General features: G+C 33.2%; 5 protein-coding genes across 17 annotated transcripts; 3 read left to right on the top strand and 2 right to left on the bottom strand.

The window, feature by feature from the left end:
• The first annotated feature begins 14,484 nt into the window (after positions 1-14,484).
• LOC144558212 (serine/threonine-protein kinase D6PK-like) lies at positions 14,485-17,667 on the top strand. 3 transcript variants are annotated; one of them, XM_078306995.1, is made up of 3 exons: positions 14,485-14,626; positions 15,341-16,287; positions 16,698-17,667. In XM_078306995.1, exons 2-3 carry the CDS (start codon positions 15,458-15,460, stop codon positions 17,587-17,589), a joined length of 1,722 nt encoding a protein of 573 aa, XP_078163121.1. In that variant the 5' UTR covers positions 14,485-14,626; positions 15,341-15,457; the 3' UTR covers positions 17,590-17,667. The 3 variants fall into 3 exon arrangements, with proteins under 3 accessions (XP_078163121.1, XP_078163122.1, XP_078163123.1); XM_078306996.1 differs by lacking the exon at positions 14,485-14,626 and adding an exon at positions 14,838-14,972; XM_078306997.1 differs by lacking the exon at positions 14,485-14,626 and adding an exon at positions 14,989-15,141.
• A 1,789-nt stretch (positions 17,668-19,456) lies between these two features.
• Positions 19,457-22,495, top strand: LOC144558386 (cytoplasmic dynein 2 light intermediate chain). 2 transcript variants are annotated; one of them, XM_078307230.1, is made up of 4 exons: positions 19,457-19,750; positions 20,516-20,704; positions 22,117-22,195; positions 22,300-22,495. In XM_078307230.1, the coding sequence occupies exons 1-3, from the start codon at positions 19,508-19,510 to the stop codon at positions 22,192-22,194; spliced, it is 510 nt and encodes a 169-aa protein (XP_078163356.1). In that variant the 5' UTR covers positions 19,457-19,507; the 3' UTR covers position 22,195; positions 22,300-22,495. The 2 variants fall into 2 exon arrangements, with proteins under 2 accessions (XP_078163356.1, XP_078163354.1); XM_078307228.1 differs by having other exon boundaries at positions 22,117-22,495.
• A 2,095-nt stretch (positions 22,496-24,590) lies between these two features.
• LOC144558862 (NOL1/NOP2/sun family protein / antitermination NusB domain-containing protein) lies at positions 24,591-31,679 on the bottom strand. Of its 9 annotated transcripts, XM_078307770.1 has the most exons (20): positions 31,434-31,656; positions 31,228-31,305; positions 30,628-30,782; positions 30,419-30,532; positions 29,881-29,946; positions 29,708-29,791; positions 29,535-29,621; positions 29,347-29,438; positions 29,212-29,272; positions 28,897-28,953; positions 28,680-28,740; positions 28,425-28,532; positions 28,220-28,338; positions 28,000-28,071; positions 27,801-27,886; positions 27,469-27,565; positions 27,023-27,166; positions 26,782-26,908; positions 25,973-26,457; positions 24,591-24,834 (listed from the first exon to the last, which is right to left on the bottom strand). In XM_078307770.1, exons 1-17 carry the CDS (start codon positions 31,600-31,602, stop codon positions 27,032-27,034), a joined length of 1,641 nt encoding a protein of 546 aa, XP_078163896.1. In that variant the 5' UTR covers positions 31,603-31,656; the 3' UTR covers positions 24,591-24,834; positions 25,973-26,457; positions 26,782-26,908; positions 27,023-27,031. The 9 variants fall into 9 exon arrangements, with proteins under 9 accessions (XP_078163896.1, XP_078163897.1, XP_078163892.1 ...); XM_078307771.1 differs by lacking the exon at positions 25,973-26,457 and having other exon boundaries at positions 24,591-24,829; positions 26,782-26,855; positions 31,434-31,679; XM_078307766.1 differs by lacking the exon at positions 25,973-26,457 and having other exon boundaries at positions 24,591-24,829.
• A 9,346-nt stretch (positions 31,680-41,025) lies between these two features.
• On the top strand, positions 41,026-46,673 carry LOC144558866 (cellulose synthase-like protein E6). Its single transcript, XM_078307780.1, has 8 exons — positions 41,026-41,403; positions 42,666-42,981; positions 43,601-43,741; positions 44,606-44,737; positions 44,812-45,024; positions 45,120-45,344; positions 45,421-45,768; positions 46,011-46,673. Exons 1-8 carry the CDS (start codon positions 41,141-41,143, stop codon positions 46,557-46,559), a joined length of 2,187 nt encoding a protein of 728 aa, XP_078163906.1. The 5' UTR covers positions 41,026-41,140; the 3' UTR covers positions 46,560-46,673.
• Positions 46,226-49,704, bottom strand: LOC144558865 (uncharacterized). Of its 2 annotated transcripts, none has more exons than XM_078307777.1 (8): positions 49,440-49,704; positions 49,256-49,337; positions 48,660-48,814; positions 47,909-47,974; positions 47,602-47,693; positions 47,143-47,285; positions 46,637-47,025; positions 46,226-46,548 (listed from the first exon to the last, which is right to left on the bottom strand). In XM_078307777.1, exons 1-7 carry the CDS (start codon positions 49,536-49,538, stop codon positions 47,015-47,017), a joined length of 648 nt encoding a protein of 215 aa, XP_078163903.1. In that variant the 5' UTR covers positions 49,539-49,704; the 3' UTR covers positions 46,226-46,548; positions 46,637-47,014. The 2 variants fall into 2 exon arrangements, with proteins under 2 accessions (XP_078163903.1, XP_078163904.1); XM_078307778.1 differs by having other exon boundaries at positions 46,637-46,713; positions 49,440-49,703.
• Between the last annotated feature and the right edge of the window lie 22,050 nt (positions 49,705-71,754).

Here is a 71,754-nt window from a genome sequence, read left to right on the forward strand (position 1 = left end):
GCCATCTCCAGTTCTTGGTCAATGCTGATTTATAGGCAGTAGGTAGTCAAAAATGCAGACTGCAGACCTGCAGCGGCTATCTCCATATTCCATGCATAGAATACAAATAGATGCAATCAATCAGAAATTTATTTTATTATACAATGTATATAGCCTTTGGATTCTGGACTTCATACAGAAGGGCTCCATGTGGTATAGCTGATAACTCCTACCAACATGATATTTTAGTGCTCTAGTTACTAGTTAGGTTTGTTTAGTTAGAAACTTGTAAGGTGCTTTGAAATAGAACTTGATCTTAAGACCGTACAGGAAATACCAATGATATTTAAGTTAGAAAAATATAAGTTATTAACGATACGTTAGCTGAATTTTTTTTTTTTTTTCCAATGGCTAGATTGATAAAGAAATAACATAACATTTATGATTAGTGTGAGAAACACAAACATAAAATACACATCTGTAAAGGATGTTAACAATCTTAAATAACGTTTCTCTGTTCTTTTGTCTTTTTAATATTAAAGGTATAATTAAACAGCCCACTTGTGAATATGAGATGATGGGACTGGAGCCGAATTTATCAACTTGCAGTTCAAAATTAACTGAACCACTTTATATTCTCAAGAATTTTTAATAAAGGAGCAGACAAAAAGCCTTAATTAAGTTCTTGACATTCGATCTAGTTTTGAAACTTTTGGTGCATAGAAGATATCATTTTGTCATTCCTAACTTACGTACGTTGACACGGAAAAACAAAAAAAAATTATGAAAGATCGCAAATTTTGAAATTCAATAAAAAAAAATTATAGATACTTATAATAAAAAAAATTGGCTTTCATCTTTTATCTTAAGAAAATAAAAATTATTTTCACAAGAAGTTTCAAATTTATTTGTGTGGTAAGTAGGTAATTCTGTTACGTACTCCCGAATATTTTAAGTGGACAAAATTGAAGAGGTGAATAACTGTCAACTGGACAAATCCTGAAAAAACAAAAACTATAATAATGTGTTTCTTTCCCCTTTTTGTGGGGAAATCTTTAAACTTGTATGTATTGTGATTTGTGACCTTTGTTTATTCCCTGTGAACAAGTACAGTTGTATTGATGAAATTCCAGGACCAAGTCCTTGTGAATCAATAAATCCTGTCTCGTTAGCAAACTATAAAGAACTTCCACATGCACCTAGTCCCTAGATGGAGGGACACACCTACCTACTTGTGTAAACGGCCGCCCCATTATATATTTTTTTTATCTAATGGATCAACTTGGATTGTTGTCATTTTAATCATCCACTAATGCTATGAGCTGGTAATGTACTGTTTTTATTTTTATTGCTTAATAATGTATTTGTTTCTCTCGTGTATGGTTTGATCAGTAAATTAAGCCTGGAGTTTAATGTAAGGAAGGCCTTATTTTGGAGTCCGGCTAGTATGACATCGGTGCCATATGACACTAACTTCAAAATTGATTGAATAAACTTCAAACAACTAATTCAAACCGTTCAAACTAATTTACTTTATGAGTGATGTGTTTGCATGCAATTTTTTTTATATTTTCGAGTTATTTTAGTATCAAATCAAGCAGTAAAAAATATTTAAAAATGAATGTGGTAAAATTAACTTAAAAACTCACACATTTGACTACTTGCCTTGATACTTAATAAATTCAAAAAAAATATAAAATTTGCATGTAAATGCACAACTAATGAAGTAGATCGGTTTGAACAGTTCGGATTCATCGTTTAAAGTCGATTTGATAGATTTTAGAGTTAGTGTTATATATGCTGAAATGACACTGATGTTATACTAGTCACACTCCTTATTTTTTTACTATATCAAAAATTAATTATTCAAACTTTAATCAGTTATTAAACTTAGTTTAAAAAAATTAGGTAAAAATCTTTAAATTTGACGGTGCTGGAACAATGGTGGGATATTATTGTAAACGTGGTATACTTGTATTAAATATTTCCTATCTTACTCTACAAATCCCCATTTCCGGTGGTGATTTGTGCCTCTTGTGATTTTAGTGAGACATTCTGAAATACTTTATTTTTACTTAAGATTGTCAATTCTTAACTCGAACTGATATATCAAATCATACTCAACTTGATTCATTTAAAAATTAAAACTGATTTGTAAGTAAATGAATCGAATACGAGTTCAAATTATATCACTAGTATTTTTTTAAAAAAATATTTGTAATTTTTTATTGGACTTTAGATATGGAGCTTGGTCCATGTTGCAGAAACTTTTATTAATATTTAAAAAAAAAATCAAATTTCAAATTTACAGCCCCATTTTGAAATTTTTTGGAATTTGTCCAAATCGCAAAATAAATTTGTAGAAATTCGTTATTTTGCAGAAATAGGGATTTTCTGATTTTTTTTTTTTAATTAAAGAGAAAATATTCTGATTTTTTTATTGAAATATTAGAAATATTTTTATTTTTTTTGGAAAATAGATGGAATACTATATAATTTGATTTATTAGAAAGATTGCGATAAATAACGCATATCAACATTTTTCAGGCTAGATTTTTTGCGGATGTAAAAAAAATAAAAATATTTCTTTGTGTGTTATTGAGAAAAAAAAGTTTTGAATATGAGTTATTAATCCCGATTCAAAAGTCACTTCTAAGTAAATACAAAAAATTTTGTGGTCCTTCTATGTTTGAAAAAATAATAATTAGCTTTGACTTCTGTCAGACAAAATGATTTCTTATCATTTTTTTTTAAAATGGATACAATATCTTAGAATTTAGATGTACTAGAAGGATCACAATATTTTCTTTATAGTCAGAAGTGATTTTTGAACCAGGATCAATAACTCAGATCCAAAATATTCTTATTTTTTTCTAGTAACACACAGAAATATTTTAATTTTACTTATAGCTAAAAAAAACCGGCCTAAAAAATATTAATTCGAGTTATTTGTCGCAGTCTCTCTAATAAATCAAATTATATAGTGTTTCATCTATTTTTAAAGAAATAATGAAATATACAAAATATTTCTAATATTTCAATACAAAAATAAATAAATTATAACAGTTTTTGTTTAATTAAAAAAAATTAAAAAATCTTAAAACCGCAAAATAATTTTGTGAAAAGATTTCTTCCAAAACAGCAAAAATATTTTGCAGTTTGGACAGATTCTGAAAATTTTCAGAATCGGGTGTAGATTTTGAAATTTGTTTTTTTATATATAAATAAAAATTATTCTATGTTGGAACGGGGGTTAAAGTTATGGCGAAATAAGTTGCTTACTCCATGTTAAGATGACATACGTTATCTTTGTTTGGTTGTAATTTAAAGTGAAATCATGGCTTAAAATAATTGTTGAATTGTTTATTGTTGTATTTATATGTGGGTTTGTGTAGAAAATATATGTTGTATTGAAAATGACCATTTGATTAATATGGTGTATTTTTATGGTTAGCAAATAAAATTATAGTAATTTGGTCTATTTTTTATCTTACTTATTTGATAATAATTAACAAGTATTTTTAATTACAGCCTAATTTAAAATTTAAAAACCATTGTTATTATACTTAGTTTTGTTGTAATGTTATCATTAGTACATTCTTAAAACTTTATGGATGGACAGGAACTGAGCTCATTTTGTAACACAGATTTTTATCCAATGATACTTCTGCACATGAAAACTACCGATTTTTTTATTTATATCCAAAAAAAATATAAATTTAAAAAACTAATCAAACCTCTCGTCAATTTCGAAAACTACCCAAATTGGAAAAAAAATTTCCGGAAAAAAAAATTCCGGTAAATGGATATTAAAACCGAAATAAATTTTTCTGGTTTTAGGATTTTTTTTTTTCGGATTCTGTTTTTTTCATTTTTTAGTTTTTATAATTTATTTATTTTTTGTATTGAAGTATTGCAAATATTTAATATTTTTTTTTAAATAGATGGAATACTATATAATTTGATTTATTCGAAAGACTGCTACAAATAATCCGGATCAACATTTTTTATGCCGGATTTTTTACGACCGTAAGAAAAATTAATATAATATATATGTTAAAATGTGCTTGCATATCAAATTTTATATTTTTTTTGAATTTTTTTACTATTTATTAAGTATTTAACAAAATCGCTATATTCAGACCATTGAATTTTTGTATCCATCTTAATAAATAGTAAAAAAATTAGAAAAATGTAAAATTTGATCTGCAAGCACATTTTAAAATATCCATCATGCTGAACGGTTTGGATCGACTGTTTGGACTTTGAAAACTTTGAAAATACCGATCGTTGAATGCCTACCGTTGAACGAAAACTTAAACTGGATTTTTGAGGCACTAAACGAGGGTTCACTAAATGAGGATTCCAATGCCTCATTTTTTTATACCTCATCATACCTCATATTTTATATCTTCATTTTCTTCATATTCAAAGTCTAAATTGTCGATCCGAACCGTTCAACATGATATCCATACTAAAATATGGTTAGGGATGAAATTTTATAATTTTTGAAATTTTTTTACTATTTTTTACGATGGGTAGAAAATCACTTTTTTTTTAACAGTTCAAAAACAGTGATTTTGTACCTATCTTAAAAAATAGCAAACAAATTCCAAAAAAATATAAAATTTTATCTCCATGCATATTTTAGTATAAATATTTTGTTGAACGGTTTTGATCGACAATTTGGACTTTGAAAACGAAAATATAAAATATGAGGTATGAAAAAAATGAGGCATCAGAATTTCAAAAAAAACGTCGTTTAGTGCCTCAAAAATTCAGTTTAAGTTTTCGTTCAACGGTAGGCATTCAACGATCGGTATTTTCAAATTATTTTCAAATCCGGCATGAAAAATGTTGATTCGGATTTTTTGTAGTAGTCTTTCGAATAAATCAAATTATATAGTATTCCATATATTTAAAAAAAAAATATTAAATATTTGTAATACTTCAATACAAAAAATAAATAAATTATAAAAACTGAAAAATAAAAATAAAAAGAATCCGAAAAAAAAAATTTCGGAAAAAAAATTTTCCTAAAAAAAAAATCCTAAAAGCGGAAAAAATTATTCCAGTTTAAAAAAAAAATCCTAAAATTGGAAAAATTTATTCCGGTTTTAATATTCATTTACCATAAATTTTTTTTTCCAAAAATTGGTATTGAAACAGGAAATTTTTTTTCCAGTTTGGGTAGTTTTCGAAATTGACGAGAGATTTGGTTAGTTTTTTAAATTTATATTTTTTTTTGATATAAATAAAAAAATCGGTGAAAACTACATTACGTGATTATTATGAATAAGGAAATATTATAGTACTAACATGGGTGATAAAAATTCCAGGAACAACAAAGTAATAGCAATAATAATCTGTTTTAAATTATAATAATAGTAGTAATAATGACAATAATATTGGTATTGTATAAATAATGATAATGATGAAGATGAAACAATAAAGATGATAATGATAAAACTAACAATAATTATGATGATATTTATTATTATAATGATAATAATGATTATATGTTAATAACAACAACAATTTGAAATATGTTATTCCACCTCTTGATATGAATTAACTTTTCCATCATAAATAATCTCTTACTCCAACTTATTCCATCACAATTTAATTATCTTACTACTTATTCTATTACAATTTATCCGTGTTTGACTCACTTTGATAAAAAAAAAACGAACTATATGTGGAAATCAAACTTAAGCAATCTATCATAAAAGTCAGCATACTTATTAATTGCTTCATTTAATTTCTTGGACTATAGTTTAGATATGGTTATCAAAGCAAATAGGATGTCGATACGCATCCAATAATAATCGAACAGCTAATCAGAGGATGTGCCGTATGGACCCTGGCATCACCCCTCCCCACCTACGGATCCGTATCCTCCCAGGCATTGTTTTAATATTCGGTTTATACGTGGTATGCGGAAAGCCACTGCTACTGTGGTATGCGATTACATATGTGGATTTTTATACCGACTTATATATATGCAGATTTTAAATGAGAATTTATATATATATATATAGAGAGAGAGAGGGGTGGGTTACGGTGAGTTGCGAAGTAAAACGCGTTTCTACTTCACGTCGTATTTTTATTTTGAAAGTCCAAACAACCGATCCGAACCATTAGATGTTTAATCCGTATTGAAATGTGCTTAGAGACCAAAATTTTACATTTTTTGAAATTTTTTTACTATATATTAAGCATTTTTGAAAATTATTGTTTTGCTGTGAACAGTAAAAAACAGTAAAATTTTCTGGACCATCAGATCAGCGACTTTCAAAATTACTTAATAAATAGTAAAAAAAATCCAAAAAATGTAAATTTGGTCTCCAAGCACATTTCAATATGGAGAACAAGATGAACGGTTCGGATCGACGTTTTGAACTTAAAATTCGCAAAATATGAACGTGAAGTAAAATAGTCGCTTTACTTCGCAACTCACCGTAGCCCATCTCTCTCTCTCTATATATATATATATATATATATAAACAAATATACGGTAATATGTGATATAAACCACTGTTAATAAATTCTAAACCGGTAATATGCTCTAAACAGCATATTCGGACTTAATATAAATTTTCTATTCGGATTACAACCGAATAATAATATTCGACTAAATAGACTAAATATTACTACACTGCTCCTAGGTATCCGATTCAACACAATTGAAACGGACGGTCCAGATTTACTCTCGGCCGGTCCTTGTTCGGAATGACAGAGGAAGCAATATTATTTGTACTTTGAGATTCGTGCCAAGTTAAAAAGACAATTTTGAACCATCCGATTCAATTGTACTAGTCCGATAACCTGAGTGGATGTGAATTCCCCACCTACAGCGTGGATGTTAATATTATCGACCAATTGGTTACTCAAGAATAAAATAATTTACCATCCAGCAATCATAATATTTTTCTTACATTTGACACTCGTTTTTATAAATTTGATTAGTACCATAGTTTACTTTCTTCTAACAAGAATTCAAAATACGTGTGATAATTTGCTTATAATTGTCAATTTGTCAACCCAGATGGTCATATCAGATATTAAATTAAAAGTAAGCAAACGAATTTGAATAAAATATTTTTATTTTTAGAGTTTCAAGTGAACTAAACCTCTACGACTCTTCGTTCATTACTGTTTCCTCAATTTCAAATTAATATTTTACGGTTTTACTTCCTACGGTCCCACCTGCTTAAAATTGTTCCACATGGATCTATAATCAACATTTTATACTTGGATCTATTTGAGCACGATTTCTTACAAATGAAAAGTTCAAATTTGCGGGGACACGTTCCTAATCCGAGATGAAACGGAAATCTGATAAAGATATTGACAGAGTAACTTCTGCTTCATGCACCATTCAAATATTTGATTTTCTATATATCTAAAAAAATAGTAAATTTTTTTCAAAAAATGTAAAATTTGGTCTTCAAACACATATTAATATGGAGAATAAGATGAACGGTTCGGATCGACCGTTCAAATTTTAAAAACTCGAATATTAAGCCGTAGCACCGTAGCATTACTCTCATATTACATCTCTTTCTTGGAACGTTATATCAAATCACTGTTCTGAGCAAAGGACGCTCATTTAAATCTAATTCTGAAGGGACATTTTGTGAAGGATCGTCTTTTAATTTTATTTTTAATTCAGAAAAAAAATGAAGGTACGTCCTTTTGTCGAATTTGATTATTCAAAATCCCAAATATTTTGCTTTAAAAATAACTTTGGCCATTGAAAGAAGAGGAGGGTTAAAATGCACCATTGGTTTGTGCCCCAACCATACCCCATTTCTATATCTCCGTTTACAAAGTTCAAACAGTCGATCCGAACCGTTCATCTTATTCTACATATTAAAATGTGCTTAGAGACCAAATTTTATATTTTTTGGAATTTTTTTACTATTTTTTTAGATAGGTACAAAATCACCGTTTTTGGATGGTCCAGATGTAGTGATTTTGTACCTATCTAAAAAAATAGTAAAAAAATTCCAAAAAATATAAAATTTGGTCTCTAAGCACATTTTAATATGTAGAACAAGATGAACGGTTCGGATCGACTGTTTGAACTTTGTAAACGGAGATATAGAAATGGGGTATGGTTGAGGCACAAAACCAATGGTACATTTTAACCCTCCTCTTGAAAGAAATGGCAGGCACAAATTTGTATGAAAAATATACAAAGTGATGTGGACCCGGTGCACGCCATAAATGTACATTTACAGATATTGAAGACATGGGGCCTACAGAAGAAGGACAAATGGGGCCCGTAGAAAACCCAAAGCTCTCCACTCTCCAGCTCTCTTACTCCTGTGCGGTGGTGGCAGATCTAAATGCATCTCGTAGAGGCCCAGCTAGATAAGCATAAATTTAGGCAGATTGCATTTATAACTTCCGTCGGGACTCGATATACTTTCCCTATCTGGATTTCTTTCAAAAAATTTAGTAGAACTAGGGTGTTTCTTGGTGAACTCAAATATAAAATTCGTCAAATCAGTTTTAAATGAGGAATATAAATCGTTGAAACCCGCATACTTTACGAATGATGCGTCTACATGTAAAAAAAAATAATTCTTAAATTAATTTTGCATAGTGGTCAAAAAATAAATGCATTAAAAATAATTTATTAAATTTCTAATTTTGTTTGCTTGACTTTATACTAAGTTAATTCGAATGTTTAAAATTTTCACATGCAGATTCATCACTCATAAGATAGATGGATTTCAACTGTTTGGATTCGCCATTTAAAACCGATTTGATTAGTTTTAGACTTTGAGTTCAACAAAGAGATTGGTGAACTTAAGAACACTCTAGTTCTACTCCCAAAATTTTGACAAGTATGAGATTATTGACAAAGCAGTATTTGCTTCGTGCATCGCACGGGTCTTATGCAGGGCTGTTTTTACTCTATTATTCAATCGCTGCATGAAGCACAAGTAGCCTTACTCATAATTCGATGAGTAAAACTAAGGTGTTCTTAAGCTCACCAAGATGTTTGGTGAACTTAACTTCAAAATATTTTAAATCGGTTTCAAACGATAAATCTATACCGTTGAAATCCATCTACTTCACAAGTGATTAATTTATATGTAAAGATTTTAATTTTTCAAATTATTTTAGTGTAAAGTCAAGCGGTCAAAATTAGAAGGTTTACAAATTAATTTTAGTGCATTCATTTTTTAACACTCTTTGATCACTTGACTTTATACAAAATTAATTTGAAATTTTAAAAACTTTACATGTAAATTCATCACTCGTGAAGCAAATCGGTTTCAACGGTTTGGATTTATTATTTGAAGCTAATCTAATAAATTTTGGAGTAAAGCTCACCAAACATCTTGGTGAGCTTAAGAACACACTAGTTCTACTCTAATTTGATATATCATTTAAATTTAGAAACGTAATTTCGTAATATGTATTATTTAGAAATGTATCTGAGTAAAGTCAGGGACGGATCTAAGGCTAAGCTACTCCTATGATTTGAAAATTTTAATTATACGTATAAGAATTTAATTGAATTTTATATTTTCTAAATGTTTTATATAGTTTAGTTACCCTCAATAAATGACAAATATTTAGTTGTAGACTAGTTGTTAAGTTTTATTTTGTAGTTAAGAGGTCTTGGATTCAAATCTCACTCATCACAATTGTGCATTTTAATTTTCAGCCACCTCTATTAAATATTCTAGTTCTGCCACTGAATAAAGCTAACATGTGTTATGCTTATCAAGTGAGCTTCATGACATAGCTTTAAAAATCTATCACATTGATTTCAAATGACTAATTCAAATCGTTGGAACTAATTTATTTTACGCATAATGCGTGTGCATATAAAATTTTGAAATTGTCGAATATATTTAATAAAAAATCAAGTGGTAAAAAAAAAGAAGTCTTATAAATTATTTCAGTACACTCATTTTTTTTCTAATCTTTTACTACTTGACTTTGTGCTAAGTTAATTTGAATTTTTTTTAAATTTTGTATGTACACGGTCACTTGTTAAGTAGATTAGTTTCAATAATTTAAATTCGTTGTTTGAAGCTAATTCTATAAAAAGTTCAGGATTATATTCACTGAGTCCTATGATTAGCATAGCACATGCTAGCTTTGCTCATGTAATTTTATGATATGTTTCATTCTAAATTTAAAACCTTTTCTTTTGCAAATCCCACCAGAGAAAGTATGTTAGGGATAAAAATTCATTGTTTGTTTTTTCTTGTTCCGACTCTATAGTTAGATTTGTAAATATTTAATTTTAAAAATAATTTTAATATTTTACAATATTTTGAGAATGTAGTCGAGCTTCAATTCTAATTATATCATCAGTAGTTTATTGAAAAAACTCGGAAGTCCAGATTCGAACTAGCTGAACCGTGGATTGGATCCGGACCGATTCGATCTTTACTAGATCTCTGGACCGGACTAACCCAAGGAACATGTCTAGCAAGGGTTCGGATCGGATTTTTCCACTAGACCCGTCCAAATCCGTCCCGCACTAACCCGAGACCCGCATAGACCCAGACCGGACCGGATTAAACAAAAACAGATTTGTTTCCACCGTTTTAAAAAAAAAACAAAAACAGATCCGAACTGGACCCGGATCGTGGACCGGATCGGACATACCCGTGTGAATTTGGCCATGGGTCTAGCACGGGTTTGAACCAACTCCTCCAAATTAGACCCGCCAGACCCTACCCGTCCTAACCCGTAGATCCGTGTGACCCACGGACCGTGGGAACCGTGGACCGGCTGGGTCCAGACCGGACCGATCCGGCCCGTTTTCAATTCACTAATCATTAGCATGAAAATAAATTGACTGTAGAGATGGCAAATGACAATATAAAAACTCGTCCTACAGACGTCCTTTTTATGCCTTTGGGACCAAACATAGAGTGAGTCTATGGTACTATGTATATTACGATTTGGCACTGTGCTACGGCTCTATATTCGAGTTTTCAAATTCTAACGGTCGATCCAAATCGTTCATCTTGTTCTCCATATTAATATGTGTTTGGAGACCAAATTTTACATTTTTTGAATTTTTTTTACTATTTTTTTAGATTTATTGAAAATCACTGTTTTTGGATGGTCCAAAATTTTCAGATTAAGTGACTTTCTAAATATCTAAATAAATAGTAAAAAAATTTCAAAAAATGTAAAATTTGGTCTCCAAACACATATTAATATGGAGAACAAGATGAACGGTTCGGATCAACCGTTAAGATTTGAAAACTCAAATATAGAGTCATAGCATGGTAACAACCCGTGATATGCATAGTACCATAGACTCACTCCCAAACATATTCCTATATATTTTTTGTTTTAAAAGCAGAGACTAAACAGAGGAAAAGCTTCCTTTGTTTGGTGTTTATATAATATATTATCATGCATGTTTAAGCAGTTCTTGGTGGTTTAGATCGGATCTATGCAGTGCAGGATTAGCTCACTTTAACAAACGGAGAGAAGCTTTATCATCGGACAAACATTAGCACGATCTGTGTTGTTTATTTGCGTTGCATCGTTTTTTAGGAAAGAAAAAGGTATACTCTGGCCTTTTCCAATATACCCCAAAATATTAATTAGCATGCCTACGACAAGTACGAAACATTTGCAATGGCAAAATATTGGTCTAGAAAATAATAGATGCATGCATGACTGATTAAAGTACTGACTACCGAGGGTCACCGAAAAAAAATGTCAAGGAGCTTTACCATCATATTAATATAACGCTTAGGTCTTAATAAATATACTATACGAATGTACCTAAAAAAATAGTAATAATAAAGCTAGTCAAAGCAGACATAAATGTTTTGTCTATTAATCCATTTAATAAATGAATAACAACAATAATTTCGGTTTCAAATATTCGATAACTTGATTCTTATTTTATGAACGTATGCGTTCATTCTAACTAAATGCATATGCTCACATAATGGTTAATGAGCATTTTAATTTTTCCTATTTTTACTTAAGATCCAGAGTTCACAGCCCTGGAGACAAAAAGTATCGTTATCATAATTTAAAAAATCAAGATAGACAAAAAAAAAAAATTCGATTTTTTTGTGCTTTTGGGTATACGGTAAAATATTAGGTGCCAAGCCAAAAGCGTTAAATTTTTTTTTTATACTCTCAATAATTAAAACCAACGAATGTTTTATTTCCCGAAATTTCTTTAGTTACCATCTCACAAAATCAAAATTAATTCATTCCTAATCAGATTTCATTTCTTACCACCCATGCAGATCTAGTATGCAAATTGGATTGGTGCACCGACTGAGGATGTGCACCGATTTGGTGTGCAGATTGAATTGGCGCATGTAATTGGTGTTTTTTATGAGCATACTGGGCAGCAGTGGCCAATTTGTTGCGCCAATCTAGTATGCGCATCAAATCGGTGCTCATCCCCAACCTGTGCACCAAATCGGTACTCATCTCCAGTCTGCGCGCAACTTAATTTGGTGTATGGACTAGGTCCGCATGGATGGTATGTTTTGAAATATGTTAATTAGGATGGCAAATAAATTTTGATTTAATGGGTGGTAACTACAAAAAATTCGGTTTTATTTCGGAAGCTTGAAACAAAACTCAAAAGGCAGACAATTTATTTTCCAAGGCCCAGGGTTGGGTTGTCAGTCGCTTGGTACGTAGCCTATTTTGGATTGATGTGTGCTTTGACCGTGCGATAAAGCATGCTCTCTATAGCTTAAAAATTTATTTACGACAGATACTTCCAAATCCCCAATAAAACAGAAATTAACGGCTATTAATTACCACTGGCAACTGGTACAAATTCAGAATTCACGGTTCACCACACCATGGCCAAATTCCAACCCAATTTTCAAATTCCTTTATTAAACCAGCTGCCTTGGTTTACCAATTACCAGGCGTTATTAATGTACCCCCAAATCAAGCTCCCTCGGTTCAAAAATTGGGTCGCATTAAACACCTAGCCATGGGCCCATGGCTAAATCAAATTCCAAAGCATAATATATTAAATCTCGGATTTCACCTCTCCATATCTAATCAAACTGGAGAATCAAAAAGCAACATATTATGAACAACACATATGAAACAGGATGAGTCCAGTTGTATAAAATGGAGGGTATCAATAAAGAACATTGGACTGTGAGATTAGTATTAATCTCTGTTCCCCTTATCCAAAGCCGAGACTACATTGGGCCGTGCACTGGGGACAAAGAAGGGAGAGAGGGTCTTCTCGTGTCATGGGAATAGATTTACCAATTTAGACTCATGTTAGAGTGGATTATTATTCTATGATGAGGGGTAGTTTAGTAATTCTATGATAATTTGGCTTCAATCAAGGGTGGGCAGGCTATCTGCCTATTGGGAAGTGCACCCCTAAAGCGTCGGGGATTGAGTGGGTCAATTTGGTAATTTTTTTGAAGTCCTCATATTAGAGCAATACTGTAGACCTCTGTGTTGCATCACTAAATATGTGTACCAAACAAAAAAAGAGACTTCAAAAAAAGATTTAAATAATATTTCGAATTAGAATATTTACTCTACATTACTATCACCCTGTAATATATATAAAATAATATTTTAATAGCTAAATATTATACAGATTTTCCTATAATCATAATATGAACTATCATTATACATATTGTTACTTACAAACTGTTAGAATAATTATATTAAATTACTAAAGCTTTGCTTTAGAAATCAGTCGCACAAAGGAAGAGGACGAGAGGTGAAGGAAGGAACACGAGTGCGTGTTACTCTCTCTACACCCGAATAGTCGAATTGGAGTGGACATATTTCAAAACTTTTGTACATTGAGTTCTCCTTGGCACAGTGCCATTTTCCTTCATTTTCTCTCTGATCTCCTCGCTTTTGGAACGGATGAACGTCGCGGGCAGCTCGAGTCTAAGCGCATGTTACCTTCCTTCTCTTTAATAAATGATTTCTCTTCCTCTCTGGAGCACACCCTAAGCACGCCCTAAGTTACACCAGTCGACATATTAGAACTACAAATGATGAATTTTAAAATTCTAACATGACTTCATAGTTGTTTCAAACTATTTCACATATTTAGGTCTTGTTTACCAAATTAATTTTACCTAGTTTAAGGTCCGCACCAAGTAAGTGTAGAATTTAGTGCTGGACCATGTCTATCCAAGAGCCTTTGAATGAAGACAAGTGAGTGAGTGGAGCTGGGTTGGGCTGGGAGACCACCATCTGCAGTGACTCAGACTCTTTGGGCAAAGGACCAAAATAAAAATAAAAATAAAATATTAACAATAACAAAAAGAAAGTGGAGGGGGTTGTAATAAATAATAAATTTTAAACAATTTTATTCGAAAAGGCTGTTGCTTTCGCTTTGACCCATCTCTTCTTTACATACACTTGTTGGTGCCCCACCTACAAAATTACAAATTAACCAAAATCCAATACCCAACATTGCATATTTGCACTTGTACATTTGCAGCTATTCCACCACCTCCTCTCTACCTTCCTTTTACACTCCCCCTCTCTCCTTTCTCTCTCTATCCCTGCTTTTATCCTAGTTACCCTTTCTCTCTCTTTCTTTGTGGGTGCTAGGACTTGGCCTACAGTATCAAGCTGTCTCACATCTGCCAAAGCAAAGATTCAAAGCTGGGACGAGGTAAACCCTTTGTCCCCCTTTTATTCCATTTTCTGATAGATTTTTCCAATCGTCTTCTGGTTTTTGCTTCTGTTTTAACGAGCAACGAGTATCAATCCGTGGTTCTTCTATTGGGGATTGATTATCTGATTTCTCTTGGCCATGAGTTCATAGATCTGTATAATTATTGTGCAAATTAGGGATTGTAAGATTTACTTTTGTTGAAAGGCCCTTTTATTTTTCAACTAACTTTTCCTGGAAAAAGATTGTATTGATGTGGATGGATTTGAGTGCTCCGTTTTCTATGAATCAATGGTTAAGTCCAGGCTGCATTGTGTCCTTTTTGCTCAAAGACCCCTCCTTTTAGGTTGGTTATGTTATGGTCCACCTCTTTAGCTTTCATTAGTAAAGGGTGTAGCTCGATGCGCTCTGCATGTGATTTGTTCTCTAGGCGCTTTGTTTGATCCATAGGAATTAGTGTCGAGCTTGTACTTTGTTTAGTGTAGGTATGCGACTCTCAGGAGTCTCCTTTCAAGGTATCCTACATTGTCTCTTTGGGTCTGATTAGATTTTTAGATGTAGACTACGCTAAAATTTTATTTTATTTTTTTGGTGTAGTTGTTGGGCAACAAAGCAATAACCTGTAGTTGATTTTGCTGACAACACCTCATTTTGTAGGTTTTTTTTTTATCTCAATTGTTAAACTTATCTAATTCTTTGTTCTTCTTTTTGTAGCATTCTCTGATCACAGTTGAGCTGAAGCTCTTTGGCCACAACTGTAGCATGAAGTGGTAGTATTCAATTCACTTGATATAAAACTATCAAACGGTAGAAACTAGCTAGTGAACTCAAATGGCTTCAAAAATTGCAACCCAAAGCCATGTGGAACCCCAATCCAAATCCATTACTGACCAAACAATTGATTCTGACCCCAAAATGCAATCTTCCTTAGAAAACCTCAAACTGTCCGTGAAGTCAGACCCAATTCCCCCTAATGATAAGCAATCACAAGAGGATAAGAAACCTATGCCTCAACCGGATGCTCCTGTGGACCCAGCTGAGACTGAAAACAGAGAAAGTCAAGAGAAAAAGAGCTCGAACAAGAGCAGTATCAGTGACAGCTTTGTTTCTGCCAAGGTCAGTGAGGCCACAAACAACAGCTCCAGCCTTAGAAAAACAAGTGAGCGGGCGGAATTCACTGAAAGTGGCAAATCAAGCATGTGCCGACCGAGCACAAGCAGTGACATTAGTGATGAGAGTTCGTGTAGCAGTCTGAGCAGCAGCATAAATAAGCCCCACAAGGCGAATGACTCGAGATGGGAAGCAATACAGATGATTCGTGCCCGAGATGGTGTTCTTGGCTTGAGTCATTTTCGCCTATTGAAAAAACTCGGGTGTGGTGACATTGGAAGTGTGTATTTGTCGGAGTTGAGTGGCACCAAGAGTTTTTTTGCTATGAAGGTTATGGATAAGGGGTCGTTGGCTAGTAGGAAGAAGCTTCTGAGGGCACAAACCGAGAGGGAAATACTGCAAAGCCTTGACCATCCGTTCTTACCGACATTGTACACGCATTTTGAGACCGATAAGTTCTCATGCCTTGTCATGGAGTTCTGTCCTGGGGGGGATTTGCATACACTTCGCCAAAGGCAGCCCGGCAAGCACTTCACTGAGCAAGCTGCTAAGTATGTGGTTTATTCTATTTTTGTGCAGTGATATTTTTAGTAGGCACTTTTGTACTAGCAAATAGTATAACTAAAAATAAAAATACCCACTATATACTCCCTGAGTTTAAGGTATATTTAATTTTTCAGTTAGTAAATGTCATATTGGTTTGGCAAGTGGAGACTTGGATGTCTTCCTCTGACAAATGTTTGTTAATTTGCTAGGTTTCTGATTTCATTCAGATATCTATTGTTGGAACTCGGTAACTTTGTTTACATTAGAAATTCATCGGAAACCCATTCATTTAGATTTGTTTCCTTTAAATATGAAGAAAATTCTTTCGTTGAAATTATAACTTGGAACCATTATGGTTATTTAGACAAAAATATCATTCTTCAAAAACCTAATATCTTGATCTACTTAATTTCAGATTCTATGTTGCCGAGGTACTACTTTCATTGGAGTACCTACATATGCTAGGCATTATATACCGTGACTTAAAGCCTGAAAATGTACTAGTCCGAGAAGATGGCCACATTATGCTCTCTGATTTTGACCTCTCCCTTCGATGTGCTACAAATCCAACCCTGATCAAAATGTCCAACCCAAACCCAGATTTAAAATCCAACTCGTCGGCATATTGTGTACAACCTGCTTGTATTGAGCCTTCTTGCATGATCCAGCCCTCCTGTGTGACTCCCACCACCTGCTTTGGACCCCGCCTTTTCTCCAAGTCCAAAAAGGATCGCAAACCGAAATCTAAACCCAAATCTGACATTGCCAACCAAGTAACTCCTTTACCTGAGCTTATAGCCGAGCCAACTGATGCTAGATCAATGTCTTTTGTTGGGACCCATGAATATTTAGCTCCTGAAATAATAAAGGGGGAAGGGCATGGCAGTGCTGTTGATTGGTGGACATTTGGTATATTTTTGTACGAGCTTTTGTTTGGTAAAACCCCTTTTAAGGGCTCAGGAAATAGAGCTACCCTATTCAATGTAGTTGGTCAGCAGTTGCGGTTTCCTGAGTCACCAATTGTCAGCTTCTCGGCAAGGGATTTGATAAGGGGGTTGTTGGTTAAAGATCCACAACACCGTCTTGCATACAAGAGAGGCGCCACAGAGATAAAACAACATCCCTTTTTTGAAGGGGTGAATTGGGCTTTGATTCGGTGTGCCAGCCCGCCAGAAATACCTAAGCCAGTTGAGCTTGAAAGAGTCCCGAAACCTGCCCCTGCTGCTGCTGAGAAGGATCCAAAGACAGTACCAAATGGCAATCAGCATAAGGGATCTGATAATTATTTAGAATTTGAGTTCTTTTAGGCTTATTTTTCTTTATTAAGAGACCTGTAGAGATTTTCTTTCCATTATGTCTTAATTTTTGCATGACCTTTATTTCAATTTATTTTCCTTTTTTATATTTCATGCTGTAGATTGTCAGCTAGGGGAGTGGCAGTTTGTGTTACTTCCAGGTGGATTGGTTTTGGGCCTAATTTCTGATGTTAAAAGATTGCTGGCATCCTTTTTAGTTTATGCTAGATTTCCATCTTTTTTTTTTAGAGATTATGTTGGTGTACAACTTAATGATTTAATTATGATGACATAACATGATAAATATTTGATGTGACTGATTAGATTCTTGGCTTTATAATCTAAAAAAAAACAAAATAAATTCAAACTGGAATTTTGTACTGTCCTTGGTGGTATGAGCTGTTCCAGATGCTTTCATATCTCTGATACTTTGTTGTCAGTGATAATCTGTCTGCCAGTTCGCTGTTTGGATAATTTTTGCTTTATTACAAACGTGATTCTCTTTTTTGATTTGTAAATTGTTGTTGATGACAAATTGACAATGTCCTTCGTTCACACAACGTGGAGGGATTATGATTTCTTCATTTTCAGCCAAACCCAATAAATTTCGCAGTTGATAATACTTAAATTTAAGAACAGTTCTATAATGAATTGTTCAAGGATGATGTACATTTCCATGTGAGCTGATATATAGGTGCTATAGGTTTGTTCTTAAATGAAAGGAACCTAAAACTTTTTGTAAGGATTTACAAGATCTGGTCAACAATCAAGCACATGGCATGCAATAATCAAGCCACGAAGACAAATCCCTGCCCCCCCAACTGACACTTAGATTTTAGGCAACATAAGATTTGTTTCAAGAAATAGCACAAAAGTCAAAACAAAGATGGCAGAGCAACCCTAATTTAAGGTTAAAATCCTGATTTAAAAAATCAATTCGGTCCAGATGCAGAATAAGTCGATGGTTTATTCAGTTCCATGGTTATTAATGTCAAACAAAATCGTTTGTTTTGTATGGAAAATGATTAAAATATGCTAAATTTATATAAACTGATAGTGAGATTAATAAATAGGGGCATAACTATAACGAATTGAAGAATTCAATTTTTACGGCTGTATAAAAAATTACAACCCACGTAGTCCATCATCCGACCATCCAATTCAATCCGTTTTGTCTTAATCCAACCCGTCCGTATTCAGCATTAAAGCATACACTTGTTAAAAATTGATCTTTTCTATTAGTCATCAGAATGTCAAGAATTATACATATAATGCGATCAATCAATGGCAAATATTATGTTGTTTGCTTCCTATATTTTCAAAAGGAAAAAAAATTAATCAAGTGAAACTTAAATGCTTTATAGTTTGTATATCTTTGATCATTTGTCAACGTTGAATTTATTATTATGTTATTTTAGCGTCTAATTTATATAAAGTTTATTCCAGAGTTCAATAAAGAATGTAATCAGTTTACGTATAACTAACAAAACTCATATGTTCAAAAATAAATAGATTGGATGGTTCAGGGATAAAATTATCAATCCAGTATATGGACGGAGCCGAATTCAAATTTCGAACAAAATCCATTAATCCGACTACATTGTTTGCTACTCACGAAACGTTCAGACTTCAGAGAGTCTTCTAGCGTTGAAAAAAATGATACGAAAGTCTAATAGATAGACTAAAAACCCGGGATTATGGGATAGCAATTAATCGGGCTTTTATTGCCCGGGAACAGCGCACCGCTTTAAATGTTCCCAAATCTAATCTATCTCCTGATGAGGCAAGAGCGTCTCTTTCCTCTTTCTTTACAGGCCCATCAGGCCCAATATTTATTCTAGGCCTACTAAGCCCAAAATTTCCAATTTTCTAGTGGCTGCTTGGCAAAGTGGCAGCATAATACCAGTGACCGTAGAGAATTTGGTCGGAGATGCTCCGGTCTCTAGTGAGGCACGGGCGCGCGATCCGGCTCGTCGGATCGGGCGATGCGCCGAGCGATCTGATCCGCGCGAGAATCTTCGAGAAGGAGAGAGCGAGGCGGCGACCGCGCGACCCTTCGCGGGATGAGTTTTTTGTGCCGACGCCGGAGTCGGCGGCGTGGCTGGACACCGCCACTTTGCCCATGGTCCTCACCGCCGTCGCCGTTGCACTCTTCGCCAAGCTCCTCATGATGGTATTGCTTTTTATTTTTTTTATTTTCACTTTGCCACCTAAATACGGATTAATAGGGAAATTAAGTTGGTTTGTATTCACTGTATGATCTTAAACCCTACTGGTATCCTGTATCAGAAATGAATTTGTGCCGTTTTACTTTAAGGATCTTATGTTTTAAATTATTTGTGTGCTTGTTTATCATTGATGTGTCTAATTTTTAACTTTTTGTGTACAGTGGGCCTTGGTTACCTACTATGCTTATCTGTTCCTTTTTTTGGGTTTGTGCTGATGTCCCTTGTATCTGGTAGAAAATTGGGAAAAGATAGTGTGCTTAATAATGCCATTTTAACTTAAAAATGTTCCCTGGGTATGAAATAAGGTGGAATGGAGTTAATGTTCCATATGTATGTGTAAATTGAGGTTACAATATACTAAAATGCTGAGTAAAAAGTATAAAATGGATTAAAATAATTACGAACAAGATTGATATTTAGAGCTAAAGTGATATGTGGGCTTGTGGCCTGAGCATAATGTTTATATTGTGGATGAAATTCTGTTCATTGTATACAACTTCAAGTCCACAAAAATGAGCTAGACAAGACTACCTGATAAAGATTAATATGGAGAAACAGTTCAAAACCTAATTGATACTGCATGTATAATCATAAGTACTGTAGTGTACAAAACTCAAATGATTCTTTTAGGCACTTGGCCTTATTATATTATCACTATACTGGCAATAATTGCAAGTTTCATAATCCACCATTTTTTCTTTTTTGAGCAGTACGACGACTCAAAAGCACAAGAGCGGCTAGAGAGAAAGATCCAGAATGCTCCAGAGGGCCAAGGCACGGTTCGAATGCTGAGTCGGGAAGAATGGGAGGAGGTACAAGAAATCAGGCCAAGAACTCCTTTTGAGTCTAGGTTAGCTCGACCTAATGCGCGCATCAGAACTGGTGACCCCCTTCATTTGGTTAGTATTATATAAATTTTTCAAACATTTATAATGCTTATTTTTTTTCTTTACTTAGTTTCTTTGTCCAAACAGACCAATTATTGATCCTTAATTCCAGAAAGCATTCCCCCACACCAAGTCACCCTCAAATTTATAGTGGACAAAAAGACACTTCTCATATTTTTTTTTTTTTTCCTATCTGGAAGCATCCATCCCTACCATCATCTTTGCACAAACTATATGTAGATCTGGTTTCTTCTTTAAAATAGCTATAGTTGGACCCAGAGAAATGAGAAAAAAGGATTAAGTGCCAATGATATAATAGAAGGAGAATATGTATGTGGATTGGATCATTTTAATTGCACAAATCCGTGTTTAATAATATGATTAAATTAAGGTCACAGCAGTGTTGTCAAAAATAATATGCGCTTGGTGGAGGGATGGTGCACGGCCAAGAGATTAATCATTATGCAGCAAATTAATCTGATTTTTGCGGATTTGACGTTGATATTAATATACATACAAATATTTATTAATTCAAACAAAAATAAGTGATTCACGTACTGAGAATAGAATATGTATCTTTTTTTATCTAGTCAAGAATAAAACAGAAATTAGACATCGGAATTAACTTACTTTTAGACAGTTCTGAATATGATATGTACCTACTTGTTATGCGTTTTTTCTTTAACCAGACAATGGGTTTTGAAAATGCTTCATCTGACGGAGAAAGCCAAAAATAACAAAACAAGTGCTCTTTGATACTTCTGTAAAGTATTTTATAATGCAGAAAAATCAATCATTTTCAAGAAAATATTGAAAATTCTCTGGACATCTAATCAAAAAAATAAATTACCCATTTAAAAAGATTGTTAAGTCCAGCTATTCGTAACATTTAAATTTTTAATATCTATTGTCTGGTTGAGAGACTGATTTTTTTTTTTAACAATATGCCTTTACGAGGCAGTTATAGAGTAAAAGAATCAGTCATGTTCGAGGAATCATAAAAATTTCTACTAATGTCCAATGAGGAAAAAATGGCATTAGACGAAAGCTTATGTAGTCTATTTCTATTGGTATTGAGATCATCCAAATTGGAGTTTGAATGAAGAAAATATGATTCAAACAAGCAATGGCTCGCAGTCTGTCCGATTAATCATTTGAACCTGGTAAATGTGCTCTGAACAGTATATGTGAAGGTGTCCCCACCAACCCTGACTAGTTGGTCTTGGTGGTGATTTTTTCACAACATTAGGCCATAGTATTCCATTTGTATCTTTTATAATGCTCTGGTTAGTATATTTTGCAAATGATCATAATTTTTTTTTTGTGAATACTGACAAACACTGATCACAGACTGTTTTTTTCTTTGTTCTTTTTGTAATTTTTTTTTTTTTTTTTTTAACTGAGCTTATACCTGTGGTGTACAGGAGGACGTGAGGGATTGGACAATTGACATAATCACCGATGCCCTGACGAGAGTTGAAGACTCTGTAAAACATAAATGAGGTTTGAATTGTACAGGCATAATTTTTTTTAAGGAATCACAGACATCATTTTGAGGCTGTTGTTATTTGTTTTCTTTTGCTCCATTAATTTTGGAATCTCATTAAGTGCATCAATTGTCTAAATGCCATCATCGTCTTATCTCTGGACTGTCCAGTGGTTTTACATGACTTGTTTTCTCTTTTGATGGCTTTCTTGTCTTGATCATAGCATGTTCTGGAGTTGTAAGTTTGCCAAAGGACAAACAGTTTTGTAACATGCCTAGGGGCTAACTGCTAGAAAATAAAAAATGGTTTTGTAACAGATGTTTTTCCCTATACAACCAGGAATTCATGTCATTGGTTGAACATGTTGCACCATGCCCATGGACGACTTTTTGGTGCAGTAAAGTGTAGCATGGATGTTATAGTATTTTTTGTTGTTGTTGTTCAGATAGTACGGCTCTTTCCTCTTTGGTCCAATATGTGCACTTTTTTAATTTTTAATATTATATGTCATTTATCACTTGAAAATAACTTGAGAAAATGGTTTGGGATGTTTTGAGAGGAAGTTACCTCACCGTAAAGTTGATCCCGAATTGTTCGTTATTAATTAGCATGAAGTTTTAAGGGACCTTAAATTCTAGGTTTAGATTGGATTCTTTACTTCGTGAGGTATCTAGGAATTCACATCCTCTGAGATATCTCATATTTTGCGTGACTTTTTGGAAAATTTCAACTGTTTAAATATGTTCTGCACGAATCTCAAAGCTATAATAATACTGGCACCTAGGGTATCCCCGAATAGGCACCGGACACGTCGGTCACACAAAATATGAGATATCTCAGAGGATATGCACTTATCTGGGAGGACATTCATTCGTAGTGTTATCGGCATCAGAATTATATGACAACAATCACCTCACCTCTTGTGCATTGTAAAACAATGATAATATCATGTATGATACGCCAGCGAGTGATTTCTATTAATTTTTTTTTTTAATATCTAGGCACAAAAAAAAAAAAAAAAAATGAAAATTGAGATCCAAGTTTTCGTCATATTTTAAAATGAATGTTGATCTCAGAGGGCTGGTATTGCGAACGTCCAATAAATTTGTGAACGCTAGTATTGTTCACGTTCCGTTCAGATATCATAACGTGATGAAAAATTACTCAAATATTTAATTGTTGTCTTACTTGGATAAAAACTTATTAATTATTCATGCAAGAAGTCTATTTATTTGCTCTCTGAGATGAGAGTCCGTACCATCTAAAATATGGGTAAGGCTAAGGTGCTATGGGTTGCATAGAGACTTACGGTGCTACGGCTCAATATTCGATTTTTCAAAATTAAAACGGTTGATCCGAACTGTTCATCTTGTTCTTCATATTAATATGTGTTTGGAGACCAAATTTTACATTTTTTGCAAATTTTTTACTATTTTTTTAGATTGGTAGAAAATCAAATATCTAAATGGTGCAGAATTTTTTAGATCAAGTGATTTTCTACCTATCTAAAAAAATTGTAAACAAATTTCAAAAAATGTAAAATTTGGTCTCCAAACACATATTAATATGAAGAACAAGATAAACGGTTCGGATCAATCGTTTGGATTTTGAAAAATCAAATATTGAGCTGTAGCACTGTAAGTCTCTATGCAACCTATAACACCTTAGATACATTTAGAAATCTATTTATCATTTCAGATGTTTGTTACTCTGCGAGTCCTGACCCACTTCACCCACCCCAGCCTACAACAGTACATGTGTTGCATATCTCAACTGTCCAATTAGAGACGGAATTAGAAAATTTAGATAAGAAGTTTAACATTTTAAATACATAATTCATGATTGAAAAAATAATTATGGAAGTAAAAGTCCGTCTAACTTTCAAACTTATGTCTATAATTCTTTAAAGTACTTGTGTTAAGTCTTTAAATCTTATATAAATGTAACTTATTAAATCTTATATACATCACCCAGTCGGTCCGATGGAACCCAGTGTACCGCTACACCTTCAAAGAGAAACTTTCACAAAGGTTCTCCCTTTAAACACCTCTTCACTTGAATCTTTGTGACATCCTATTTAATTTTACAGTTTTTTTTCCTCATCATCCTTCTTTTGGAAGAAAGCATGCTTTTCACCCAGACAAGTACACCGCTTATCATATTTGGATATATTAAGTGCTAATAGAAACAGTAATTTGATTGAATCAAATGTAATGATTCAAAGCGTAAATCCAAATAATGTTCAAGAGCTTATTTCAGTGAAGTGAAACTTTTGTTTTCTTACCACCTCATGGTTCTAGTTCAGTGGTCCTCTCAGAAAATCCTTTGTTAACACACCACTATGAAGTGCCAAGAAATAGAATAAAAGGCCACAATTGATCCAGAATTCCAAATGACCTTTACACCCAAAATGATTCCAAATAATATTTGAAAATGAATTATCGGATGGCTTGCACCAATGTATGGCACGGGCTCCTACAAAAACTATTGTTCTTTCTATTCGTTTTTGAACTATTACAAACCTCATAATTCAAGCAGATTTGTATGTATAATTCCCAAAAATAACACGTGAACCTACTATCTAATCCATATACTGGAGAGAAGAATTGCTGTTAGTCTCCAAAAAGCTCTAGCTCTGCACATATTTTTCCTGCACTTAAAAACATCAAATTTTCAATGCTCTCACATATTATTGGAATGTGAAAAGTTCCATCTCAAAATTATCGGAGTATCAGTAATATATATTATTATTTCTTAACATTTGCAGAGCCTCCGAGTCTAGTAGTATCAACGGTTCTCTCACTCATGGCATATAATTACCCACCAGAGAAATTGAATATTTATCTCTCTGATGATGGTGGTTCCATTTTGACATTTTATGCAATGTTGCCAAGTATTGGATTCCATTTTGCAAAAGGTACAAGGTAGAGCCCAGAGCCCCAGCTGCATATTTCTCCTCTGCAGAGAGTCCCAACAACACGTCAAACCATGAGTGTTTACATATGAAGGTATGTGAAACGCAAACTTGAATATTTGAATCTTCTTTCGAGGACTGCAGACTTGGGCAATGGTTATTTACCAATATACACTTGGCAGCACAGATACAATAACCAATACCAGAATCAATTTTTCTTACAGCTTTCCATTACTATCTGCTGCATATCCAGCACAGATACAATAACCAATATTCGGCCATATATTACTACTGCATATTCGGCCGCATATTATTTCTGCATATCACCGCATACTTGTTTGTATGATACCGCATGTTACTGCATATTATTGCATATTACCGCATACTTGTTTATATATATATATTATATATATGAATTCTCATTTTAAAATCCGCATATGCGGTGGCCTTCCGCATACCGCATAGAAACCGCATTTAATAACATTGAGAATACCTATACTGTTTTTTTTTAACGCTACGGTAAAAATATCGGGAAACTGGATGCTTCTGCTATGAAGTCCTACCTATTTAACACCAGAAAACAGATTTATAACAGCTTAAAACTTGGATTCAGAACACTACCTGGTATTTCTAACCTAATCTTCACTAAAAATTGCTAATTCAGATGGCAAGCCCATGGTTCATACCTTTTGCCTATGTCATGGTCGGGAAACAAATCTACAGCCTGACAGAGGCACTACTAACAAAAGAGACTACAGTACAAGGTTGGTGGAACCTACAGAGAATGTGGCTTATAAAACGGCTCACCTCATACCTATATGGAACCCTGGATTCATTTTTGAAAATTTTACGGGTGACTAAAATGGAATTCACACTTACCACAAAGATCAGTGGAGAGGATTCATTGAAAAGGTATGAACAGGGGATCATAGAGTTTGACGCGCCTCAATTGACTATGGCTATCATTGTTTTTGTTGCATTGCTCAATTTGGCATGTTTGGTTGGTGCAACAAGTTATGCAGTGATGAAGGGATCAGCTGGTGTTTTAGAGAGGTACTGTCTTCAGATTTTGCTTTCTGGGTTAATAGTAGCGGTAAATGTGGCGATATACGAAGGGCTTTTGTAAAGGAAGGACAAGGGTAGTATTGCTTGGTCAGTAACCCTAACCTCACTTGGAATTGTGATGTTGGCGTGTCTAGTACCCATTGTATAAAGCCACATAATTAGCTAGCAGTGTTCTTTTTTAAGTGCCCGGAACTCTTATTTGAATGCAAAGGTGTAATAATGTCTTACACTGAACAATGAAAGCTTGTCAAATAGACTTAGTGAATCTTCCTCCTTTCCTTTTTTCATTTATGACTCTCCTAAAAGTGAGAGTGCTTAGAAATTTTTTTTTTAAATCTTCGCAGAGGCTGCGACATCATGAGCGGGGCTTGAACTCTCAACCTTTGGGTAGCCACAGTCCTAGGACTTTTTCCTGACCAACTGTGCTACCGCCCCATCTCGTGCTTAGAAATGTTTTATTAGATATTTATGGGCACAGAAACCAGCTGTACAGGGCAAACAAAAAAAAAATACTAGAATAACTTACTATTGGAAGGATGTAATCCTAACAAGATCAATACATAATGTGAGTTAAAAAGAGAAACCAGTAACACAAAAAGAAAAAGAGAATAGAGGGGCTTTACCTTGCTGCGGTTTTCTCACAGATGACATGGTAAGCTTCACATTTCACCAAAATGAATCCAGGCAGTTTTGATTGCTTTTGCAGTACATTAGTTCAAAATTATATCAGAAGACATGCTCAAACAATTCCTGACATAAAGTAAGAGTCAAGGAAAGATACTCATAGGTTAAACATATGTAAGAAGATATCTTTTATAAACATGGAGAAAGTAACAGATCTAAATAAGGGTTCCTGTCACATACAAATTTCTTTTAGCGAAGTGACCGAACCAGACGGGCTGCAAATGCTCCGTCCATGCAATGCTTTACTGGATTTGAGGAGTAGAAGCCATTTTCTGAGATAAAATCTGGTGGGACCAATCCATGTATAGGTTGTACAGTAAACTCCTACATCAGACACATATTGGTCAGCACCACAAGCTGAATTTAATAAGAGGTATAAGCGTAGTAATTGCAGTCAGTTGGAATTTAAGTTTTTGTTTACCTCCTTATAAATTCATTTAAAATAATAAGCTGTCAAATACTTTTTCAGGTAACAACAAAGTGGTCCAATATGGAGAAAGGGCGCTTGTGAAATTTGACATTTCCAAAGTGAAATTATTGAGCTTCAATATTTTGATGAAATGTACGATTTTCTGTAATAATAGAAGAAAAATGTTAATGATAAAAGTAACAAAAAAGAACCGAACAGGATGTCTCTGGAGAAAAGACAGGACTCTCTCCTCATTTTCGTCAGGATCAATTGAGCAAGTACTATACACAAGTACCCCACCTGGCTTCACCAACCTACAATGAATTTACAATAAATCAAAGAAGAAGAATACGACTCGGAACTTGCATAGAAGTTGCTCTGTACATCCTTACATATTTATCCTCCTTTTTGTCAAAATTACAGAATTAATGATTATAAATTGCTCTTAGGCAAATCTTAAAGGACAAATTGAACAGAGAAAGATAAGTGGTTTCTCTGAAATTTGGAGGAAAATGGTGAGTGAAACCAGAAAGAACATCTTTTTCTCACAAGGAAGCCACATCAAGGAGCTCATCCTGAAGATGAGTGAGTTCTTCCAGATCTTTTAGGAGTCTATTCCACCGTAAATCTGCTCTCTTCAAGCCAACAAAAACAATATTGTGAGTATCTTGTAAACCATTCTGGTGACAGAAAGGATCAACAAAAACTTATAATGCTTCCAATTATGAAGAAATGATATAAAAGGTACCTTTGAAAGGACCCCTAACCCAGAACATGGAACATCCAAGAGAACCTTGTCAGACTTTACAACATTACGAATCTAAAATATAAAATTGATTTAGAAATTGAAAAAGGACAGTGAAGAATAGATAATAATGAAAAATCTTGCCAAAAAATAAAATGATTGTTGTATTGATCATAAAAATAGGACTAGATATAGAAGAAATTTTGCTTGAAGAACAACTCACAGAGTATGATCGAAGGTCAGAATGAATAGCTGTGATCACACCAGCAAGGTCTTGTAGCTGAGCAGCTTCTTTTAAAATCCTCAAGCGGCCTTCGTTAACATCAATTGCATACACCATCCCTGCACATAACAAAAATATATCATTCAAAAGGTGTTCATTTTTTCTTCTTCTTTTGTGTGTATTAAAATAAATAAACAAGATATACCTTGCCCTTGCAAGCGTGAAGCCATGTACATAGACTTCCCACCAGGTGCAGCACAACAGTCGGTAATTGTTTCTCCAGGCTGTGGGTCCACCACAGAAACCACAAAACCTAGAACAGAAACATTAATCTAACCTACCTACAATTCCACTAGGTTCAAACCACTGCTAACTAAAATTGGTCAAGTATGTGTGTATTAATATTAAATTTTACATGAAAACATTTTAGAAATCATTAAAAAACAGGGGGAAATTTTACCTGCACTTTCATCCTGAACTGAACATATACCTTTCTCGAGTAGGCCTGCCTGCAAGATGGCCTAAACAGAATAAAAATAACATGCAAGCGAGTCATTGCCAGAATTGTTAATCAACTCTGTGAAAGATAGTATGAAATTGCAAGAACATAACATGTTCTTGAAATATGGTGCTATTCAAAAATAAAATTGTAAATATAAAGGATAACCTCAACTTACCTGCATGCCAGTTCTAATTCGCACAAAATCATCTAGAATAGAAGTCTCATAATCAACCTAATTATATAGAAAAAACCTTCAGTATGGTAATATTCAAGCCCTAATAGAAGCAGGAAGCAAATGTACATAGCAGTCATTACAACAGTTCAAAACATCCAGTAAGCATTACTAGCTCTGCATTGAACAAAAACTCCAACTATTTGAAGTCCGTTCCCATGACAAGTCAAATAGAAAAAAGGAAATAAAAAGAGAACTGATAAAGATCATGACAATTTTAGCAATCATCTGGAAAGAAAAGAAAATCAGCTGAAGCACCTTTAAATCGTCCAACTGGCTAACAATGTCAGCCCTTGTGTAACCTTTCCAAGTGTTCACCCTATGATATTAAACATCGATCAACAAAATTAAATTAACAAAACAGAAAAAATGTTAAACAAATAATTTGACAACCTTAAACCAAAGTAGGGATGACTATTATTCCAAGTCATCAGTCTAACAGCTTCTTCCTGGCCCAGATATCTTATCCATCTTCTAACCATCCACTAAAATGTTATCAGTACACAAGTAAATATTTAATTACAACTATTAAGAATAGATCAAATTAAAAAGAAATTTCAAATTAAAACATAAATGCTTACTACAGGATGGGAGTGAATAATGCTAAGAGCACGGGCCTTGGCACGATCATCCCCTTCTAGTTTTGGCAAAGGAAGAGAATCAGACTCCTAAGATTGAAAGAAATTTGGTAAATGTAAATCAATGATAGTAAGGTGATGGTAAATAATATATTATGATATTGATGTTGCCTGACCTGAAGTAAAACTAATTTGCGTAATATTCCATTAACCATATTCCCTGCTCCAGGTCTTAGAGCCACTTTCGCAAGCTTTACATTCTGACATGTACAAGATTTCGATCATATATGTGAACATATGAAATATGAGAGTGAGAGTGAATGATAGAGGGATAGAAAGAAAGAGAGACCTCATCAACAACAGCATAAGATGGCATATTTAATTTCAAAATCTCAAAGAATCCAATCCGTAGTATCTGAAAAATTGATAGTACATTTGCTTAAATAGAATAAAAATTGAATCCGTTTTTATAATAACAAGGAATCAAATGCCTCCATCCTTGGTCCTCCCCACATACCTAAGAATAGAATGACAATATAAACCCATTAAATTTGATCTTTATCACTTTCTCTCTGTGTCAAAGAACTGAGACTTTGGTTCCATTGTTATGGGCATGAAGAGGTTCATTAATGTTGACTAATCTGAGCAATTTATGTACATTGTATTTTTTTTTTTTTTTGCTCTCATGATGCCTCAAAACGAAGCCGAAAAAGATAATCTTTAACATGCATGTAGAGAAAGCAATATCTAGGTCACATCTAAGGTTTTGTTTTTGTCATTTGGTTTGTAGATTTTTAATTACTAATGTTTCAATAAATGGATGTATAATTGATCCACAAAATATGGAGGCATTTGAATACTCATTTAAAAATTAATTCAAAAATTACTTGTAGAAGTAGGGGTTCCATATCACTAAAGACCCTCTTATCATTGCATAGAGATGAGATCAGGTAATCAAAATAACGCCTCCACCTAACAGTGCCCCCAACAACTTCAGTCACCTAGAAGAGGTTACATTCTTATCAACTCAAAGAAATAGAAAATAAGAGCAGATTAAAAAGACAACCAATGAAATGAAAATGTAATGCATCATTACCAGTCTAATATCTCTATTATCCAGTTCCCGCGTTCTAAACCCTAGAGTTCTCTCAACATAATCCATCTCATTCTTCGCTGAATTTTTTCCCTTCACATTCAACAAATCAGCAAATGCCCCACCCCTTTCTATCCTTAATAGCCTAACTGCTGCAACTGTTCCAAATAATTAATAAAACAATGAGGAAATAAACGTAGATGCCCAATTTATCTCTTACAGCTAGAAAGGAATTAAATTAATAAATAGCAGGAAAAGTAAATTAGCTGAATCAATTGTTCCGGCATTTCACAATACGGATGTTAGTACAACCGAAGGCAAGTAATAGCAGTTCCTCTTGTAAAGTTTGACACTACTTGTTAAGATCATATTACACAAATTGTCATCTCCCTAAGGCTTAAAGTTCTTATCTAGTCATTATAAATAATGATGTATACCAATTAGGTCCTTTCTTCATTTCACATAAAGAGAGAATTGAAGAAGAAAAAGTTCTTTGTTAAAGGGCATGTAAAGATAAGGCATCTCTAACCAATTTCAAGATAAAATATAAGCGGCAATGTTTAAGGCTAAAATGAGGATTTAAACTCATTAACAGGCCCTCACCGGCTCTATGAGGAGAAACCTCTTGATTTATGTTTTGCAATTTTCTCTTCGTCACAGAAGGAGGCCTTGGAGCTCGATCTTTCTCACAAAAACGACAACAAAAGAATTTATAAAAACTAATAATATAAAAAAGGAAAAAGGAAATGAAACCAATTGCTATTGCTGTAGTTTTCCCGCCACTTCGGACATATCAAGAGGCACCTTACCGATGGAGTGGTCGGATCTTCTCCGAGAGTTGTGCGGAGTTGATACACTTGAGGCAGCAACCACTCCGGGGGTAGCTAGAGAAGTAGATTTTATTGCATGTGAGAAATTTGAGCGAGAGGCGGCGAATTGAGTGTAAGAGTGAGGGAAGAGAGAGACAACTCCCTCCATTTGTCTGCCTTCCTTCTTTTCACAGATATTTCAGTAGAGAAGCAGAGTAGTAGCCTAGTAGCTGTAGGTGATATGGTTTTCGTCTTGCAGAGAAACCTGTGGAACTATTGTGAAAGAAATTGGGCTGGATATTTCAATTTTAAAACCAAGTTAAAGGCCCAAAGAGGCCTCTATTAATAGGCTACATCTGTTGACATTGGTACTATGGTCCGCTTGATGTGAAGACTCGGTAATCTCAAAATGTGACGGATATCGTCGAATTGAGCTTAAATTTTTTTTTTTTTTGTTGACCTTAAGATAATTAATATCTTAGATATATCTAGTCGTACAATTAGTTCAGAAAAAATTGAAGACGACCTAGCTGGCTCTTTAAATTTTTCTCTGACAATCTTTTTTTTTCTTTTTTTAATGGGGCATTTCATATACTCATCGTGGAGCTTTCTTTCATATCATCGTTATCACAATGAACATCGTGGAGTTTTCTTTCATTTCATTATTGTCACTATGAACCAAGTTGACAGTAGGAAGCAATGTTATATTTAGCTATAACTTTTTTGGACCATAAAAGCTAAGTTATGAGATAAAAGTTATTAATTCAGCTACGATCGCTATAGCCGTAATAGCTGACCGCTATTACCGTTACGTGCTACGCACTATTGCTTCCGCTGTGCTATATGAGTTTTTTTTTTTTTGCTATTTATGTGGGCTACTGTGCTTCTGTTCATTTTTCTGATGACGTATGGTATGTTATTATAAATGTACTAAACTGAACTATATATTTCTGTTCTTATTTGTGATATAGTCTCTCATTTTATATCCAAAAATATTTAAATATTAATTCTTCCTTTTGTTTACTCTTCATCTAGTATTCACTTATAAAATTGTTGCCATTCGTTTTATTGAAATCAGATTTTAATTATTATAATATATAAAATGTTCAACTAGGCTGTGTTCATTCCATTTGTAAAATTATTTGCTCTTTCTCTATTATAATTTGTAATACTATGAAGTATTAATTATTAAATAACATTACCTTGTAATAATTTTTTCCTTCTTCTTATTTGCATAATTGAAAAAATATAAGACTTAGATTAGTTATCATTTAGTTGTTATTCATATTCTCCGATGTTGATCATTTAATAATTAGTAGAAATATAAAATATAAATTTTGAAAATAAAAAAATGCTATGAATGATAGCTTTTGTGAATAGCGTAAATGCTATTTGCAATAGCTTTATTTTTGTCTCCCCGCTATGCCACTATAATTGCTATTTAAAATCTTGACAAGAAGTGATCTTAATTACAAAATATCAATAAATAATTTTTCTAACAATTTTAATTAAAATAGACATATAGAATATCATTTTTTTAGGGTAAATTTAGTGGGAGGTCATTGAACTTTGTTATTTGTTATAAATTGGTCACTCAACTTTCATTTGTCTCTCACAAGCCACTGAACTTTGAATTTGTTTTGATTAAGTCCTTCCGTCACATTTTTCATCCAAAAACTTAACAGCACTGACGTGGACTCCAACTCACTGCATATGACCAATTTGTGTAAGTTTTTTTTTGAGACATAAAGCATTTCCGTCCAACCACCCCCACCTCGCTCACCATTAACGAATTTGATTTATCAATTTTCAACACGATTAGTCAATTAAACCCATTAAAACTCCATCTTCGCCTCCTTGCCTCCATACGTTGCTGCTCTCTCACTCTCTCAGCTTCGCGTGCTCTCTCTCACACCGCTTAGCTTGCTCTCTTCGGCGCTCTCTCCCTTCGAATTTGAATCGCTTCTTCCTTCTCGTCACCATATTCCACTTCCTTCTTACATCAAAAGAAATCGGATTCGCAACCACTACACCTAAAGTTAGCTCGATCCTCCGACTATCTTCTTAGGGAGTCTCTATTGACATTTAATTTACTTGTAACCTATCCTTCTGTCTAAGAAATTGCTTAGGTTTGATGAATTGTTTAATTTGTTCAAAGTAATTTAAAGCCTGATTAGGTTATGATAGAGGAGATTATTCTAGGCACGTATTTAATTTGAACTTAATTTACTTAGATTAGGTTATTAGAAAAAAAAAATTAGGAAGCAAAATGCATCTTCACCTCACAGATATTTAGTACTAATAAATACCAGCACACATAATTGTTTAGTACTGATAAATACCAGCACACATAACTGTTTTTCAGCTGGCCTTGACCTATTGACATTTAAATAAAAAATAAAAAATATAAAAGTCAGAAACTGCAAAACTGAGCAAAACTGAAAGAAATCAAGTGAAATTTTTATGATACTCGCCCGATAAAAATTTCAGCGGCCCTATTCTTTTGTCGACCGTTTGAGTATTTATAAAATTCTTCAAAATATTTGAATATTTTTTATTTTTTATTTAATGTTGGATATTAAAAACAACCGGCATAGATTATAAGTATCAAGGATAAAAAATTATAAGTTTAGTATTTTATATTTGAGTTAGCACTTCTATCTAATTCAAATATATTGTTCAACTCAGATGTAGTACCAACAGCCGCCTTAGTATTTTTTTGAATTCTGACAAAAAAAGTATTTTTTTTTTTTTTTTAAAATATGATATTAATAAAAAATTCGTGAAGATACACCAATGCAAAATAACAAAAAAGAGAGGAAAAGAGTATCTATCATTTATGGAATCGAATAATTAATAAATGATCATTATATTAATTACATTATTAAATAAATACAGTAGTTAGAAATATATTTAAAGAGGATAACAATTGTCTATACATTAAATTTTGTAAAGATGTTGTATTAATATAAATATGTGTACTGTCAATATGCTTATCCGGCATTCTATGTATTAACTTCAAAATATATCGGATTGATTTTAAATAATGTTTCAAAATCATTATTGCACAAGTAAAATTTTGGAATTTTAAAATTTATTTAGTACAAAATTAAACAGTAAAAAAGTGAAATAAAAATGACAATTTTCCAATACAGAAAAGCAAAGATGAGGGTTTCAAATGAAAGAACATATTTGTCAATTTAATTTTGAATAACTAAATAAAATATTAAATACAAAAATATTGAACAAGATGTAAAATTTTCCTGAGAATTTTGAATAATATAATATTTAAATGAAACAATTGATTATTAAAAAAAGAAGTATGAACACACTAAAATTAGGAACTATAAAATATAGGGAAAATTTTCTCATAGAAACTTTTAAAATAATCAATTTCCCCATCAAAACAACATAATATCCAATACCCCCATGCAAACTTTACATTATTTCTTCTATCCCCTAATATCTATTTAACTCTTTATTTAATTATTTTAAATATTATTTTGACAAATATACCCTTCCTTCTAAATCTCTCTCTCTCTCTCTCTCTCAATTTGTTTCCCGACTCCACAGTATACACTCCTTTCGTGTAACAAAATATTGTATGTCCACAATGACAGTCGGTGAAAATAAAAAATTAGAGAATCCAATTTCAATTTCACTTGGTGAAAATTACAAAATTAGTTTAGTGTCACGAACTGTTTGTTGTAGGTTTGTCGATCTATAGCTTGAAGCTTCTATCAAGTTGATTGACATCTGCAGCATATCAAGAGATTGGATTTAATCAAAGATCAGCTCCAAGCTATCTCCAATCAAAGCTTAAAAAAGATATAAAGAAATTAAGGGCCGTTAGAGTCTTAGAGAATGTATTGGAAATTATGTTCCGCCATCCGGTCAAATGAAGAGTTTCTCTTTTAACCTTTGTAGCTTGTAATTTTCTCTGAACTTGGATCAGTCAACCTTGGCGGCTGTTTTTTTTTTTTTTTTTTTTTTTTATCCACAGCACTATAGGTCATTGTAGTCAAATTGTATCTTTTTATAATGCCTTGTTAGTACTCGTGTTTTAATGGATGTATTTTGCAAACCACAGATCATAAAATTATTTTGTAAAAACTGACACACACGAATCACAAACAGTGTTTTTTCTTTGTTTTATTTTTTATTGCAAAATCTTTTTCTTTTTCTGAGTTTATATCAAATTTTTTATTAATATCCAAAAAGAACATCAAATTTCAAAATCTACACCTGATTCTGAAAAATTTCGAAATCTGCCCAAACCGCAAAATTATTTTGCGGTTTTAGAATAAATCTTTCTGCAAAATAATTTTGCAAAAATCTTATTTCCATAAAATTATTTTGCGATTTTAAAATTTTCTTTTTAATTAAACAGAAAATATTATAATTTATTTATTTTTTGTATTGAAATATTACATATATTTTATATATTTCTTTAAAAATAGATGTAATACTATATAATTTGATTTACTATAAAAATGCGACAAATAATCTGGATTAATATTTTTCATGCTGTATTTTTTGCGGTTGTAAGAAAAATTAATATATTTCTCTATATGTTATTGAAAAAAAAATAAAAATATTTTGGATCTGAGTTATTGATCTCGGTTCAAAAGTCACTTATGAGTTCTGAGTAAATAAAGAAAATATTGTGATCCTTCTAGTACATTTAAATTCTAAGATATTGTATCCATTTAAAAAAATTGATAAGAAATCATTTAATCTGACTTTTTGTCAGAGCCAATTATTATTTTTTCGAAAATAAAAGAATTACAATATTTTATGTATTTACCTAAAAGTAATTTTTGAACTGGGATCAATAAGTCAGCTTCAAAATATTTTTATTTTTTTCAATAACACAAAAAATATTTTAATTTTTCTTATAGCTGCAGAAAATCATGCCTGAAAAATGTTGATCCGGATTATTTGTCATAGTCTTTATAATAAATCAAATTATATAGTATTTCATCTTTTTTTCAAAGATATATATAAAATATTTCTAATATTTCAATACAAAAAATAAATAAATTATAACATTTTCTATTTAATTAAAAAATCAGAAAATCCTAAAACTGCAAAATAATTTTGCAGTTTGAGTTGATTCTGAAATTTTTTAAAATCGGATGTAGATTTTAAAATTTTGTATTTTTTAGATATTAATACAAATTTCGGGAGTTTATACCTGTGGTTTACTGATAGACGTAAGGAATTGGATAATTGACATCACTGATGCCCGACGAGAGTTGAAGACTGTCAATTCAATGTTTTTGTTATTGAGAAAAGGTTTTTGTCCACTGGCATTTGTCCACCGTCTGTCCACAGACCCTTATCCAACTTCCGACTGACTTTAACCATTCAAAACTCAAACCGTTAAATCTCTTTTCCAAATATTTTCTTCGCCGCCATCTCTTCTCCAGATCTCTCGGTACTCAGATGACTCAGATCCAACTCGGTTAAATTCTCAAACCTCCTCTCGCTCCTCTTCCCACCACTCCTCTCTCCTCTCTCCCCTCCAATGCCTCCTCTTCTTGCAATCTCATCACCTTGCATCCTCAGCCGGTTTCTCCTCCCACCGAACTCTCAGGTACTCCACCTCCTCCGACGTTCCTCTGATGAATCCCAAGGCTCCTCCAACTACTGCCTCCGCTCCATATAGGTTTGGTTTTGTTGAAGGAAACTTCACATCAAAGTGCCCCCTCTTCCGATCAGTTTGGCTTCTCAGGAGGAAGCTTCACATCCAACATGCATTTTGTCCGGGACAGGCTCGTTGAGAACGACGAGCTCCGTTCCCGTAAGAAGAAACATGATTTCGATCAGGCTCGTAGGAGGAACCTTTAATTTCTCTATTCTCTCATCAGTTTTCAGATCAGGCGATCGCAATACCTCAAATCGCGATTCAGCTAGCGGAAGTTGTTTCTGAAATCTCTTATTCTTATTCTTCCAATATCTTAAATCGATCGATATCTTAAATCTTTCTGAAAGTCAGTAAGATATCGGAAGTTGTTTCTCCGATCTCTTATTCTTATTCTTCCGATATCTTAAATCGATCGATATCTTAAATCTTTCTGAAAGTCAGTAAGTTATATCTGAAAAAGGATTGGACCGATTGATCGTGGAGCGCGATCGAATAGAAGTTGTTTTTGTTGAAGAGCACGGCAAAATTCAAATCTAGTAAGTTATTTCTGTTGAATTTGTTGTTTTCGTTGTATGCAGTAACAGATCTAGCATTTCAAATGAAATATGAAGGAAAGAGATGATAGAGATAAGATATGGAGTATTGATCTGTTAATTTTACTGTATTGCCCCGTTAATTTTACAGTATTCATCTATCATTTCACAGTATTCATCTTGTGAAAATCTGGAGAAAATAGATGATAGAGAGGCGATATGGAGTATTAATCTGTTAATTTTACAGTATTTCCTTGTTAATTTTACAGTATTCATCTTGTCATTTTACAGTATTCATCTTGTGGAAATCTGGAAGAAAGAGATGATAGAGAGGCGATATGGAGTATTGATCTGTTAATTTTATAGTATTGCCCCGTTAATTTTACAGTATTCATCTTGTCATTTTATAGTATTCATCTTGTGAAAATCTGGAGGAAAGAGATGATAGAAAGGCGATATGGAGTATTGATTTGTTAATTTTACAGTATTTATCTTGTAATTTTACAGTATTCATCTTGTGAAAATCTGGAAGAAAAAGATGATAGAAAGACTTCTTACTCATCCGAACAATATTCAATTGAAAATTCTACTGTATACAAGATTCAATTTTACAGTTCTGCTGATTCAATTTTACAGTATACAAGATTCAATTGTAAATTTTACTGTGTAGAAGATTCAATTTTACAGTATACAAGATTCAATTGAAAATTTTACAGTATACAAGATTCAATTTTACAGTATACAAGATTCAATTTTACAGTATACAATATTCAATTTTACAGTATACAAGATTTAATTTTACAGTATACAAGATTCAACCCAGTGCGGACGCTAATAACTGCTAATAACTAACTCTAACTGTCAATAACTTCTTATAACTGTAATTTCCGAAAGTACAGTTTGAAAGTACATTTATTTTGTCATGTTGTGCAAGTTGCAATCTTTTTATAACTATCATGGGACCACTTCAAATAGTTGCTGGATGTTTTGTGATTAAGTGATATATTTTATGTGATATATTGTATAATTATACAGCATGTAGAAGTAATTTTACAGTATTCGCGCAAGTCAAAGCTGTGGACAAATGGTGGACAAAAGACTGTGGACAATTAGACGCCTCCTTCGTTATTTGTTTTCTGTTTTGCTCCATTCATTTTGGAATCTTACAAAGTGCATCACAATTCACAACACAAGGATTGAATTTGAATGGGGAAAATATTTTATAGTGGTTAATGGTTTTACATGGCTTGTTTTCTCTTATGATAGCTTTATTGACTTCATCTTGATCATGACATGTACTTGAATTCAAATTAAGTTCGAGAAAGGTTCAAACAAGTTCGACAAAAAATAATAAAAAAAGGTTTCGTAACAAATGTTTTTTCTTATACTACCAGGAATTCGGGTTACTAGTTGAACCATTAATCACAACCTATTACTTTGTCATATCTTAGAAATATGATGGTGATATTGCGGAAATAAATCTGCTGTTATTCTAATAGAATAACATGGTCCTGTTATTCCAATTCCACTCATTTAATTTCGTTGAGATTCGTGTATGAATTTTTTTTTATTGAGATTTGCACATGAAAAACTTTAAATGGTTGGAATCGGACTAATAGAACCCTGTTATTCCATTGGAATAACAACAGCTTTATTTCCTGGTATTGCGGGTGAGTAAGAGATTAAAAAAGGAGGCCACTATGCTCTGTTGACAAATACTGGTTTTGGTTTGTCAGTTTTAAATGAAAATTAATTATGACACAGACATGAAATGAAAATTGGCGAGACATCTTCCATGATAATTGATGGAATTTTGTGTTCATTTTGTCTTATTTGAAGGAAACTTATAAGTCCAATTCTGCGCACAAAAAATAAAATAAAATAAATCAACCCCACATCCCCTGAGATCGACAATTTTAATTTTTTTTTATTATACAAGTACAATCACAGATCTGCTTGCTTGTGCTTTCAAAAAGCTACCACAAGACTGGATCAAACTGTCAAAGATTAGGATAAACAACACGAAATTGTCAAAGATTAGGATAAACAACACGAAATTACTAAGAAGAAGGTGTTTAAAAATATTGCTCATTTTTCTTTAAATAGATAATATTGTTCATTTTGTCGCTTGTGAGGCCATGCTTGATGACGTGTTAGGACCTTAGGATAGCTTTGTGAGATTAACCAATTGCAATTATTTATTGTTCTTATAAATGTTGGAATCATATGCTCTCCCAATTTCGGAAGAATACCAATCATATCCGATATTTTTATTAATACAAAAAAATAATAAATATCGAAAAAAAAATAGGTTTCATGAAATCTCAATTTATACAGTAGGAAGAACATGATAGTTTATTCCGTCTAATTAATTGTAACCGTAATCTCAATTTATTCATGTTTGTTAGGCGTATCTTAAGTTAATTAAGCATAATATTGTTCTATTTATTGCTTCTTCATTTTTTAACCCAACATAATAACATTTAACAGTAATATTTCTCTGTACATATGCAGTTCTCAAATGAACGACATTTCCAACATAATATTTCTTCTGACAAACGTAAAATCTTTTTAAAAAAAATGACATAAAAAAAAACAACACAATTACAACTATTTTGAAAACTAAAAACAAAAAAAAATACAGGGGACCGTTGCCCCTAGTAGAGGACCCGGGACCTCAGCGCCTCGAAGAGGACCCTGGACCTCAACGTCTCGTAGAGGACTTCAATTCTGGGCCGCAACACCTCGTAGAGGTCCTTAGAGGATAGGTCCGCTGCTCCTAGCTGAGGCCATGTCAAATTTCGAATTTCTCAAATTCAATGGTTATTTGTTTTTTTTTTCTTTTTCTTTCTGAGTATGGTATTTTTAAAATTTTCGGCGTTTAGAATGAGTGTTCTTTAGAGAATGGTTATTGAAGTAATATACAAGGACAAAATAGTATATTAATTAAAAAATTATATAATGTTATATATTAATAGTAAAGTTGGTGGTGTTAATATCAGCGTCCAACTAACATATCCAGTTGTTGTAGGGGGTGAAAATGGTATGGGTAATATTCGATCCGTATTCGAAAATTTATATGTGAATATTTAATATCCGAATATCCATGTGGATAAGGATACTGATATGATTTTACGTTTCAATTATCCGTATCCGAATAGTAGATATATATTATATATTTAATATATATTATGAAAAATTTATGTTATTCACCATTATAATTAGATAAATATTATGAACTTTAATATTTTTTTTATATTATTTTAATAAATATCCGATCTGATTCAGATCCGTATCCGTATCCATTTGATATCCACTCCGTACCTGTATCCGGAATGCTCCGTTTTCACCCCTAAGTGGTTGCCCTAAAAGCTTGGGTGAGGAACCTTTTTTAAAAAATAAAAAAGTTCATAAACTCAGTTCACTCACCACAAGAGAGAGAGAGCAACCTTGGGCCTTGGCAAGATTTTTAAAAGAAAGAAAAAGAAACAGAGAAAGACTTACCAGCCATTGCCAATAGAGAGATGGGTGATAGTAGTCTCTTTTCAACTGAGCAGGCAAGGGGAAGAGTTGCATATAGGCTATATGCTTGCACTATTCTAGCTGGAATATGCATGATACTATACTACAGATCAACCCACTTACCAGCCACATGGCATGAAGGAAGATGGGCATGGATCGGGCTTTCCCTAGCCGAGCTCTGGTATGCATTTTACTGGATCATCACCCAGTCGGTACGCTGGAACCCGGTGTATCGCCGCACCTTCAAAGAGAAACTTTCACAGAGGTTTTCTCTTTAAACACCTCTTCATCACTTGAATCTTTGTGCCATCCTATTTATTCCAGACAGTTACCCTGGTTATCATATTTGGATATATTAAGTGCTAATAGAAACAGTAATTTGATCGAATCAAATGCAACGGTTCAAAGCATAAATTGATCCAAAATAATGTTCAAGAACATAACTCAGTGAAGAGCAACTTTTCTTTTCTTAAACACAAAGTCATAACAAAAAGTCCCTCTAATTCTCAAACCCAAAGCCTGATGTCAAAGTTACAAGAGAACAATTTGCTGGAATATGCATGATATATACTATACTACAGACAGGTCCCAAACCATTTGGATCATTTGGTCATTTTTTTATCTATGGAAGCATTTTTTCGAGCACTAGTTTACAGTTGTTTTCATATCATTTGAATAAGCAATTTCACCAATTTTCATGACAAAGAGCACATTTTTTTTTTCACTCTCTTTACCAAGTCTAAGAATTTTGATAAACCGCTCCATTTATATGTGATCAAATTTAACAGACAATTTCAATTTCCATAAAAAAAAATCAGTTTTGAATAAAAAGCCAATTGATCCAAATTTCCAAATATACACAATGATTCCAAATAACATATTTGAAAATGAATTATTGGATGGCATCCACCAATGCGTAACACGGGCACCAATACAAACTATTGTTCTTATTTTCTGTTCGTTTTTTAACTGTTACAAACCTCAAAATTCAAACATTTGTACATATTCCCAAAATAGCATATAAACCTGCTATGTAATCTGAGTAGAACTAGAGTACGTATTATTCAGCTAGCTGACCAAATTTCTAAGATCAAAACTTATTATATTGGCTTCACATGACGAATTAATTTATTTTGAGTGTTGCATTATTATGTAAAATTCGTAAGTTTTGAAATTAATTTAGGATAAAGTCAAGTGGTTACAAAACAATAAAAAACGTAAATGCTGAAAATTAACTTATAATTTTTTTTTTATTGCTTGACTTTATACTAAATTTATTCGAAAATTTATAAATTTCACATGTATATCACTCATGAAGTAAATTGGTTTCAATGGTATGAATTCATCGTTTGAAGCCAATCCGATAAATTTTGGAGTTAAAGCTCACAAAGACTTAACACCTTAGTTCTACTGATGTAATCCATATACTGGATTGGATAGAATTGCTGGAATTCTCCAAAGAGCTCCTGGTCTGCATAGGTTTTCCTGAACCTAAAATTATTATTTCCTTTAACACTTTTGGAGCAGATACGAAGAAAGACTACCAAATGTGGACATATTTGTATGCACAGCCGATCCCTTTGCAGAGCCTCCGAGTCTAGTAGCATCAACGGTTCTCTCATTCATGGCATACAATTATCCGCCAGAGAAATTGAATATTTATCTTTCTGATGATGGTGGCTCCATTTTGACATTTTATGCAATGTGGGAAGCATCTCAGTTTGCCAAGTATTGGATTCCGTATTGCAAAAGGTACAAGGTAGAGCCCAGAGCCCCAGCTGCATATTTCTCCTTAGCAGATGGTACCAACAACACATCAAACCATGAGTGGTTAGATATGAAGGTATGTGAAACATAAACTTTAATTTTTTCATAGAAACCTAAACTGTCAGATGAATTTGCCAGAAATTGAAAGACAATGACGAAACCAGCAATTAAGAACAATAGAAAGAGAATTTCATATGAATCAGCCTCTATCTGGAGTTCAAATCTAAAGTGCAAGGATGCATGGAATTTTTTGCATCCCTGGTAAGCAATCCAACTGTGGGGCTGATTCACATCCCCAAGGATTCTAACCCAAATTGCATTCTTTGGCATGTTTATTTTTTCCCCCTAAAAAGATGAGTCAGTTTTCTGGAAGTTGTGCATAAAACCCTTGCTCTGGGGACGCAGCTGCTTGATAAGTTGATTTCATCCTTGACTTACAATTTTAAATTGTCAAATTTGTCTGACAGTTTTGGTTTCTATAAGAAATTTTTTTTAAAAATTTCTTGATAAAAAGTCCTACGAAAGCAGTACCAATCCATAGGAGTGCTGTATCAGTAACCTATCTGCAACAGATCACTTTGGTAACATACCGACATATGTGCAGTCCGTAATGTTACCTTAAATAATTAACTTTCTGTATATTTTGATAGTCTAACTATATGAAAATAGCACTACACTAATATGCATGCATGCAGATTTTATACGAGGAAATGACAAACCGTATAGACTCCATATTAGTGTCGGGCAAGGTCCCAGAAGAGTTAAAGGCAAATCACAAAGGATTTATTCAATGGACACCTGAGATGACTTCAAAAAATCACCCCCCTATTGTTCAGGTAACACAATAACCATTACAACACCCATTTCAAAGTGTTTGTAATGATTATTTAAAAAAATATATAAATAATTATAAGGAAACAATTCACTTACAATCATTTATCTTGCAAATTTTGACAATTATTAAAATAAAATTCAAAATTTTAAATCCAACATTGTAATCATGATCTATATGGTGCAACATATAATTCCTATTATAATATGATAGATTTGGTGCATGTTTTACTCATCAAGTGATTTGAACTTTTCACTGATTTAAAGTTAACTGCTCTTGATACATCATAAAGTAATACTCAAATTGCATGACATCTGTTAGTATGTATCTACACATCGAATAACATACTGTAAATTTATTTTATTTTTTAAATCTTATTTTTTATTTGAAATGATTGTCAAGTGATCCCTCCCCTTATTATAATTATGTTTACTGATTGAAGCAACTCCACCACACCCCCCCCCCCCCCTTATTATAACACCCTTGACTTTTGGGTAAAAATGACAACAATATCCCTCCCCTTATTATTAATGAACTTTTTGAATATTTATTTTACTGCCAAAATAAAATGTGATCATCTTTCATGCCAAAGTTAAAAGTGCTGGACAAAATTTAACGGTTGGGAGGAAAAAAGTTTGACACTATTAACAAAACATTTTTGAGATCTCCTATCATTTCCATTTTGGTCAGCATTGTCATTTAGAATTAACAGAAAAATTGTTTATATTTGAAGATGTAAATTTTCGGAATTGTTATTCTATTTCATTTTTATTATCATTATCCTTAGTCTTAACAGCATGAACTTGAGCTAAATCATTGACTAAATGATTAAAATTTTGAATAATTGATTTTCCTTTGCCCTTGACAGATACTAATTGATGGAAAGGACCCCAATGCACTTGACAATGATGGTAATGCATTACCCACAATGGTGTACATGGCACGTGAAAAGAATCCTGAATATCATCACAACTTTAAAGCAGGGGCCATGAACTCTCTGGTATGCAATTCTTTATGTCAATACCTGTTCCAAAAATAAGATGATAAACTACCAACTAAAAAGCTTCAATGCAGATAAGAGTGTCATCAGTTATAAGCAACAGCCCAATAATTCTAAATGCGGATTGTGACATGTACTCAAACAATTCTGATTCGATCAGAGATGCATTGTGCTTCTTTCTAGATGAACAGAAGGGTCACAACATTGCCTTTGTGCAATATCCACAGAACTATAGCAACTTGACGAAGAATGATTCTTATGGAAATACCCTCAGTGTTCTAAATGAGGTTTGGTTATTACACAAGCATATCTTTCAAATGTTTGGCCTTATTGTCTTGAAAAAGAAAGATAACCAGAAATAAATATAATTGAATAATCTAAGGTGGAGAATCAAGGCTTCGATAGCTGGGGTGGCCCACCATACATCGGCTCCGGATGTTTCCACAGGAGAGAGATCCTCTGTGGCAAAAAGTACACAAAGGACTACAAGGAAGACTGGAATAGAGAGTCTAAAAGGAACCCAAGAGTTGATATCAGAGAATTAGAAGAGAAAGCTGAATCTCTAGCTACTTGCACCTATGAGCTAAACACCTTGTGGGGACACGAGGTCTTTCTCTCTTTCTGTCATTTACTTTCTCTCTCTCAAAAAAAGAAGGAAAAGGACATTAACACAAGAAATGCAGGTTGGCTTGAAATACGGTATTGCGGTGGAGGATATTATAACAGGCCTAATGATCCAATGTAGAGGATGGAAATCCGTGTACTATAACCCTACACGGAAAGGGTTCCTAGGAGTGGGTCCAACAACACTGGCACAGACAGTACTACAACACAAGAGATGGTCTGAAGGAAACTTGCAGATCTTTCTTTCCAAGTATTGTGTCTTCATCTATGGTCATGGGAAGATAAAGATAGGGCTCCAGATGGCTTATTGCATCTATAACTTGTGGGCCACAAATTCTGTCCCTACTCTCTACTATGTCATAGTTCCTTCCCTTGGCCTCCTCAGAGGCATTTCATTATTTCCAAAGGTATGGTAAATTTCTTCACTTTATTTTTTCTGAAAAAAAACTAAATGGAAAATTGTAAGAATACCTACACTGACGAGTACCAACAGCCAAATTCAGGTACCAGTAGCAACCGAAATTGGATGCATCTACTATAAATTCCTGCCTATTTAGCATCAGAAAACAGATTTATAACAACTGAAAACTTGGATTCAGAACATTACCTGGAATTTTTAACCTAATCATCACTAAAATTGCTAATTCAGATGACAAGCCCATGGTTCATACCTTTTGCCTATGTCATGGTCGCGAAACAAATCTACAGCCTGATAGAGGCACTATTAACAAAAGAGATTACAGTACGAGGTTGGTGGAACCTACAGAGAATGTGGCTTATAAAACGGCTCACCTCATACCTATATGGAACCCTGGCTTCATTTTTGAAAACATTAGGAGTCAGTAAAATGGGATTCACACTTACCACAAAGGTCAGCGGAGAAGATTTGTTGAAAAGGTATGAGAAGGAGATCATAGAGTTTGATACATCTCCATTGACTCTGGATATCATAGTTTCGGTTGCCTTGCTCAATTTGGCATGCTTGGTTGGTGCAACAAGTCATGCAGTGATGGAGGGATGGGCTGGTGTTTTAGAGAGGTACTTTCTTCAGATTGTGCTTTCTGGGTTAGTAGTGGCAGTAAATGTGGTGATATACGAAGGGCTTTTGTTAAGGAATGATAAGGGCAGTATTCCTTGGTCAGTTACACTTACCTCACTTGGGGTTGTGATGCTGGTGTGTCTAGTACCTATTGTTTAAAGCCATATAATTAGCTAGCAGTGTTCTTTAAGTGCCCAGAATTCTTATTTAAATGCAAAGGTGTAATGATGCCTTACATTGAACAATGAAAGCTTGTCAAATTGACTCGAGTGACTCTTCCTTCTTTTCTTTTCTTTTTTTATTTATGATTCTCCTAAAAGTAAGAGTGCTTAGAAATGTTTTATCAGATATTTATCAGCACAGAAACCAGCTATATGTTCAGGGGAAAAAAAAACTTCAATAACTTACTATTGAAAGGATGTAATCCTAACGAGAAATGCACGAGTTAAAAAGAAAAACCAAAAAAACAAAAAGAAAAAGAGAATAGAGGTCTTAAACTTGCTGTGGTTTCTTCACTGACAACTAGGTAAGCTTCACATTTAACCGGAATCAATCTAGGCAGTATTTATTGTTTTTGGCAGTACATTAGGTCAAAATTATATTAGAAGACATGCTCAAACTATTACTGACATAAAGTAAGATGGTTAAGGAAAGATACTCATAGGGTAAACATATGTAAGAAGATATCTTTTATAAAACATGGAGCATGTAACAGATCTAAATAAAGGTTCCTGTCACATACAAATTTGTTTTAGCGAAGTGGCTGAGCCAGGCGGGCTGCAAATGCTCCGTCCATGCAACGCTTTACTGGATTCCAGAATAGAAGCTATTTTCTGAGATAATATCTGATGGGACCAATCCATGTGTAGGTTATACAGTAAACTCCTACATCAGACACGTATTGGTCAGCACCACAAGCTAAATTTAATAAGAGGTAGATATAAGCGGAGTAATTGCAGTCAGTTGGAATTTAAGTTTTTGTTTACTTCCTTTTAAATTAATTTAAAATAATAAGTGGTCAAATACTTGTTAAATTTCAGGTAACAACAAAGTGGTCCAACATGAAAATTAACTTTTCCAAAGTAAAATTGTTGGGCTTCAATGTTTTGATGGTGATATGCGACTTTCTGTAATAACATAAAGAAAAATATTAATAGCGCAAATTACTCATATGAGGCAAAAGTAACAAAAAAGGACAAACCTCTCTGAAGAAAAGACAGGACTCTCCCCTTGTTTTTGCAGGATCAACTGAGCAAGTACTAAATACAAGTACCCCCACCTGGCTTCACCAACCTATAATGAATTCACAATGAATCAAAGAAGAAGAATACAAGGCAGAACTTGCATAGAAGTTGCTTTGTACATCCTTATACATTTATCCTCCTTTTCCTCCAAATTACAGCAATTCATGCATATAAATTGCTTGTAGACAAATCTTAAAGGAGAATATATATGTGGACATATGACATATGAGAGTGAGAGTAACAGAGGGAGAAAAAGAGAAAGACCTCATTAACAACAGCATAAGATGGAATATTTAACTTCAAAATATCGAAGAATCCAATCCGTAATATCTGAAAATTGATAGTATATATTGGCTTAAATACTATAAAATTGAATCTGTTGTTAACTTTTTATAATGTCAAGAGTAATCAAATGCCTCCATACTTGGTCCCCCACATGTCTAAGAACTGGAATGACAAAATAAACCCATTAAATTTGACCTTTATCACTTTCCCTCTATAGATATCAAAGAACTATGTGACTTTGGTTCCATTGTTATGGGCATGAAGAGGTTCATTAATGTTGACTGATCTGAGCAATTCCTGTGTGTGTTTTTAATCTTTTTTTGCTCTCTTGATGCCACTCAAAACAAACCTTTTACATGCATGTAAAGAGAGCGATATCTAGGTCACATCTAAGGTTTTGTTTTGTCATTTGGTTCATAGATTTTTAATTACTAATGTTTCAATGAATGGATGTATAATTGATCCACAAAATATGAAGGCCTTTGAATCCACCTCATTTAACAAATATTTCAAATTACTTGTAGACGTAAGGGTTCCATATCACTAAAGACCCTTTTTCATTGCATAGAGATAAGATCAGGTGATAAAAATAACACCTCCACCTGACAGTGCCCCCAACAATTTCAGTCACCTAGAAGAGGTTACATTCTTATCAACTCAAAGAAATAGAAAATAAGAGAAGATTAAAAGGATGAGTAACCAATGAAATGAAAATGTAATGCATCATTACCAGTCTAATATCTCTATTATCCAGTTCCCGAGTTCTAAACCCTAGAGTTCTCTCAACATAACCCATCACATTCTTCCCTGAACCTTTTCCCTTTGCATTCAACAAATCAGCAAACGCCCTGCCTCTTTCTATCCTTAATAGACTAACTGCTACAACTGTTCCAAATAATTAACAAAAGAATGAGGAAATAAACGTAGATGCCCAATTTATCTCTTACAGCTAGAAAGGAATTAAATTAATAAATAGCAGGAAAAGTAATAGCTGAATCAATTGTTCCAGCATTTCACAATACGGATGTTAGTACAACCGAAGGCAAGTAATAGCAATTCCTCTTGCAAAGTTTGACACTACTTGTTAAGATCATATTACACAAATGGTCATCTCCCTAAGGCTTAAAAGTTCTTATCTAGTCCTAAATAATGATGTATACCAATTCGGTCCTTTCTTCATTTCATATAAAGAGAGAATTGAAAAAGAAAAAGTTCTTTGTTAAAGGGCATGTAAAGATAAGGCATCTCTAACCAATTTCAAGATAAAATACAAGCAGCAATGTTTAAGGCTAAAATGAGGATTTAAACTCATTAACAGGCCCTCACCGGCTCTATGAGGAGAAACCTCTTGATTTATGTTTTGCATTTTTCTCTTCGTGACAGAAGGAGGCCTTGGAGCTCGATCTTTCTCACAAAAACAACAATAGAATTTATAAAAAAAGGAAAAAAGAAATGAAACCAATTGCCAGTAGTCTTCCCGCCACTTCGGACACATCAAGAGGCACCTTACCGATGGATTGGTCGGATCTTCTCCGAGAGTTGTGCGGAGTCGATACACTTGAGGCAGCGACCACTCCGGGGGTAGCGAGAGAACTAGATTTGATTGCATGTGAGAAATTTGAGCGAGAGGCAGCGAATTGAGTGTAAGAGTGAGGGAAGAGAGAGACAACTCCCTCCAATTTTCTGCTTTCCTTCTCTGCACAGATATTTCAGTAGAGAAGCATAGTAGCAGAGTAGCAGCCTAGTAGGTGATATGGTTTTCGTCTGGTAGAGAACCTGTGGAACTATTGTGAAAGAAATTGGGCTGGATATTTCAATTTTAAAACCAGGTTAAAGGCCCAAAGAGGCCTCTATTAATACTTAATAGGCTACATCTGTTGACATTATTCAGATTAATGGTAGTATGGTACTATGGTCCGCCTTCCTCGGCAATCTCAAAATATGCACGATATCTTATATATATCTAGTCGTACAATTAGTTCAGAAAAAATTGAAGACGACCTAACTGAGCTGGCTCTTTAAATTTTTATCTGACAATCTTTTTTTTATTTTTTATTAATGGAGCATTCCATGTACTGATGTACTCAGTTTGAAGCTTTCTTTCAATTCATCATTGTCACTGCAAACCAACTTGTAGGTAGAAAGTGCATTAATTCAGCTAGCTATAGCTTTCTTTTTTAATTGTCACTGTAAACCAAATTTCATCATTTTATGTTGGAGCTCTCATGATGCCTCAAAATGAAGCTTGATCTTTCTTTTTTTCATTTCAACTTTTAAATAACTAGCTATAGTTTTTTCGGACTATAAAAACTAAGTTATGAGATAAAAGTGAATTAATTCGGCTACGATCGCTATAGTTGTAATAGCTGATCGCTATTACTGCTACGTGCTACGTGTTATTGCTTCCGTTATGTTAGATGGACTTTTTTTTTTTGCGATATACGTGGACTTCCGTGCTTCTGTTCCTGTTTCTGATACTATATGGTTTGTTCTGATAAATGCTAAACCGAACTATGTACTTCTATTCTTGTGATATAGTCTCTCATTCTATATCGAAAAATATTCAAATATTAATTATTCCTTTTACTTGCTTCGTCTAGTATTCACTTGTAAAATTATTGTCATTCATTTTATTGAAAGCTGATTTTAATTATTATAATATATAAAATGTTCAACAAGGTATACTGAGTTCATTTCACTTGTAAAATTAATTGCTCTTCGTCTATTATAATTTGTAATACTATGAAGTATGAATTATTAAATAATATTACCTTGAAATATTTTTTTTCCTTCTTATTCGCACGATTGAAAAAAAAATATAGACTTAGATTAGTTGTCATTTAATTGTTATTTCTATTCTTCAATATTGATAATTTATTAATTAGTAGAAATATAAAATTTAAATTTTTAAAAGAAAAAAATGCTATGAATAATATCTTTTGCGAATAGCTACATTATTCGTAATAGCATTTTCTTTCTTCTCCTCATTATACCGCTATAATTGTTATTTAAAACTTTGGTAAGAAGTGATCTTAATTACAAAAAATCACTAAATTATTTTTCTAACAATTTTAATTAAAATAGACTTATAGATTATCAATTATTTTAATATCTAACATTAAATAAAAAATAATACAAATATTCAAGTATTATGAAAGATTTTAAAAATGTCTGAATTGTCGGAAATTTCGACGGCCAAGAAAAGATTTGGGTCACCAAAATTTTCGGCGGCCGAGTAACATAAAAATTTCACTTCATTTATGTGGGTTCAGTGACTTCAGTCAAACCATTTTTTATATTTATGGTTTTTTATTTAATTAGTTTTCTTATTAAAATATTTTATATATTTTATATATTTTTCAAAAATAGATGAAATACTATATAATCTGATTTATTATAAAGACTGCAATAAATAATCCGGATTAACATTTTTCAGATCGGGTTTTTTGTAGCTGTAAGAAAAATTAAAATATTTCTTTGTGTGTTACTGAAAAAAATTAAAAATATTGTGAATCCTTGTTATTGATCCCGATTCAAAATGCACTTCTAATTAATAAAGAAAATATTGTGGTCCATCTAGTATATTTAAATTCTAAGATATTTTATCTATTTTCAAATTTTTTTTGAAAACAAACCATTCAGACTGACAAAAGTCAAAGAATTTTTTTGTATTTTTCGAAAAGGATCACAATATTTTCTGTATATACCTAGAATTGATTTTTGAACTAAGATCAATAATTCAGATTCAGAAAATTTATTTTTTCTTATAGCTGTAAAAAATCCGGCCTAAGAAATGTTGATTCGGATTATTTGTTTTATTCTTTTTAATAAATCAAATTATATAATATTACATCTATTTTCGAAGAAATAGATAAAATATTTCTAATATTTTGGTAGAAAATTAAAAATATCATAAAAATTTCTAATTAATAAAAAATCATAAATATAAAAGTCATAAACTGCAAAACTAAAGAAATTAAGTGAAATTTTTGTGTTACTCGGTCGTCAAAAATTTCAGCGGTCCTATATTTGAATATTTATATAATTTTTCTTTAATTGGATATTAAAAAAAATGGCATAGATTATAAGTATCAAATTTAGGATAAAAATGATAAAATTAAATAATATATTTGAGTTCGATAGAAGTATTTTATATTTGAGTTAGCACTTCTATCCAACTCAATTATATTGTTCAACTTAGACATAGTACCAACTATAATTATTTTTGTTCATTGACCCTGCGACCTTAGTATTTTCGAATTCTGAAAAAAAAAATGATTTTTTTATTATTTTTAATAATAATTTTTTTGGAAAGATACATCAATCCAAAATAACAAAAAAAAGGAAAAAAGGATCTATCATTTATGGAATCAAATAATTAATAAATGATCACTGTATTAATTATATTATGAAATAAATACAATAGTTAGAAAGATATATTAATTATATTATGAAATAAATACAATAGTTAGAAAGATATTTAAAGAGGATTAAAATTATCTATACATTATTATTTTTTTAAATGTTGTGTATTAATAAATATGTGTAGTGTCAATATGTCTATCCGGCATCTTATGTTTTAACTTCAAAATATATCGGATTGATTTTAAATAATTTTTCCAAACTTTTATTGCACAAATGATGTGTCATGTAAAAATTTCGAATTTATTTAGTACAAAGTTACACAGTAAAAAAATGAAATAAAAATGACAATTTTTCAATACAGGAAAACAAAGATGAGAGTTTCAAATGAAAGAACATATTTGTTAATTTAATTTGAATAATTAAATAAAGAAATATTGAACAAGATGTAAATTTTTCCTGAGAATTTTGAATAATATAATATTTTAATGAAACAATTGATTATTTTAAAAAAAATATGAACACACTAAAATTAGGAACTAGAAAATATATATATGATTTGAGCAAGTCACGGTGCACAATTCGATTAATTAATCAGTTGTGGTGGCCAATTTATCATTTGAATCTGATAAATTTCGTCCGAATTTGGACCATTTTTTTAATCCACAACACTATAGGTCATTGTATCTTTTATAGAGGAGGGTTCAAATTAGGACTGAAAACGGAGCCGAATTATCCGACGGATATCCGCTCTGAACCCGGATTAAACGGATCCGGATAATTCCGGATTCGAATTCGGATAATTTTAAAAAAGTTGCAACAGTATCCGAATACGGATACGGATTCGGATGGAAATGGACAAACGGATCGGATATCCGCATGTATCCGAATCATTTTCAGACCCATTATCTGGATCCGGACCTTAAAATGACTTTCAGACCCATTATCTATAGGTCCGAATGTGCAAGGTAACTAATACAGCCTCTCCCCCTATTGTTTTATAGGAGTTTGAGCGCCTGAAATTAGTTGTTTGATGATTGTGGGACTTAAGCTCCGCTCCAGTTATATACCGGTTCGTATCCCCTCTTCTTTTATATGAGAGTCGCCTAAGCTATAGGCCATTGGGCCCAAAAGAAATCACGTGCAGCCCATTTCGAAAACTTATTGCTGGACTCAAATAAACTTAAATAAACTTTTTTGTTTTAGTTTGTTTTTTCCATAGATTTAAATTATAAACTTAAATAAAGTAATATACATTATTTATTTTCATATTTGAATTTTGTTAATTAGTATTTGTATCTTAAAGTTCAATTATCCGACCATTATTCGTTTTATATCATTATTCGAATCCGTATCCGTAGATTATCCGTTCCGTATCCGTATCCGTTTAAGGAGGATTTGGTTTTGAATTTTGATATCCGTTTACTATCCGTATCCGTATTCGTAGCCGCTCATTATCCGACGGATGCGGATATGGTATCAGCATTATCCGCTCCGTTTTCACCCCTAGTTCAAATGCCTCCATTATGTCTCTATTTTTAAAAACTTGAATAACTCAAAATTTAAATCTTAAAATTTAAAATAAAACCATTGGATATGAACTACATCATTTTATCTATGCATTTGTAAAAAATTATGATATTTCAACTTTGTTTTGGTTATCATCTTGAGCTTCTAAAAATGCATAGTAATGTGGAAAATTTCTAGACGTTGATTTTTTAATTTATTGATTCATATAAAAGCAAAATCAAAATATGATAATTTTTTACGGACGCATAGAGAAAATAACATAGATCACATCTAACGGTTTTATTTTGACGTTTAAGTTTTAAACTTTGAGTTATTTAAGTTTTTAAAAATGAAGTCACGATGAAGGCACAAAAAATGGAGGCATTTGAATCTCATCCTTTTTATAATGCCTTGTTAGTATTTGTGTTTTTAATAGATGTATTTTGCAAACCACATATCATAAAATTCTTTTTGTAAAAACTGACAAACACAGATCACTACCAAGCAATTTCAAAAAAAAAAGAAGAAGACAAACACGGATCACAAACATTGTTTTTTCTTTGTTTTATTTTTATTGCAAAATGTTTTTTTTTTTCTGAGTTTATACCAAATTTTTTATTAATATCCAAAAAGAACATCAAATTTCAAAATCTACATCCGATTTTGAAAAATTTCAAAATCTGCCCAAACCGCAAAATTATTTTGCGGTTTTGAAATACATCTTTTTGCAAATAATTTTGCGAAAATCTTATTTCATTAAAATCATTTTGCGGTTTTAGTATTTTCTTATTTTTCTTTTTAATTAAACAGAATATTATAATCTATTTATTTTTTGTATCGAAATATTAGATATATTTTATATATTTCTTTAAAAATAGATGGAATAATATATAATTTGATTTATTAGGACTACGACAAATAATTCGGATCAACATTTTTTAGGCCGTATTTTTTGTAGCTGTAAGAAAAATTAAAATATTTCTTTATGTGTTATTGGAAAAAAATAAAAATGTTTTTGTCACACCCCAAATCCCGCGGGTCTGACAGCCTGCCGCGTGTATAAATCAAGCGTCACATATACACGCAAGGCAGTGGATCTTTTATATGCATTACCAATATCCTCATTCCCTGCCTCCGCAAAATAAACCTGAAAATAATCGGGAGGGTGGGGGTGAGAATAAATTCTCAGTGCGAATTTGCCACAGTTGAATTATTGGACTTGCAATCAAACTCTATATTCAAAAATGAAACCCAAACAATAAACAATGCAAACAGATACATATAATCATAAATAACAGAATGCCAATGCACGACAACAGTTAATTCAACCTGCAACACAGTTTACGGAATTTCCAAGATGAATTTCAAACACAACATATATATTTTGGCTTAACTCGATTCACAACTCAGTTCATTAGGGCTTGTAGCAATTACAGATGTTCTTTCGAGCTGAACCATTATCAAACCCACATCTGTAGGGTTACTGACACCTACAGATGGCCAACCGCTGGACCCTTTATCTGACACCCATCTGCAATCGCTTGGCTTAACAGTTTATTAAGGTCTGGTTTGAATCATATAAAGAAAATCCTCTCTGGAATCATTCCAATAGTCGTAATATTCAATTGACCTTTCAAATGCATTAACACGTAGGAGAATGCCACCGAGCCATAGACGTTACACATGTCACCCAGATTTCCAATCACATCTCATAACATAATCACCCTCCCTCGTCCCAACCGGTACTGGGCATATCGAGGGCCGTTCACCTAAGGCCATTAGGATCCTGGGAATCCAAGTCAGCATACAGCCCGACTTGGCAAATTAATTGGATCCAAGTGCTTAACTTCGTAAATCCATTCACATACATATCAAATCAAATCGTGGTGACTTTCAATCAAATCAGATCATAATAGATCGACACAACCTACAACCATACCAGCATGCAAATCACTCAAGTCACATCAATTCGAGTTTAATTTGATTGGGCTATGCAAATGCTATACACAATTCAATGATGCAATCAATGATATTCAACATGACAAACGAAAACACAGTTTAATTCCTGAAAATAAAGTATCAAACAAGTCCAAGAATCCCGCACATTATTATGACGAGCGTACCGCTTAATTTAAAGATCAGGCGTCTCGAATTGCCTCGCAAAATCTGGTTCGACTGAGCCTACACCTATATTATACGATTACTTGGTTTAGTTCGGTTACATTCTCAAAACTTAAATTCCAAAAGCCGTCGTTTAATTCGTCAATTCTTTTATACCTTTCAGCTCATTTATAATCGTTTTAATTCAAGTCCAATTCCAAATTTATATATACACATCATGTCATATTCATTTCAATATTACAAGGCTTATGAAATTACAAGTCCAATTTACTAAGGCCCAAAACAATCAATCATTTCAATTCGATTCAAGTATATCCCAAGGCTTGTATTTTGCACAAAACAACCCTCAATTTAATTTATTTACATTTTTGGTCCCTGTCAAGTCAAGGGCTGGTACACACACAAAATCAGCACCATTCAACAACACACCATCCACATACACATTATCAATACAGAACCAGCAAAACAGGTCAGAACAGGCCAGCAAAACAGGTCAGAACAGGCCAGCAAAACAGGTCAGAACAGGCCAGCAAAACAGGTCAGAACAGCCTCAACAAGGCACAACAAGGCACACACCAGAACAGCAACAAGGCAGCACCTTTGCCGGGAAAATCAACAACCCGAGCAAAGGTGAAATTAACTACAATTCCCTTTAATTAATACAAATCACAATGGTTATATATTTTACAATTCCTACCATTAATGAAAATCATTTTGCAATATAACCCCTTATACTTAATTTATTCGAGCAAATCGATCGAGTCGGGAAAATCAACAACCCGTACTCGAAAACTAGCAATTTCACATCCTACGACATTAATCGGTTCATCCGGACACAATTCAAGAAGTTTATAATTTATTTTAGAAATTAACCAACAGAGAGGATGTCAAAAGAAGTGATCGGTTCCGAGGGTTTCGCCTCGCCTCGCGGCCATCTCACTCGAGCACAGCAAGCACCATAGCAGCACCAAGCCACCACCAGAACAGCACCAAGCAAACACCGGGGCAGCACACATCCTCAACCCTAGAAACTAGGGTTTCATGGGAGGGGAAGGGGGCAGAAACCGAGAGAGAGAGAGGGGGCGGGCTGGGGTCTTCCGAACCGAGAAAGAGAGAGAGAGGAGAGCAGTGGGGCGGCGGCGGCTGGCCGTGGCAGCGGCGGAAGGGGAGGGGGCAGAGCCCCTGTTTTTGGCGTGTAAGAGAGGAGAGGGAGCGGTTTGGGTTGGGGACGGGTCACTGACAGAGAAGGAGAGGAGGGAACGGGGGCGGGTCCGGTGGGGATCGTCGGCGACGGAAGAGGGGAGGGGGCGGAGCCCTCCCTCTGGTTTGGCGTAGAGAGGGGAAGGGGGGGCGGGCTGTGGGGGGGGTTTCTGTCACGGTTTGGGAAGGAGAGGAGAGAAAGAGAGAAGGGAGGGGGGGTGGGATTTAAATGGGCTGCTTCAAGATTCGTGCTGGATCAAGATGAGGGGTTGATATAATTCCAGCATTTAAATTACAATATTTAAGATCCGTGTTAGATTAAATCCAAAGGTCCAAACAAATCCAGAATTTCAACAACGTCATTTAATTGGTTTAAGAAATCTGTTTCTACTCTAATTCGAATCGAAAGTTCATAATATTTTTGTAACTATATTTGTACATAGAATTCGTATATTTATTTCTCAATTTAAGATTCGAATAATTTGATTTCCTTTTATATAATTATGTATATTCAATTAATTATCTAAAAGTTCTAAATGAACGAGCTTTATAAATTCTATATTTTATTTGTACGAATATTTTCGTATAATTATATTTTTATTTGGAATTCAATTACTTATTTATTCACACGAATCTAATTAAATAAATTTCTTCTTTCCTAAAAATTCAAAAGAATTGTATCGGACTTTCTAAGTTTCTAATTTACCGAATAATTATAATTTTATTTCTAGTGCTATATTTTATTTTATTTCTAAATCTCTAAATTTTATTATACATAATCTCATACATTATTTATATTACGAAATTTTAGTTTCGTTTTAGTCGGTCAGAAAATTTCTGAACGATCGTTAATTTAATTAAACTTTTTATTTAAGCCAAATATTCGATTTAGAAATTTAATCATGTTTTAAAATTTCGGAATGTAACAGTTTTGGATCTGAGTTATTGACCCCGATTCAAAAGTCACTAATGAGTAAATAAAGAAAATATTGTGGCCCTTCTGGTACATTTAAATTCTAAGATATTGTATATTTTAAAAAAAAATCAATAAGAAATCATTTCATCTGACTTTTTGTCAGAGCCAATTATTATTTTGTTTCAAAAATAGAATGATCACAATATTTTATGTATTACCTAGAGGTGATTTTTGAACCGGGATCAATAACTCAGATTCAAAACATTTCTTTTTCAATAACACAAAAAGAAATATTTTAATTTTTCTTATAGCTGTCAAAAATCTATTCTGAAAAATGTTGATCCAGATTATTTGTCGCAGTCTTTCTAATAAATCAAATTATATAGTATTCCATCTTTTTTCAAAGATATATATAGAATATTTCTAATGTTTCAGTACAAAAAATAAATAAATTATAATATTTTCTATTTAATTAAAAAAATAAAAAAAAATCTAAAATCACAAAATAATTTTGCAGAAATAGGAATTTTAAAACTGCAAAATAATTTTGTAGTCTGAGTACATTTTAAAATTTCGTATTTTTTAGATATTAATAAAAATTTCGGGAGTTTATACATGTAGTGTACAAGTAGATGTGAGGAATTCCGAAATTTTTATAAATATCCAAAAAAAAATACGAAATTACGAAATCCACCCAGTTATCGGATGGATTTCAAAAAATATTCCTTCCGCTTACTGAATAACCGCATATTGATCTTCTTTCCTGTTACTCAATTTCTGGAAATTGAAAAACCGTCCGGTTAACGAGTAATCGGAAAATTGAAGAGAGTAGGTGCTGACAGTAATTGGCTCCCAAATTTCTACATTACTTGAATCCCCTTCTTTAGTGTACCAAGTTACTGCATTTCTTTTTTTTATTATCAAAATGACCCGTTATATGCCGATTTTTTTAAAAATACCCATTAAAAAAATTAATTTAATAAAAATAACCAGATCTGAAATGAAATTTTAAAATACCCAAATCGCGGATTTTTTCCGCGACCCAGAATTTTTATTCCGAGCGCGGATATTTTCCGCGGCCCGGATTTTTTTTTATTTTTTTATTTTTAGAGTTTGAAGAAAGAAAATATTGTTTTTTTGGTCCAACTTTTTAGCTCTGGTTAACATATCAAAACACCTTCAAAAATTATGAAAATTTACTGACATGCATTCTTGACTTCATAGAATAAGACTGTGAAGATTTATACAAAATCTCAAAACAGATCGTGAGATATCGGCTCTCAAAAATTGCCCGAACTGCTAAAGGAGTGCTTCTGAGCCCAACTTTGCACCTCTGATTAGTATATCAAAACACCTTCAAAAATCATGAAAATTTACCGACATGCATTCTTGACTTCATAGAATAAGACTGTGATGTTTCATACAAAATATCAAAACAGATCGTGAGATATCGGCTCTCAAAAATTGCCCGAACTACTGAAGGAGTGCTTCTGAGCCCAAATTTGCACCTCTGATTAACATACCAAAACACCTTGAAAAATCATGAAAATTTACTGACATGCATTCTTGACTTCATATAATAATACTGTGAAGTTTAATACAAAATCTCAAAACAGATCGTGGGATATCGGCTCTCAAAAATTGCCCGAACGGCTGAAGGAGTGCTTCTGAGCCCAACTTTGCACCTCTGATTAACATATCAAAACACCTTCAAAAATCATGAAAATTTACCAACATGCATTCTTGACTTCATAGAATAAGACTGTGAAGTTTCATACAAAATCTCAAAACAGATCGTGAGATATTGGCTCTCAAAAATTGCCCGAACTGCTGAAGGAGTGTTTCATGATTTTTGAAGATGTTTTGATATGTTAATCAGAGATGCAAATTTGGGCTCAGAAGCACACCTTCAGAGAGAGTTCAGTTTTGTTATGTTTGAGTTTTGATTTGTTATGTTCAGTTTTATTATCTTCTTAGTATATGTTTTATTATGTTTGAGTTTTCAGTTTTGTTATGTTTCATTATCTCACGATTTGTTTTGAGATTTTGTATGAAATTTCAGTCTTGTTTTATGAAGTCAAGAATGCATGTCGGTAAATTTTCATGATTTTTGAAGGTGTTTTGATATGTTAATCGGAGGTGCAAAGTTGGGCTCAGAAGCACTCCTTCAGCAGTTCAGGCAATTTTTGAGAGCAATATCTCACGATCTGTTTTGAGATTTTGTATGAAACTTCAAAGTCTTGTTTTATGAAGTCAAGAATTCTTGTCGGTAAATTTTTATGATTTTTGAAGGTGTTTTGATATGTTAATCAGAGGTGCAAATTTGGGCTCAGAAGCACTCCTTCAGCAGTTCGGGCAATTTTTGAGAGCCGATATCTCAGGATCTGTTTTGATATTTTGTATGAAACTTCACAGTATTATTCTATGAAGTCAAGAATGCATGTCGGTAAATTTTCATAATTTTTGAAGGTGTTTTGACATTTAATCGGAGGTGCAAAGTTCGGCTCAGAAGCACTCCTTCAGCAGTTCGGGCAATTTTTGAGAGCCGATATCTCACGATCTGTTTTGAGATTTTATATGAAACTTCACAGTATTGTTTTTTGAACTAAAGAATGCATGTAGGTAAATTTTCATGATTTTTGAAGGTGTTTTGATATGTTAATCAGAGGTGCAAAGTTGGGCTCAGAAACACTCTTTCAGCAGTTTGGGCAATTTTTGAGAGCCGATATCTCACGATCTGTTTTGAGATTTTGTATGAAACTTCACAGTCCTATTCTATGAAGTCAATAATGCATGTCGGTAAATTTTCATGATTTTTGAAGGTGTTTTGATATGTTAATCAGAGGTGCAAATTTGGGTTCAGAAGCACTCCTTCAGCAGTTCGGGTAATTTTTGAGAGCCGATATCTCACGATCTGTTTTGAGATTTTGTATGAAACTTCACAGTCTTCTTCTATGAAGTCAAGAATGCATGTCGGTAAATTTTCATGATTTTTCAAGTTGTTTTAATATGTTAACCAGAGGTGCAAAGTTGGACCAAAAAAACAATATTTTTTTTCTCCAAACTCTAAAAAAAAAAAAAAAAAAAAATCCGGGCCGTGGAAAATATCCGCGCTCGAAATAAAAAAAAAAAAAAATTTCGGGGCGCGAATTTTTTCTGCGGCCCGGAATAAAAATTCGGGGACGCGGAAAAAATCCGCGATTTTAGTAGTTTTAAAATTTCAGTTCAGATCTGATTGTTTTTATTAAATTAATTTTTTTAATGGATATTTAAAAAAAATCGGCGTTATATGAAAAGGGTATGCCGACAAATGACGCAAGAGAACAAAAGTAGATGAGGGTGGGTACTCTGTATTTCTTTTTTTATTATCAAAATGACCCGTTATATGAAAAGGATATGCCGACAAATGACGCAAGAGAACAAAAGTAGATGAGGGTGGGTACTCTGCATTTCTTTTTTTATTATCAAAATGACCCGTTATATGAAAAGGATATGCCGACAAATGACGCAAGAGAACAAAAGTATTAGGGTACTCTTTTTAATTGTTCATTTAAATATTCATTTCTTCATGCTAAAGTTTTGCGGGTTTTACGGCTGGGACAATGCTGGAGACCAATCATAAGGTCTTGTTTGTGCGGGACCCAGTCAAATCCCACTTTGACTTCTCAATCCCGGCTTTGCATCTCAAAATGGACGGATGAGATGGACTCAACATAATGGACGGATGAAATGGACTCAACATATGACTCAATAATTCGAAATTTATAAAAAAAATTAACTTTCTGGTTTCTCAATAACAGAACTCATTTCCGGTTACTCAATAACCGGACAATCTTCAAATTTCCGGTTACTAAATAACCCAACAGTTTTTCAAATTCCGAAAATTGAGTAACCGGAAAGAAGATCAATATCCGGTTATTTAGTAAGCGGAAGGGATATTTTTCGAAATCCATTCAAAAAGTGAATAGATTTCATAATTTCGTATTTTTTTTAATATTTATAAAAATTTCGGTGAGGAATTGGTCAATTGACATATATAATAATTACTGATGTCCCCACGAGAGTTGAAAGATTGTCAAAGTGTCAATTCAATGTTTTTGTTTTTTCTTTTTCTTTTTTGTTTCATTCATTTTGGAATCTTACAAAGTGCGTCACAACACAATTGGATTGAATTTTAATGGGGAAAATAATTTTACAGTAGTTAATGGTTTTACGTAGCTTGTTTTCTCTTATGATTTTGCTTTCTTGACTTCGTCTTGATCATAACATGTACTTGAATTCAAATTAAGTTCGCGACAGGACAAACAATTTTGACAAAAAATAATAAAAGATGGTTTCGTATACTACCAGGAATTTGGGTTACTCGTTGAACTATAACATCTGTGTTATTTCAGTCTATATAATATCAACTTTAAAACTTATTAAATCGAGTTCAAATGGTAAATCCAAACCGGTCAAACCAATGTACTTTATGAGTGACGCGTTTACATGCAAACTTTTTTATATTTTCAAGTTGTTTTAGTATCAAATCAAGCGGCAAACAAATTGAAAAAGGAATGTATTAAAATTAACTTAAAAACTCACACATTTGACCACTTGACTTGATACCAAATAAACTCAAAAACTTATAAATTTTACATGTAAACACATAACTAATTAAGTAAATCGGTTTGAACGGTTTGGATTCACCATTTGAACTCGATTTAATAGGTTTTGGAGTTAGTGTTATATAGACTGAAATGACACTGATGTTATATTAGCCATACTCCCTATTACTTTGTCATATCTTTAGAAATATGATGGTGATATTGCGGCTGAGTAAAAGATTTGATACGGTTAGTGTTCCGGGTGACGGAACCGTGTATTCGGATTTGGGTACTTGACTCGTCCCGCTCTCAGCAAACGGTCCGAGTTCGAAATAGGTTGAACCTGCTTAAACAAAGGGTTATTGTTGAGATATTCAGACTCTAACCTATTAATATCTCATCTCGTTCAAAAAGTCCAGCCTTTGTTCCTTGGGGCTTTCTGCCTTAAATAGGTTGTTTCTTAACTATCATTTCGTGTTGTCAGAACGGTTAGGGGAGTTTGTATAAGAGAGGTGACGTCCGCATAGAGAAAGGTTATCGAGTCGTACTCGTTCCTGTGCGGACGTGAGAACAGTGACTATAAGCTCAAAGCCGGGATGGGCTTCTCGGGCAAGGCCCAGTCTTCTTGGGCCCGAGACAATCTTAATGCGTGGAATGCTGGGCCTTAGCACACTGGATCAATAATTGAGAGATGAGTCTTATTTTTGGTTCCGAGTTGGTCCTCTAATAGAGGTCCGAGTTTCGGATTATTCTTGACCCAAGTCTAGTATTTTGGAGGCCTTGTGTATATGGTCCTATCAAAAAAAAAAAAAAAAAAGACCACTATGCTCTGTCGACAAATACTGATTTTGGACTGTCAGTTTTAAATGAAAATTAGTTATGACATACATACATTTTTTAAATATGAGTTGAGAGTGAAGTCACTCAATACATTTCAAATCTCTATGTATTATTATAGATGATTTATTTACTTTGTGAATTTTAAACTCACGACCTCTCATATAAAAATAATGTGTCTTTGTTACTAGACCAAATACAAATTCTCATGTCTGTATGACACAAACATGAAATGAAAATTTGGTGAGAAATCTTCCATGATAATTGATGGAATCTTGTGTTGATTTTGTCTTATTTGAAGGAAACTTATAATGCCCTCAGGTCCTTAATCAACCCGTTAGGTTGCTAGGATGAAAATTTATTAGTTCATTACTAAGTCCAATTATGCGCACAAAAAACGAAATAAAAATAAATCAACCTCACATCCCACGAGATCGACAATTTTAATTTTTTATTGTACAAGTACAGTCACAGATCTGCTTGTTTGAGCTTTCAAAAAGCTACCGCAAGACTAGGTCAAACTGTCAAAGGCTAGGATAAACAACACGAAATTACTGAGAAGAAAGTGTTTTATAGTATTGTTCATTTTGTCGCTTTATGCTTGATGGCGTGTTGTGTTAGGATAGCTTTGTGAGATTAACCAATTGCAATTATTTATTGTTCTTATAAATGTTGGAATCATACGCTGCCTCCCAATTTCGGAAGAATACCAATCATACCCGATCTTTTTATTAATACAAAAAATAATAAATATCGAAAATAATTAGGTTTCATGAAATCTCAATTTATATAGTAGGAAGAACATGATAGTTTATCTCCGTCTAATTAATCTGTAACTGTAATCTCAACTCAGATCGCTAATGAACCAAAAAGGAAAAAAAAAATTTCTGAACAAAATAGTCTATTCCGGATTTCTTTTTTCTTGTGATTTCATTTTCTGTAATGGCAGGGTGAGTGTCGTTGCCAAATAGTGCTGATGTCCGTAACTGGAGTTTATTGTGGGTTACTATTGTATCTCTTTTTGTCTTCCTGCTTCATAACTAGGGGTATTCAAATGGTACGGTTTGTTCGGTTTTGAATCGAATTGAAAATTTTCGGTTTAAATGGTTTGGTTTTTCGGTTTAAATAGTTCGATTTGGTTCAATTTTTGAATTATTTTAGTTCAAATGGATCGGTTCAGTTTAGACTTTTCAAAACCGACTAAACCGAACCGACCGAATTATATTGTTCAAGTATGATTTATATTATTTTTGGTTCAATTATTGCTTCATTTCTTTTATTTTAGTTTAAATATTTTAAGAGTGATGCTTCTATGGACATAAGGACCTATTTGTAAAATGAACATATTTTTATTTTCAAAGTTCAAACAGTTGATCCGAACCGTTCATATTGTTCTCCATATTAATATGTGCCTAAAGACCAAATTTTACATTTTTCTGAATTTTTTTACTATTTATTAAGATGGGTACAAAAAATATCAAATTCAGACCATTGAATTTTGTACCCATCTTAATAAATAGTAAACAAATTCAGAAATATTATAAAGCAAAATTAAACAAACACAAACAAGATGGAGAAAATGTAAATATTGGCTATCTCTTATTCATATATTTCTCATGTGTACAATACAAGATTACAATGCCTCTATTTATAGGCTACCAATTGTAAATGAAAAGCCATTACAATAATAAATACAAAAATGAATTCTAAATAGTAGTGGGATATAAATTCCAATGGTAGTGGGGTAGTGGAGATTAATATTGGGAGTTACAAGTGAATGGACCATCCATTATATTCATAACACTCCCCCTTGGATGTCCATTATGTAAGAATATGCCTCATTAAAACCTTACTAGGAAAAACACTATGGGATAAAAACCTAGTGAAGGAAAAAGAGTACATTATTCTTTTAATACGTATTAACTCCCCCTCATGACAAGATCTTTAAGTCGGCGAACTCCAATATTATGAACTAGTTTTTCAAATATTGTAGTAGGAAGCGCCTTAGTGAATAAATCTGCTAGATTTTCATTTGAACGGATTTGCTGAACATTAATAGTATTTTCCTTTTGGAGATCATGTGTGAAAATTTTTTTTGGTGAAATATGTTTTGTTCTATCTCCTTTAATGTATCCTTCCTTTAATTGAGCAATACATGCAGTATTATCTTCATATATGATCGTCGGGATCATTTTTTCAGAAGACAAGCCACATGTTTGATGAATGTGCTGAATCACGGATCTTAACCAAACACATTCTCGGCTTGCTTCATGTATTGCTAAAATTTCTGCATGATTAGAAGACGTGGCTGTTATAGTTTGTTTCACAGATCGCCATAATATAGCTGTTCCACCACATGTAAATAAATAGCCCGTTTGAGATCGGCCATTATGAGGATCAGATAAATATCCAGCATCCGCATAACCAATTAATTCTGATTTGGATACATTTGAAAAGAACAAACCCATATCCATTGTACCTCGGAGGTAGCGAAGTATATGTTTAATTCCATTCCAATGCCTTCGCGTAGGAGAAGAACTATACCTTGCTAATAAATTTACAGCAAATGATATATCTGGTCTTGTATGCCCAGCAAGATACATAAGTGCTCCTATAGCACTTAGATATGGTACTTCGGGACCAAGTAGTTCTTCTTCGTTTTCTCGAGGTCTAAAAGGATCTTTATTCACATCTAATGATCTTACAACCATTGGAGTGCTCAACGGATGTGATTTATCCATATAAAACATTTTTAGCACTCTTTCAACATAAGTTTCTTGATGCACAAAAATACCATTTTTTAAATGTTCAATTTGCAATCCAAGACAAAATTTTGTCTTTCCAAGATCTTTCATTTCAAATTCTTCCTTTAAACAATTTACTGCTTTTTGAAGCTCTTCAGGAGTTCCAATGATATTTAGATCATCAACATAAACTGCAATTATAACAAACTCATTTCCAGTTCTTTTCATGAAAATACATGGACAAATTGTATCATTTTTATATCCATGTTTCAATAAATATTCACTGAGACGGTTATACCACATGCGTCCAGATTGCTTTAATCCATATAAAGATTTATTCAATTTAATTGAATAATGTTCTCGAGAACCCAAATTACATGCTTCAGGCATCTTAAATCCTTCAGGGATTTTCATATATATATCATTATCAAGTGAGCCATATAAATAGGCTGTAACAACATCCATTAGGCGCAAATCGAGCCCTTCATGTACTGCCAGACTAATTAAGTACCGAAAAGTTGTTGCATCCACCACAGGTGAGTATGTTTGTTCATAATCAATTCCAGGTCTTTGCGAAAATCCTTGAGCTACAAGTCGCGCTTTATATCTTACAATTTCACATTTTTCATTTCTCTTTCGCGTAAATACCTATTTGTATCCTACTGGTTTTACGCCTTCGGGTATTGGAACTACAGGTGTCACACCCCGGGACAGGGGGTCGCGCAGTTTCGTTTTAAAATGCGGTTTTGTTCATGCAGATCTATATATATATATATATATATTGATATATGTTTATGTGGGTGGGCCTCATTCTATTAGTCTGCGGGGGGTGGCAGGGGGGCGGCAGCCCCCTGCGAGCGTTGTCTGAGGTTACGAAGTCAAATGGTATGCAAATCCAGTATCATTTAACCGACGGCCCAAATTAGTCAAATTTCACATAATTTTCATTGAAATTCAATCCCATTATCATATGATTTGATTTAAAACAAGTTTGGTTCAAAACCGATTTGATTTGACTAAGTTATACTCAAAACAGCATTTTTCAGAATCCCCATTGCAGCCCGCAATAGGGCTGTTGCGGCCCGCAACACTTCCCAAAATTTCCAGCCGTTGAAATTTTCCTCTGTCTCCATTCATTGCGGCCCGCAATGAATTTATTGCGGCCCGCAACAATTTTCAAAATTCCCAGCCTCTGCACAGCACTTCTGCCTCCATTCATTGCGGCCCGCAATGAATTTATTGCGGCCCGCAATGACCTGGTTGGCTTTTTAAGCTGCGAATTTTTCTCTGTCTACTCTCATTGCGGCCCGCAATAGGGTTATTGCGGCCCGCAATAAGGGTACTGATTTTCATTCCTTTGCCCATTTTCGTGAAATTTCACCCCGTTTTCAAACCCGTTCAAATCCCCGTATAACTAAACAATTATTCCCCATTCACTAGCAATTTTAATGACATTTAAAATGCAATTTCAACATTTAAATCATAACAACCATTTAAAACATACCGTTAGGGTTTTATAACATAATACGGTTCGATAACAACCTCTACATCAAAATAACCGACTACGGGTTCAACTACACATTCAAAATGGGTACAAAAAGGGTTTGGCATAACCTATTAGCCCGGCCTAAACTCACGTGTCGAGCCCGAGTCCCCCTTCACTCGCGTTTACCTGCACATATCAATTCAAAGGGAAAAATTCCCCGAGGGGAGGGGGTGAGAAAACCTGTCATCCGTTTTCTCAGTGCGGAATTTAAAGGGCTACTGGATTTGTGCGAAATCCATCACCAGAACTAAATACACTAGCAATAGGGCATCTATTTATTCATTTACCAGTAATAATAAATGCACATGTACCGGGAATAGATTCAAACGGATTTCAATTCACATCTCATCAACATCAATTAACGAATTTTCCAGAAAGATTTGGTTTCACAGATATAGTATATATAAGTCTGGTTATGAGGTACATATATCAACTATCGATCACCTCCGGCTTAACAGTTCTATTTTCTGGTTTCAAGTCATACAATCTCATCAATTCATCACTTAAAATATACACGGGCATATTCCGCGAATATGCAACAGAATATCACTTTTCTCAAAAAGAAATCACTGACACTTTCACTGAGTCACTGAACCACTGAACCACAGTTCTACCTAAAATTACACTGCACTTCCCTTACCCAACCGGTACTGGGTTCACTAGGGCCATTCTCCAGATGCGCATAAGGGTCCTGGATGAAAGTCTAGTAGCGAGCTAGACTTTCCACTATGATACACTGTTCACTTCACACAATCAATCCAAGTCATACTGTGGTTCACTCACTTATTCAAAACGACAGATCAACAATCGATAAACCGTACCAACATGAGAATCATAACAGTTATACAATTCAATTATACTAATATCACAATTAATGCAATGCGGCAACAAATGCTTTCAATCAGAGATTCAACATGCTATGCACAGTTTATTTAAATCAAGCAATCAACTTAAATATAATAATATGCACCGTTATTTAGTTCTACGAATAAACCCCAAAACAGATCCCGTGAACCCCCGCACCTGGTTACGTAGGGCACGCAGAGGGTCCGCGATCTCGCGACTCGGTAAGCTCGTCAATCCCGCTAGCCGTGCTCGTTAGGATCTATACATAGGTCAATTTATTAAATTCCGGCATTTTTACAATTTAAACCCTCAAATCAATTTTTTTGGGAAAAATCCGTAAATTGGAATTTGGTTGCACTTTGGAACACGGAATCAGTCAATTTACACTATATAAACAACAAAGACACAAAATAATCAATTTGGTACGATTCTACGGGTTTTCACCGAAACCCTAAAAACACGGAATCACGAAATGAGAGAGAAATAGAAAGGGGAATTACCAATGGAACGGATGGATGTGCGAGATTTGAGCTCCTCTTCCTAGATCTCGGTTTTCGGGCAAAATGGTCACCGGGGTGTCTCTCTCTCACTCTCTCTCTCTCTCTCGTTCTTTCTCTCTTGGCGGAAACAAAGGAAAAGAAGAAAAGAGATGGGGGCAGGAAAGGAAAGGAAGGAGGGGAAGAGGAGGGAATGACAAGGGGCCCCCACTTGTAAGTGGTATTTTTGCAAAATAAACCCTCCACTTGTTCGATATTGTTTAAATGATTTATATAACCCCAATTGCTCATCTCTCTTAACACAATTAATCGTATAATTATTTTTCACCATCCACGTCACTAATTTCGTATATACGTATATATATATTATTTGATTTAACCACTTATTATTTTAATTAAATCTGAATTTTAAAAGTTCACGGTGTTACAACAGGTCCAAAAACTTTTCGTTTTTCAAGGGAGTTTAATTCTGTCTCGATTGCGTTTTTCCATTTTGGCCAATCATTTCTTTGTCGACATTCATTAATAGATTTTGGTTCATGATCCTCATTATTCATTACATCTAGCGCTACATTATATGCAAAAATATCATTAATATCAATTTTATCTCGGTTCCATCTTATTCTGTTCATGATATAGTTTATCGAGATCTCTTCATTTTCACTAATTTTAGATTCTTGAGTTTCTGCTGGAACTTCAATATTAGTTATAATTTGATTTTCTTCTGGAATTTTTTCTATCATATCCTCGACTTCGCCATTTTCATTCTTTGCTCCTTTTCTTTTTCGAGGATTTTTATCTTTGGAACCGATTGGTCTTCCACGCTTCATGCGTGTTATAATCTCATTAGTTTGTCCAATAGGGACATCAACTTTTATTGGAGCATTAGCAGCTGGTACATGTGATTTGGTCACTTTCTTTGAGTCTGTAAATGCGTCTGGCAATTGGTTAGCTAATCTTTGCAAATGAATTATCTTTTGAACATTTAGTTCACTTTCTTTAGTACGAGGATCAAAATGTGATAATGATAATTCATTCCAACTAATATTTTTTTCCAGCTGATTATTTTCTCCCCCTAATGTTGGAAATTTTGATTCATCAAAATGACAATCGGCAAACCTAGCCGTGAATAAATCTCCTGTCATTGGTTCCAAATATTTTATTATAGATGGAGATTCAAATCCAACATAAATTCCCAACCTCCTTTGAGGTCCCATTTTAGTGCGTTGTGGTGGAGCAATTGGAACATATACCGCACATCCAAAAATTCTTAAATGGGAAATATTAGGTATGTGACCAAAAACTAATTGTAAAGGGGAAGTTTCATTATAGCTAGTTGGCCTAATGCGAATTAGTGCTGCTGCATGCAAAATAGCATGTCCCCAACAAGATATTGGAAGTTTAGATTTCATAAGTAATGGTCTTGCAATTAATTGTAATCTTTTTATAAATGATTCTGCAAGTCCATTTTGTGTATGAACATGAGCTACAGGATGTTCAACATCAATTCCAATAGACATACAATAATCATTAAATGTCTGAGAAGTAAATTCACCAGCATTATCTAGACGTATTTTTTTAATTGGATAATCAGGAAAATGTGCTCTTAATCGGATTAATTGAGCAAGTAATCTCGCAAACGCCAGGTTGCGAGTTGATAATAAACTTACATGTGACCATCTTGTTGATGCATCAATTAAAACCATAAAATATCTAAATGGTCCACATGATGGGTGTATTGGTCCACAAATATCACCATGTATACGTTCTAGAAATGTAAGAGATTCATTTTGTATTTTCGCTGGTGATGGTCGAATAATCAACTTTCCTTGAGAACACGCAGCGCATGACAATTCATTAGAATGAAAAATCTTCTGGTTTTTCAATGAATGTCCACATGAATTGTCTATTATTTTTCGCATCATTATTGATCCGGGATGGCCCAACCGGTCATGCCAAACTATAAACATATTCTTATCTGTAAACTTCTGGTTTACAATAACATGTGATTCAATTGCACTAATATATGTGTAGTATAAACCGGAGGAAAACATAGATAATTTTTCCAATATGCATTTTTTATTTGAGATTTTGCTAGTTATATAAAGATATTCAATATTTTCTTCATTAGTTGTCTCAATATGGTATCCATTTCGGCGGATATCCTTAAAACTTAATAAATTTCTTTGAGACTTAGAAGAATATAGTGCATCATCAATATAAAGTTGAGTTCCTCCATGTAACAACAATATAGCTCTTCCGGAGCCTTCTATTAAATTTGTACTACCCGAAATAGTACTAACATTGGCTTCTTGCATTACTAAATAAGAAAAATATTTTTTATCTTTAAGAATGGTATGAGTTGTTGCACTGTCGACAAGACATATCTCTTCATTATTGATGTCGCTGTTAACCAAAGAAATATTCATTCTTGAAAGAAACATAAAAAAAAAAAAACTAATCAATATATATTAAAAAAAATGTAATCAATGATACAATAAAATTTTATTTCCTTAAAAAGAAATTACAACATAGATACTCCAACAACAAAAAATAAAATTTTTATTATTTTTTTTTCATTCCTAATCCAACAACAAAACAGAAATTTATTAATCTATTTATTTTTATATCCTATCAACACTAATCAAGTGATTAGTTTTT

Source organism: Carex rostrata, chromosome 8 (genome assembly GCF_964058835.1).
Source record: "Carex rostrata chromosome 8, lpCarRost1.2, whole genome shotgun sequence".
NCBI classification, from domain to species: Eukaryota; Viridiplantae; Streptophyta; class Magnoliopsida; order Poales; family Cyperaceae; genus Carex; species Carex rostrata.

Excerpts from the sequence above, each read along its gene's own strand:
- LOC144558866 (XM_078307780.1), top strand. The coding sequence starts at position 41,141 with ATGGGTGATAGTAGTCTCTTTTCAACTGAGCAGGCAAGGGGAAGAGTT. Across the intron at positions 45,345-45,420 it reads ACACCTTGTGGGGACACGAG|GTTGGCTTGAAATACGGTAT; the intron begins GTCTTTCTCTCT and ends CAAGAAATGCAG. Across the intron at positions 45,769-46,010 it reads GCATTTCATTATTTCCAAAG|ATGACAAGCCCATGGTTCAT; the intron begins GTATGGTAAATT and ends TTGCTAATTCAG.
- LOC144558386 (XM_078307228.1), top strand. The coding sequence starts at position 19,508 with ATGCTCCGGTCTCTAGTGAGGCACGGGCGCGCGATCCGGCTCGTCGGA. Across the intron at positions 19,751-20,515 it reads TCGCCAAGCTCCTCATGATG|TACGACGACTCAAAAGCACA; the intron begins GTATTGCTTTTT and ends TTTTTTGAGCAG. Across the intron at positions 20,705-22,116 it reads CTGGTGACCCCCTTCATTTG|GAGGACGTGAGGGATTGGAC; the intron begins GTTAGTATTATA and ends TGTGGTGTACAG.
- LOC144558862 (XM_078307771.1), bottom strand. The coding sequence starts at position 31,602 with ATGGAGGGAGTTGTCTCTCTCTTCCCTCACTCTTACACTCAATTCGCC. Across the intron at positions 30,533-30,627 it reads ATAATAGAGATATTAGACTG|GTGACTGAAGTTGTTGGGGG; the intron begins GTAATGATGCAT and ends AACCTCTTCTAG. Across the intron at positions 29,439-29,534 it reads TTATTCACTCCCATCCTGTA|TGGATGGTTAGAAGATGGAT; the intron begins GTAAGCATTTAT and ends ATAACATTTTAG.
- LOC144558865 (XM_078307777.1), bottom strand. The coding sequence starts at position 49,538 with ATGCAATCAAATCTAGTTCTCTCGCTACCCCCGGAGTGGTCGCTGCCT. Across the intron at positions 49,338-49,439 it reads AAGATCCGACCAATCCATCG|AAAGATCGAGCTCCAAGGCC; the intron begins GTAAGGTGCCTC and ends TGTTTTTGTGAG. Across the intron at positions 48,815-49,255 it reads GGTTTCTCCTCATAGAGCCG|TTGTAGCAGTTAGTCTATTA; the intron begins GTGAGGGCCTGT and ends TATTTGGAACAG.
- LOC144558212 (XM_078306995.1), top strand. The coding sequence starts at position 15,458 with ATGGCTTCAAAAATTGCAACCCAAAGCCATGTGGAACCCCAATCCAAA. Across the intron at positions 16,288-16,697 it reads TTCACTGAGCAAGCTGCTAA|ATTCTATGTTGCCGAGGTAC; the intron begins GTATGTGGTTTA and ends ACTTAATTTCAG.